Below are 63674 nucleotides of genomic sequence, written 5' to 3' on the forward strand. Positions count from 1 at the left end.
TAATTTTATTTTGGTAGATAAATATAAAGATAAATAAATAACAATAGATAAACCGCTACGAGACAGAGATAGAAGTAGAGTGTTGGTGAAGAGATATAGAGAAAGAGAAAATAGAAAGAAGAGAGAGGGAGGAGAGAAAAGTGAAAGAAACAAAAGGGAAGAGAGAAAGGTGAAAGAAGAGAGAGAAGACAGAGAAGTGACAGAAGAGAGAGGAGAGAGAAAAGTGAGAAAAGAGAGAGGAGACATATAAGAGAGAAAAGAGAGAGGAGAGAAAAGAAAGAAAAAGAGGAGAGAGAAGAGAGAGGAGGGAGAAGAGAGAGAAGAGAGAGAAGAGAGAGGAAAGAGAGGAGGGAGAAGAGAGAGAATAGAGAGGAGGGAGATGAGAGAGGATGGAGAAGAGAGAGGAGGGAAAAGAGAGAGAAGTGAGAGAAGAGAGAGGAGGGAGAAGAGAGAGAAGAGAGAGAATAGAAAGAAGGGAGATGAGAGAGGATGGAGAAGAGAGAGGAGGGAAAAGAGAGAGAAGTGAGAAAAGAGAGAGGAGGGAGAATAGAAAGAAGAGAGAGAATAGAGAGGAGGGAGAAGAGAGAGGAGAGGGAGAAGAGAGAGAAGATAGAACAGAAAGAGTTGAAAGAAGAGTGAGAAGAGAGAAGGGGGAGGAGAGAGAGAATAGAAAGAACATGAAGCAGAGAGAGATAGAGAGAGAAGAGAAAAGTAGAGAGGAGAAAGAATAGAAAGAAAAGAGAGAAGAGAGAAGAAAAATAAAAGAGATAGAGAAAGAAGAGAAAGAAAAGAGAGAAGAGAGAAGAGAGAGGACAGAGAGGAGAAAAAGAAAGAGGAGAGAGATAAAAAAGAGGGAGGAGAGAGAGGGAAAGAGAAAGAGAACGTGAGAAAAAAAGAAAGAGAATAGAGATATATAAGAGGTAGGAGAGAGAGGGAAAGAGAGAGGAGAAAGAAGAGATAGTCAGGTAGGACTAGGGTTTGACGGTCCCGGTCCGGCCCGGTTTTATGGCATGGACCTAAACCGTACCTGAAGTTCTGTCCGGTTCCGGTTCGGTACCGAGGGTGGCAGAGGAGCAGGCAAGGGGGACAGAGGCGTTGTGCATGCGATGCAATGTCAATGAGCTTTCGGGCGGGTCATGGAAAGGGAGATGGAGAGGGGAATGGGTAGTATGTGGGATAGGGTCTGGTCTGGTCTGGTTTTTTGGCATGGACCTAAATCTTACCTAAAAATCGGTCCACTTCCGGTCCGGTCTTTTTTCAGTCCCGGTTCGGTCCAGTCCGACCGGTCCCCGGTCAAAAATGTCAAACCCTAGGTAGGAGAGAGAGGGAAAGAGAAAGAGAGAGAAAAGAAAGAGGAGAGAGATATACGAGGTAGGAGAGAGAGGGAAAGAGAAAGAGAGAGAAAAGAAAGAGGAGAGAGATATACGAGGTAGGAGAGAGAGGGAAAGAGAAAGAGAGAGAAAAGAAAGAGAAGGGAGAGAGAAAAGAAAGAGACAGAGGAAGAGAAACAGAAAGAGAGAGAAAAGAAATAGGAGGGAGAGAGAAAAGAAAGAGACAGAGGAAGAGAAAGAGAAAGAGAGAGAAAAGAAAGAGGAGGGAGAGAGAAAAGAAAGAGAAAGAGAAAGCTGGAGAGAAAGAGAAAGAGGAGAGAGAGAGAGAAACTGATGGTTAGAAAGAGAAAGAGAGAGAAAAGAAAGAGGAGAGAGAGAGAAACTGATGGTTAGAAAGAGATAGAGAGAGAAGAGAAAGAGGAGAGAGAGAGAAACTGATGGTTAGAAAGAGAGAGAAGAGAAAGAGGAGAGAGAGAGAAACTGATGGTTAGAAAGAGAAAGAGAGAGAAAAGGAGGGAGAAAGAAAAGAAAGAGAAAGAGAGAGAAGAGAGAGAGAGAGAGAGAGAGAGAGAGAGAGAGAGAGAGAGAGAGAGAGAGAGAGAGAGAGAGAGAGAGAGAGAGAGAGAGAGAGAGAGAGAGAGAGAGAGAAACTGATGGTTAGAAAGGATTTTGATTAAATTACTTCCAGTTTTCGTAGAGAGGGCCCCAAATTGGCGCTGCAAAAGAGCTCCACGTAGCACAGCCATGGAGCGGAGACCTGTCCTACCTTGAGACCGTTCCTCTCTCGCTCTCGCTCTCCCTCTCTCTCTCTCTCTCTCTCTAACTTGGAAGGATTGCAAGAAGAAGGCCCCGAGTGCTGATCAAATCGCCGGCGAGAACCCACTACTCGATCACTGCGTTGTGGGTTTCTGCCACAGTCTTGATCCAACCCTTTTCCAGCCATGAGGGGCATCATCTCGCGTCTCATCCAATCCCATTCTCAGCCTGCTGCGCGATCGTAATGTTTCATCCTTCTTTTCGTTTCTCAGTTTATGTTGGGTTTGAAAAATTATCTGATTTAGGGTCGTACCCTGTAGGCTGATTGATTTAGGAATTCGGATTAAAATTCGGATTTTTATCATTTCCATTTGATTAATTCTTACGAATTTATCCGGTGAAGCTTCGATAAACGCCAGGGAATGACATTCTCTCCAGTTTTGAGGATATGCATCTGAATTCATCAAGTTATATCTTTCATTGTTTCCGTGGAATCTCGACCTGTTATTTAATTGGGTGATGGACTAGAGTGCAAGCTCAGCAGCAAAACTACGTTTAGTCTGTATTCTTATTTTTGGATTCCTTAATCTTTGTTAGGACAAAAAGGAAAAATATAGAATCTTTATTCTGCTTTCATCTACCGTTATATCCGAATCCACCCTCGAAATCTTAAATGATTAAATGGTTTTATCGTTTTCATCGTTGGTTCTGAAGACGTCAAATCCCACATTCTTTTGAAGTTCTTAATTCATTTGGAAAATCCAGGGTGTGACTGGGGTTTGAACTGGGTTTATGTTTGAACCATACAGAAAACATTAAACTGTGATGAAATCCTGGCTATGGTTTGGCATCAAGGATGGCGATGATGAGCCATCATCAGCCTCATCATCTTTATCCGTCTGTTGGCGTCCTATCATCATTGTCATCATCATTCATCCATGCACAAACGTGATCGATAATGATGTCGAGATGATTTGGGGTTGAAAATGATGACAAGGAATTCGTCATTGACTGCCAATCAGTTTCACCGGTGAAGATATCGACTAGATGGTTACCTTTCATCATTTCCATCATCATCTAGTTTCCAATTTTGTCATATTTGTCATAATCAGGATCATCAGTGTCGTCCAACCTAACAAATTAGTTATCGTCATCATCATTTATCCATGCCACCAATCCCAAACATGAATGGCAATGAACAGTTGAGATTTGGGGATTACCCTGATGAATTCATCATCGACACCCATGTTCAGTGTCATCGTTAAACATCATTTGTAATCATCATCAACTGCCAATCCAAGTTCAGTGTCATCAATGAAGAGGACTAACGAACAATGATTGTTCATCATTGTCACTGTCATCCAGTTACCAATTTTTTTATCTTCGTCATCAGGGAAACCCCTATGATGAGTCGTCATCGTCATCATCATCATCATCATTGTGACTCGTCCACAACAACCACAGATGAAGATAAAAAATAAGGGGTGATGATGACAAATTGCTCGTTGTTCACCCCACACTACCGCTTCCTTCCTTTTTTCCTGGTTGCCCTATTCAATGTAAATCGCATATTTGTGAGATGAGGATTTCCATTTTCATTTCTTGTTGTTTCTGAGACTATTATATTCTTAAAAATTGTATTCTTTATTGGGCTTTTCAATTAAGGAAAACGGTCTTCAGAAACATCACAGGTTATGTTTCCTGTTCAGCTCAAGATGCCTTCTCAGTAATGGTTGGTTGTTTTCAACGGACTCCACTAAAGTAGATGAGCCATTCAAAGTTGAAGAAGCTGAGACAATTACTTCACATCCTCCTCCATCTGAGAAGGTATTTTTTTTGAGATTTTGGACATAAATGTGAGTATTAATTTTTTCTCAAAAGTAAATGTGAATATTAATAGATTTTTCTGTACATTTTTTGTAGCTGCTCGTTTTGGGTGGCAATGGATTTGTCGGCTCTCATATTTGCAAAGAGGCGGTTGAGAAAGGAATTTCTGTTTCCAGTTTGAACAGGTTTGTGCTTGCAATATTTTCCCAGAATTCACCGTTACCATCTTAATAGTTTGAAATTTTACATATTATTCGACAAAATGTGGAATATTCAGATTAGTCCTTTCAGCATCCATTCTTTTCACCGCGACCAATCTACAACTCTTTGGTATAATCTATATTCGAGAAAATTTAATCCCAACTTTTTCTTAACCTGGATTTGTTATTCATTCTCTGTAAGACTCAAAAATAGGATTGGATTCTTTTTTAACATTGTCCTTGCTTTTCTCTCTTTTCATCTCTCTCTCTCTTTATCCTCCACAGATCGGGGAAGCCTTCTGCTCGGGAATCATGGGTCGACAGCGTTGAGTGGCACCGAGGTTGTTGATAACCTACACATTTCTAGGGTCATTCTACATTTTCGTACTTCTCAAAGTTGATTTATATATTTTTTATTTTCAATAGGAGACCTTCTTTTACCAGATGCATGGAAGGATTCCCTCGAAGGGGTTTCTGCTGTGGTATCTTATTTTTTCTACCTTTTCCAAAAATATTTATTATCTTTTATGCCCATCAGTTGGTCATACTCATCATGTAGGCCTTTCTTTGTGTATGAAAACTGTTTTGGAAATATCCTATTTCTAAAAAATATAAACTAAACATTAAGTTGTCGAATAATTTTGTTGTGTTCAGTTATCCTGTTATTCTCTCTCTCTCTCTCTGTTGTCCTTCATAAACCCTTGGGATCTTCATCCAGCGTGTCCCAATTAGATTCTTTGTTGTCAACCTCGGTAATTCCTGTTCCCTGTGATTGTCTCTCTCTCTCTAATCATTTTTTTGGAAACCAGAACAAAGAAAGCACCAGCTGTCATGACCCAACTGGTTCTTTGGGAGTCCAATCTTATCCTCTGTGTGTATAACCTTCAGAACCCTCTCTTTAAAAATTCTTCATTGTTTTAGGGTTTGGATGACGAAGCATCAACAGTCGTCGCCAGATCATCATGAGTTATCTCTCCTGTCCTCTGAATGAATAGAAGATTCAGATGGTCCAGGGGTTTTAGTGGAACAAAGTGGGTGGGTGAGATATGTTCGATGACAGGTTAAATAGAGATCCAGCCATCTTTATCTCTAACACACACACTCTCTCTCTCTATATATATATCCATCCCTATCTCTGTATGTCCATCTATCTCTCTCTATATATCAGTATCCATTCCATTCCACTATCGGTTCCGTCCTGCCCCACAGATGCAGGACAGAACGAGGGAAGACAGTAGTTGGTGTATAAGTATATTGAAGTCAAGCGAAACGTATTAGATCAAACCCACCAGGTTGTCAATAATTAAAAAATGTACAAGATCAAAGCCGTCTTACATCTTTTTATAATAAAGCAAGTGATACAATATCTGGAGGTTACATAGCTTTGTCATTATTATTCAATTATCTTTACTCATTCCAGATATCGTGCGTGGGAGGTTTTGGTTCGAATTCGCAAATGTATAAGATCAATGGGACAGCAAACATTAATGCTATAAGAGCTGCCTCGGAGAAAGGTATTCGTTTATCATTATTCTAGCTCAGAAATACGTTTTCATTGTTCTTTTTTTATTTTATATTTCGAATTATTGTCTTCTGTTAGCATACTTGATATTCTTTTTCTCTTATATTCTAGTCCTAACATCGCTTAATTTCCTTTGTTCTTTTCTTTGTGCAGGTGTAAAGAGATTTGTGTATATCTCAGCGGCTGATTTTGGACTTGCCAACTACTTACTTCGAGGATATTATGAGGGAAAGGTACGATTTTTTTCTTTCATGCCTAATAATGATTAAGTAGATTAACAATAGTGTTTCATTCTTAATTCCGAATTTTTCTGTTCTTCTTTAATGACCAGAAAGCTACTGAAGCCGAGTTATTGTCAAAGTTCCCATATGGAGGTAATTTTTTTACTTTTCCTTTACTTCGGATGTAATGTTTGTTTCTAAATAAAACTGAAAATTTTTTCTTATATACCCTTTGAATTTTCTTTAGAGAATCCAATCTTGCTTTTTTACCTTATTTTCTTTGATTTATTTTAGGAACCTGTCCATTTTGATAAAACCCCCTGTGAAACTGTCTTCCTCCCAGAATTTTATAGTTTAGGGTAATATTTGGTATTCCAATTATTTTTTTGTATTCAAAGAATACGACGTAGTTATTTATTGGTGGATCCAGGTATTTTTTTCGGATAAAAAGGAAACTGTATTATTGCAGGTGTAATTCTCAGGCCAGGCTTCATCTATGGAACTCGACGAGTTGGAAGCATCAACCTCCCCTTGAGCATCATCGGTTCCCCTCTTGAGGCTGTAATATTTTCGAAACCCTAATCCCAGGCCATAAAACCCTAAAATCCTGTTAAACACAAACCCTAATCTCAGGCCCCAAAACCCTCACTCTTGTAAAAGATAAACCGTAATTTTTATACAGAAATCCTTATACCGGGCCCCAAAATCCTCAAACCGTGTTAGACAGAAACCCTAATCCCCGGCTCCAAAACCCTAATAACGAGAAAAGATCAGACACCCTGATCCCAGGCCCCAAAGCCCTAAAATCGTCCTAAACAGAAACCCTAATACCAGGCCCCAAACCCCCAAAATCGTCCTAAACAGACACCCTAACTGGTTTTAACAGAAACCCTGATACCAGGTCCCAAACCCCCAAAATCGTCCTAAACAGACACCCTAACTTTTTTTAACAGAAACCCTAATCCCAGGCCCCAAAACCATAAAATCATGTTACAAGCAGAGACCCCTGATCCCAAGCCCTAAAACCCCTAAAAGTTTTCTTTAAAAAAACAGATGTTCTTATCTCAAGTCCCAAAACTATCTAATCCTAATTTTGTTTTCCTTTTTGTAATTTTTTTTGTAGGTTCTGAAGCATGCAAAGCCCTTGAGTGGAGTCCCTGTGGTGGGCCCACTGTTCATTCCCCCAGTCAATGTAGCAGCCGTGGCGAGGGTAGCCGTGAGGGCTGCAACAGACCAAGTCTTCCCTCCAGGAGTTGTTGATGTTCATGGCATTATCCGTCATGCAAACCGCAAGTGAAGTGGCTCAGATTCACCTTTTTTCCCATACTTTTGTCCCAAAGTTGCCAAAAATAATGAGCCATATTCAGATAAAATGAGTGTCTTGTTTTCGTCTTTAATCTTTTTCTTTGGGATTTTGAAGTTAAAATCAGAGAATGGGTTCAGGAATATAGGGTTTAAGGTGTGTTGGAGTGACTATCTTTTCTCCCTTATCTACCTCTCCGAGAAAAGTGGGGTTAGGAATTAATGATATCCTGGTAGCCTTGTCGTCCCCCCTATCTTCATTTTTTGAATTTTTGTTTGCAAAATTTCTCAGAGAGATGAACAATCCTTCTGAACTTTTAGTAACTTCAATTTCCCTTACAAGATAAGAAGTGTTATTACCACTAACGAGAAGGACATATCTCTAATGTTGTGCACTACGATTAGGAGAATACATACAAAACTTTACGTAAAAATCCTAAAGATAGAAAATCAGAAACTGATAAGATTAAAAGCCGAAGGAAAAAAGTTGATGCAGGGAATACTTTTTATCAAGGGTGAGCTGTTCCAGTGAGGCATCTACCTTTGAATAGTGATGTGAATATCAATGGGGAAGATTACGGAATTTGTTATGATGATCAATGTTTCTAGACTAAATAAGGAAATCATTCATGTTCATGGGTGTATGGAGAGTTAGAGTGCGAACAGCAATGGTATTTAGTGCATGGAAGTGATGGAACTTCATCATTACATGTAAAATTATATTATTTTAGTCATTAAACAAGTGACATCAAGTTTTACAGAAGCCTTTAGGAGCCTATAAAAGTAAGAAGCGCCACGTGTGAAAGGAGAGTAAAAATCATTATTTAGCAAAAATAGCATCAGATCTGTATCTTTTTCTAGTCTCCATTCACTATATCTCTTCTAATCTTAAACTTAAGGCGAATGAAAAAAACATGTTTTCATAGCCCAACAAATCATTGGAAAATGAATGTGTCATGATAACATCTCAGAAAAAATGTAGAATCTGGAAGTGTTGATTGAAAAAGGTTGGAATAGGGGATAATGGAAGTTAATTAAGTACTTCTGAGGAATTTTGAAGGACTTATTCCTAAAATATATTATGTCTTCCAACAAGTTTCTATGGATAAGCCTCTCATCATCTTGAAACTAGTCCACATCAAGGAAAAGAGAATCAGAAGTGACATTAAGCTCTAAATTATATCATTTCAATAAGATATGAATTAAATAGGGAATTTTATTACATGAATCTGATACTTGGCGTGTGGCTAATTCTTTAATCTCATGTTAATAATGATGCTCCAGTCATCCATCCTTGACCTCTCCCAGGCCCGATTCAGTATTTGTTGGACAAATTGAGATGACCTCTTGTAACGTAACGGAAACATTCAAGACTTTATTCAGAATTTCCTGACTGCTTCCATCAGTTCTAGCTCTTAACAAAATCTTATCACAAGTTAGCCATTTCCTTTGCACCAAAACAGGGTACCATGCACTATATGAAGTTTCTGATGAATGCAGTAAATGTTTGAGCTTAATATACATTACACGAGATTCTTTATTCTTCAGGACTAAAGATTATGTTGTTCACGAATATGGCTCCATGTGTGAGATCAGAAATGTAAGATAGTATATGGCCGCTGTAGCTGATATCAATCGAACCTTTTCCCTCAGATGAATGGTTTCTTGTGCTAGATAATCTCAATTTACTATGACACAGTCTTATTCATTTATTTACATATTTTAAAAATATTTTCTCATCATCTTAAAGGTATTTAAATTCTCACATAAATCATCACTCGCACTCAGGCCATGGCAGGGTCCACTAGCAAATACAAATCAATTGTGGTCATCTTAATTGACCTCAACATCTTTACTATTTCATTTCATTGTTTCTCTCATGTTAATCATATGATACATTGAGCTATTTTAAGATGGCTTGGATGAAAAGGTTCATAACCCATAGTTTTCTAGTTAGCACAGTTTTAGCTTTATATTGTTTGATGTAATATTTTTTTCACCAAAACCACACGCATTGAATAAGAAAATGGAATTTAATTTAATTTTTATTCAAAAAATTTTATCTGGCTTCCAATCTGTCCATTGTGAGTGTTGATGAGCTGGTTGTTTGGCAAATTTAGAGTTAAAGATTTTAGCAATAAATTTAAATTCAGACTTGGCCAAAAATATTAATATACTTCTCGTCGCACGTTCTCTATAATGCGCCACATAGAGGTAGGAAATGTTTTCTTTTATTTAAAATATTATAAAATAGAAATAATTAAGATCGGAAAGAAAATAAGGGAGACATAATTCCCAAAGATTGCATGGTAATGCTCGGTGGCTCTAAGAAAAGCAAGATGGTAGTAATCCACTAGCACACAATCAATTGTGCCTATGTAACATGATAGCTGTGTCTGTCTGAAAAAGTGGGACATCAACAGTCTGCATGTGCACTGTAATGTAGGCGGCCACCCACCAAATAAAATGGAAGATGTGGCATGTGGCATGCCTTTTGGAAATGCCATGATGGTCAATGGTGCACATAAATTGTGGGGAATACCGATGGCACTGGCACATAAAGTTGGTGAAGCAAGCATTTTTAGGGTTTTTGAGAACATGAATGTGAAAGTTTTCACACAGTTTCTAACGAGATAAAAATATTTCATAAGAGAGAGGCCATAGAAATGGAGGAATATACGGAGAAATGAGTGATGTAATAGAGGTGATGAGGGGGACGAGAGTTACATGATGGAAATACGTGTCTCTTAGCTCTCTCCCCTAACCTTTTGCCCAAATAATTTTCCCAGACGAGATATTTTTCACTAATTGATGAAGGTATGACAAATAGAAGTCACTCAAGAAACATATATTCAATAGGTTTCAAAACCAAGATCCCAGAAGGCCTTGTTCTCATGGACAAAACCAACTAGAACATGTCCACAAGGAAGGGAGATAAAAGGTACAGGATAAAGTCTCCATTAGGGTTAACATTCCTAAAATTAAATTTCATCATGTGTAGGTTTAATTATATACCATGGCATTTGAAATTTGTATTGGCGCAAAAGGTTCTTTAGGATTGGTCCTCTTTTCGCTTTAATGTGGAAGGTGGGAGTGTCTTATTTTCTTCCAGGGCTGACCCTTGGCCTCTCCCAAATGAGTTCTTTATCTAGGAATCCAAAAAGGTCAAATGAGCCTTTCTCAAACTCACTTGAGTAGCTTTGGCTCCTACTGAAAATGATATATTTTTTATATAATTACTGCACATATGATAGAAGGAAATATTCATTAGAAGCAGAGCTTCTTGACTTCATAGAAGTGGTTAATGAAGCCTTTACCAAGGCTCATCCTGTTTCTGCTGTGTAAGTGCCAGTGGCCATTGAAACATCTGCTATTGTACATGGTCTCTTATACTCATGTATTTGTTAAGTAGCAGTACATGGTCCCATTATTTTAATGAAACCCTTGATCTCAAGAAAGCTTATTTATGCGCTCAAGGTTTCAGTCAACAATGAGATATATATATATATATATACATACACATATATACATATACATATATATATATATATATATATATATAATATGTAATTTCACTCATGCTGACAAACGTTCAACTATAAAAATTCCACAATTGGATAATTAATCAGCCTGATATTTCTCATGAATTTTTTTATGGTGGCCATGGTAACTATTGTTTCATTTAAAAATGTCAATGATGTATGGATGCTCCTTTTCCTAAACACCTATGTGTTATGCATAAGTCCATTTATGGTTTGAACCAGGCATTTCAGCTACAAGAGTTGATCCAAAGCGTGTGACTTGAGAATTACAAATAACATGGTTATTTAAATAAAAAAATATGTTTTACTTGCTTATTTTTATTAAAATGATCATAAATAATTTATTTAAGTTATAAGTAAGTTATCTTTTATAGTGTGTTATTTTGATTTTTGCTGAACTTTAAGTTTTTTATGTAATTGTTCGAAGTTAAAATAACATAGAAATTAATTTTATAAGCCAGTGAGAATATTCTTAATTTATTTAAATATTTATAATATTTTACAAATCGTTTTCTTTGAATTAATATGTTTCCTCCTCCCTTTTAGACTAGACGAGAGGGCCCCACCAGCAATAATGCCAATGTAAATAAACCCTAAATTTGTTTTCCTTTTAGATGTGACCTTGTGAAACAAACTCGTCATCTTCATCATCCACCCATTAATTTTCTGGTTCTATATCAACCTTCATAACTTCTCCTTATCCCTTGATGATTTTAACCACAAGACCCACTCCTCACGGTTGCCTGCATCAGAAAAATGAGTAAACTTACAGTAAGTTGGGGGGAGATTAGATAAGAAATGATGAAAGATGTTGACACTGACAAAGGGAGTTTCATTTTTATTGATAGACAGATAGATGATTAGAGAGAGAAAAACACAGACCAGAAATGGAAGAAAGGGGAGAAGGCTAGAACAAGAAAGGAAAGTAAGTGGAGAAAAGTAAGTAGTGATGGAAGATAGAGAGAGGGTCGATGCAATACTGGGCAGAGGGATGGAGAGAGAAGGAATAAGATGGGAAGACAGAGATGATGCAAGACAGGGAAGAGGGATAGAGAAAGATGGTGCAAGATGGGGAGAGAGAGATGATGCAAGACAGAGGGAGAGAGCTTGAGAGAGATGATGATGAAAGACAGGGAGAGAATTAAAGAGCGAATAATGATGCAAGAGTAAGGAAGAGACTAATATGGAGAGGAATGATGCAAAATTGTGGAAGAGCATAGGAGAGATAAAGAGAGAGAGAGAGAGAGAGAGAGAGAGAGAGGATGCAAAACAAGGAGAGAGACAGTTAGAGAGAGAGAAAAACGATGCAAGACAATGATAGATAGCTAGAGAGAGCGAAGTGATGGAAGAAAAGGAGACAGAGTTAGAGTGATAAAAAAATGATGCAAGACAATGAGTTAGAGAGTTTGAGAGTGAAATGATGTGGGACAGTGAGAGCGAGTTAGAGAGCGAGATGAAGATGATGCAAGCCAGAAGAGAGTTATAGATAAAGATATGATGCAATACAGAAAAGAGTTTTAGATAGAGATTTGATGCAAGATGGAAAGAGATAGAGAGAGATATGATTCAAGATGGGTAGAGAGGGTAAGAGAGGGAGATATGATGAAATACAGGGAGATATCCCTTTACCCATCCGTCATTATTAATAGATATATATCTATCCCTTTCCCCATCTCTCAGCATATATGTATATATATATATATATATATCACATCATATATATTTGTATATATGATTTAAATAATATATATATATATATATATATATATATATGAGAGATGGGGACAGACAAAGAGAGATTTATATCTTTCTATAACTCTCTATATTTGCCTTGCATTGTATATCTCTATCGAACTCTTTCTTCCCATCTGTCATGATATCTCTTATGAACTCTCTCTTTGTATCTTGCATCCTATCTTTTTCTAACTCTCTCTTCTGCCTTGCATTAAATCTTCCTCACCCTCTTGCATCATATATATCTCTATAACTTTATCTTTTTCTATGCATCATGTATATCTCTATCTAAGTCACTCTTCCCCTCTTGAATCATATGTCTCTCTAAATCTCTCTTCCCATCTTGAATCATATTTCTCTCCAGATCTCTCTTCCTGTCTTGAATCATATTTCTCTCCAGCTCTCTCTTACCATCTTGGATCTTTCTTTAACTCTCTTCCATCTTGACTCATATCTCCTTCTATAAATCTTTCTCCCCCTATTGATCCATATATCTCTCTCTAAGTAGAACTCACTCATATAAAGTTATTTTAAAGAAAGTAGAACTCACTCGTATATACACTTGTATATGCATTAAGAGTCTTTGAAGAAGGGAACAAAAATCTCGAGAGAGAAAGTGAGCAACCTGTTCTTCCTTTTCCCGTTTCTCTTCCTCAGTTTGACCAACTGTTTCTGTAAGACGCCGCACTTCGTCTTCTAAAGACTGTCAGACTTCCTCCCTTGTCACGGTCTCCATGGTGTACCGCTTCTGCTCTTCATCAAATCTCTTCCTCGCTGCCTCTGCACTCTTTAAGCGCTCGCCAGCGCATTTTTATCTTTCAATACTCTCTGTTGCTATGTATAAGTCAATTTACAGGAACGTACAAGAAAAAACACAAAAAACAGAATATCAGCCATGACACATTATCATCATTCACGCAACTACATCATCATTCCATCCAACATTCATGCATTTATGCATAAAATAAATGATGATTTTGATCATTTAATTTATAAATATTTGCATTATCCATACATTAAAAATATTCTTCCTATTTAAATTATTGGGGGGTTTTTAATTTAAGAAAAGCAAATATAAAATCTTGTCCATGAAACAAAGCCCAACATTATTCTGGACTTTTGCAAGAGTAGTTATGTATGATGTATGATGTAAGATGATGTAAGATGGGAATACAGTTAAAGCGTGAGATAAATGATAAGATACAGTGAGGAAGTCAAAGAGAGACATATATGACGCAAGTCGAGGAGAGAGTTGACGAAAGAGAGAGATATATATGATGAAGATGGGGAGAAATAAATATATGGAGGGAGAGAAATGATGATGATGATGATGATCCAAGAAAGGGATTGAGAATTAGATAGAGAGAATGATGAAGCGAGATGGGGAGAGATAAAAAGAGTAAGGAGAGATGATGTAAGATGTGAGAGAGTTAGAGAGAGAGAAATGATGCTAAATGCGGGAGAGGTAGAGAGAGAGAGAGAGAGATAAATGATGCAATATGCGAGAGAGGTAGGGAGAGAGATGATGCAAGATGAGAGAGAGGTAGAGAGAGAGATGATGAAAGATGAGAGAGAGAGGTAGAGAGAGAGATGATACAAGATGAGAGAGAGGTAGAGAGAGAGATGATGCAAGATAAGAGAGAGGTAGAGAGAGATCATAACATGCATTTTTAGTACCTTAACAAGATCATATTCACATTAAACTAATTATATACTTATTTGCATTAAACTAATTATATACGCACATTATCAAGCATAAAACGATTAAATCTTTTTTAGAATAGTATTTTGAATTTTCTGAAAATTTAATGTATTTTTTGAGATTTTTCTGACAACAGACTCTGAAAGATATAATTTTTTGAGTCAGAATATGATTTTTATGGAATTTTTTACATTACATTCGTAAATATATATTTAGTAATATATAATTTTTCTAAGTCAAAATATATATTTAGTAGTATTTATCATGCCTTTATTCTATTAAGTACGAATTTAAAAACTCATTTCAAATCTCTGTAGTTTGTGATGCCACGTGTCACCATTTGATTTGTCGAACGCGGACGAATCATAACTGAAGATAATAATAGGTGACAGCCAATAATTTGACTACATCGATTTATAATGCAATTATGGATAACAAATTATGTTTGTCCTTTTTTTGCATAAGGTGACGTGGACAAATCACAAAAAGCTTCTTTTTTTGAAATAAATGTATTATGTGGACTGAGGCAGCACAATTGAATTTTATTTGGTAAAAAAATTTAAAAATTTCCCCCCACTTTCCATGAAATGGTCAACATTTTGCGACTGCGCTTTTGTGTCATGTGACACCTAGGACCACGGGCACATGTGGCGCACATGTATACACGCGATGCTCATGTGTCACAACCCAATTTGATAAAGAAGTGGATTTTTCTGATGTGGCCGTGATGATGTGCCGTCATGTTAGTGACGGGATACCTGATTTTGTAATTTTCCCCTTCAAGTACACGTGGTGACACCAAAAAGTGCTAACGCGGAAGACGAGAAAATGTGGAATCACGAGGATTTGACAGTACAACAGAAAACAGAAATAAAGGCAGTGCCAGAGCCGATGACGAGGAGAAAGAAAAAATCATGGGCTAGAATTTCTCCAAATTCAATTAGCGATATCTGACTATCCACAGGTCTGATTGAGCTGAAATTTTCAACATTGCGTTGTCTTCCCCCGACACCCCCCCCTCTTTCCATCCATACCCTTTGATCAATAAATAGAGGCCTGGATCACTGTGAAATTCATCGTGAACTTGCTTCCTACTTATGCGGGAAAAAGCATTGGAGAAAAGGGGGAACTTCCCGGCACTCGCAAAATTGTTGTAATCCTGGTGGAAGGTAAGGATCTAAGGTAAAAATCTTCGCCTCACGTTGCTCTTTCCCGGCATCGTCGTTAGCTTAATAAGGGTTTAGTATCACCTTTTCGCTATAATATCACCGACTTACAACCCGATAATCTCGTCTCCCTCTCTACCATCACACAGTTCACACACTCAATCATTATCGTATCCGTCGCATTCTCCTCCTCATTCATGTGCCACTCCGTGTAATTCTATGTTCATTTCCTTTTTTCTTTGCTTATTTTAGGTTGGAATTATAGTTATTTATTACCTTTTACATGATATCACTATCTGGCCTAGTAAATTCTGGTCTTTATCTATTCTCATATCGAATGACAATATAGTAAGAAAATTGAACCCTTAATCATCGTTCCCTGAGGAGATGAGCCATACTCATCATTAGCTAAATATTTGTAGGTAAGTACTGATATATATTTATTTCATAATCTCAATTATCCACGACGAGTTAAAAACCTAAAATTGAGATTATCAATAGACAGAAAAAATGTAGAGGGAGAGATGATATATCAAGATTGGGAGAGAAAAATATAGAGAGATATAAGCAATACAGGAGGATAAAATAATGAAGCAAGATAGACAGAGAGAAAGGCAGCGAGAGATTGGCGTTAAAGATGTGACTAGTTGAAATTGATAAACTAGAAACTAGGGTTAACTATGTTGTTTAAGGATTCTGATTTAGCAGACAACATTCATAATTTACCTTAGAAGCAAAGAGAGATTAAGGGTTGAATCTGATTGAAGCAAGTATTTAAAAATTGAAAAATTAATTTATTTCTATTGAATTATAAATTAATTCTGATTAAATTAAATAAAAAATAGAAAAAATAAATTCAAAAAATTCTAGAAAGGTGATAAAATATTATTTCAGTTTAACCGAGTTGATTTGAATTTCAAAAAACAATTTTGAGAATTTTATGGAATTTTCTAATGATAAATAATAGTTAATTCTAAATAAATTAATTTAACTGTCACTTTGGTAGGGCTCGGCGGTGGGGATGGTGGGAGGTATGTTGTGTGTACATGAAAAGAAGAAAAGTGTTAAGTTTTAAATTTAGGGTAAGGGCAATCCGGATGCTAAGTGTAGTCACATTAGGATTCTCTATAACCTTCAACCACTTCTAAAACTCCTAAAACTACTCAATACAGTGGATAACTGGCTTGTTCCCTTGAGAAAACTCATGCCACTGATCAAGTGCGTTATGTAAGTAAGACAGGGAAACTATAAACTCAAAAATAGTGAAAAATTAAGTCATTATTGATTTGAGTACGAACAATGAAATATATAAACCAATAATGATGCAATAACTCTAGCTATTGGATGAGTATGGCTTGTCTCTACAAGGAACATACATTAGGGATTTGACTATATCTAGATAGTGATTCACATAGGATGAGAAGGGCTATGTATAAAGTAAGATACATAAGACAAGACATAGGTGAGAAAATATGACTAAGATGAGTAGACATTAGCGATTAAGAAAGATGAAGACGTAGGGGGCAGATGGTGGACGTGGAAGAAAGAATGAAGAGGTAGATGGTCTAGGGTTTATGAGTTAACACATGATGAGATTGTGGCGGTGTAGATGATACATGACGTTGGTGGAAGATAGGGTTTGCCCGTCTCGATACCAGTATTGGATTACTGTATCGAGACGGAGGCTGTACCGGATACCGAAAATCAAATTTTTGGTATCCATTTTTTTCGGTATCTGGATATCAGATATCAATATCAGATATCGGTTGCTACAGCACCGATATCCGATATCGATATCCGTCTCGATGTCGTCATCCGCGTCCGTCTCTCGAGGAGAATGACGATATCGGATATTGGGCGTGGATATCGGATTTTGTTATCCAATTTAGAGAGGATATTTAAAAATATAATTAACCCATAATTATTCAGTGGATAGAATGGATCAACGTGGGCAAGAGGGTAATTGGGGAAATTTTTGATTGATTAAGTGGCTCGTTTAATATCTACATCTGAATCTTTTCAACTTCTTCCATATGGGATAACAGGATTCAGAGTTTAACATCGAACTCTGAATCCTTTTATCCCATGGAAGAAAATAGAAATTTTCAGCTCTATTTATTGGACGATGTGTTAATATATTAAATAATCAACATATATAAGGGCCTTTAAATATAGCTACTATATTTAAAATATATAAGGGCCTTTAAACATTAGTCAATGAATGTGATAATAAAATTTATTTTTTCTGTCGATACCGGATACCGATATTCCGATATGGAAATCCGATATCCGGTATCCAATAACCATTTGGTCCTTACCCCCTCGATATCCGTCATCGATATCCATCTAGACCTAAAGGACGAATATCGACCGATATCCGTTATCTGATATCAAACACCGTCCCAGTTTTTTTCTGGATATCAAATATCCGTTGTTCGATATTGGATATCAGACAGATATCAGTTGGACAATCACAAGTGGAAGATGATGATGGATTACGGTGGAGGAGGAAGATGATGATGGATATAGTAGATGATATTGACCTAGATAATCTATGTGTTGGAGAAAGACCAATCTAAGGTAAGAAAATAACATTAATCCCTATGTTTTTCTGGGATTAGGATGATTTTATGATGCAGATCAGACTCTCTTCTTCTCTGCTGACCTTCTCTAGCCACTCAGGACACCAAGAAAATCCTTCATGGACCTTCAAAATCTTACTCTTGTTCAATTGGCCTCCCTAGGAGGAAGTGAGTGGAAAGATGTTTTCTACAATGATCAAGGGCTCAAATAGATCCAACCTTACAGACAGATAGAGGAGATAAAGCCATAGGTGCCCTCAAAATTTCAGCTCAATCAACCTTCTAGATTATCGAATATCAAACCCTGAAGTTGCACGATTCATAGCTGTTGATTTGAAAGCAATTCTCTCTCTTCATCCTTGTCAGCGCCGTCATGTCACTTGAAGTATTTTTTCCTCTATCATTGAATTAAATTCAATGATTGCTACATATTGGTCAATGTCATCGTTGATTGCTTCAAGTATTTTTTCGCAATCGAAACTTAATACATCAACACATTTTTAATGAAAAAATTTTAAAAGGATATGTTTGCTCCACGTGTCTCATAACATATCAGTGACACCACAATTTTTGACCATCCAACTGAAATAAACAAATACAATTCCACGTTTCGTTGAATCCTGTCCATGTACAAATTTATCGCCCAAAACATAGGTCCTTTTTTATTGGGCCACATCATCACAGCGGTAAAAATAACAAGAAATAGAATCGCCAATGATTAATGCCATTATGGAGTCACCAGTCGTGATGTCAGAACGGTATTATATAGTGATTGGTTCATGCCAATCATTATCAAGAATTTTATATAATTCAAAATATCATTCTAAAAATTGATCATTTAAGGCTTAATAACACGCATATATAACCAAATTAACTGGAATAAACATGTAAATATCATTATACTAATCTGTTAATAGTGCCTACTATCAGGAACACACTTTTCCCTATGCGTATCATTCATGAACATCCATGGGTTGGTCTTCCTGATTCAAGTTGTGTAATTTGTACATAATCATGAATATCTAGGACGGCCCCCACAACATTATTTCAACAAACTGTACCACTTAAAAGTAGTTGTTGATCTTTGATTCCTAGTCTAAGTACTCGTTCAGGGGTCTATTGTCTTCAAATTAAAGGGTGTATAACCAAATATGTTTTTTTGGGAAACACCCCAAGGTTCACTAGGGTTTGGGTGGTTTCTATGACTAATATCTAGGCATTGAGTCTGATTAGTATGGTTCTAATAGCGGGTAACTCAATCCAGATTGATCTTCCCTATGGAAATCTACAAGGAGTCTGGGAATCTAGGGGAGTGATACAATATCTGAGACATCGTTAAATGGAAAAATTTCCAAAAAATGGAGTATGTCTATGAAGTAAAAAGATGTATGTAAATGGAAGTCAAGGTTGGGGGGGTATCCATATTGAATTGCCCTACTGGATCACCTGTAGCTAAGTGTCACACTGTCAAATCCCGAGCTAGGTCTCTTGCTCGAATTTGATGTGTGTCGGCCTCAATGTTCAGGGAAAAACACTGAGCAGCCTTGATCTCTTGCAGCGGAAGCTCTGGAATTGATTAAGATGGCATAGAAAGGGGTTAGAGGAGATGGTGGGGATGTAGCCCCGTCAGGAAATAGGGTCATTGCATTGATATCATAAAAGAGTACATCATCATTAGGGATCATTACATGGGGAAAACGAGGGGTGATACAACGAACGAGATGAGGTGCTTTGTGCTGAGGTAGTGCTCCCAGTGCACCACATACCTTAGTCTCCTGGCGGGATGTCTCTCGGCCCCGCGCCCCGCACACGCAATGCACGCGCTGCCCGCCCGGCCGCTGCGCGGCACCCCGCACAACTTCGTGTGCTGCAACTGCGACACACCGCCCGGCCTGCGCGTCCCACACCCGCGCGCAGCGCTTCACGCTCCCACACACAGCGCTTGGCATTGGCTTGTAGCGTTGGCGCCTGCGCGTGGCGCTTGGCTTGGGCGCGCAGCGCTTGGCGCGCGCGCGCGCACACTGATCAGCCCGCGCGCCCAGCACGCACGAACCATACCTGATCCGTCCCGCCTTGGGCGTGGACAGGCACGTGCACCATCTGTAGTGTATCACCACGTACAGGGGCAATGGCCTGAAAGATCAGGTATTTGGGCATCACTACCCATAATGACTCAGTCCTTTAATGTCGTGAGCTGAATACGCGGACATGCCCTCCCAACAAGCACGCAGGCCTCTAGGCAGGGAATGCCGCCTAGTTAGGGGCCTAACACTAAGTTATAGAATGATTGGGCATGTACAAAATCATGTTTCATGAAGACCTACATGAATGTTAGTAAATGAGATGGTGAAAACCCAGGTTTGGCTCTAATTCTAAACTGATGTAGGACAATCATGGGGAGTGCGTCTTATCCGACTTAGGTATATCATTAGATGGATTAGTAGGCTGTGAATAACCTATGTGATATAGTCAAATAATAATTTTCTGGTTATTTAGGGATAATGATGATGAAGGTAAATTAGGGTCTTAGTTTTAGTGCTTTTACAAAGTTAATATCACTAGACAAAATGAAATTCGTAATTATATAAACTTGCCAAAATATGTACAATGGGAGTGAGGTCACCTGCATAAGGACTGGCCTTTAAAAATATATCTAATACTTGAGTTAGGGTTTCAAAGAATAAGGTATAATATGGATGACAGGATAAATTTTATGTGTAATAAAATAAGAAAGAGATAAAGTGATAAAAATAGAACATTCTGATAGGTAGTTAAATAGGTAATTAGAGTAAGGATGGCATTTGATGCAGAACAACAGGAGATGATGGACGTAGAACGACTTTGGTGACAGAAAAGGGATGACGGGGAAGGCCAAATATTGGGCTGGTTTGGAGAGGGGATGGATAAAACTGACCACAATTCACACGATCGATTTCGAAAGATTTAAATATGATGAAATAGTAGTGGTGCAGCCCCTTTCCTCATCGAGGGCGGGAGTACTGTCTTCAACCACCGTGATGATGCCAAGCACCAAAATCAATACTATCGAATCCACGCTCACAAGAAAACTCAAGAAATACCTAATCCACTAGTAGTTGAAAATTCCAGAAAACCTAAAACAAATTCGATGGCGGTGGAAGAACTTCTCGCGGAACACTGGACGAAGAATACGAACACCAAAGAGTTTGAGGGGTACCTCTGCACCAGGAGGGCGTGACGAGGGTGCAGAGAATTCTGATCGTATCGTTGGCGGGATGATTCACGTGCGCTTCGACAGGGTGTCCCGGATCCAACTGCACTGTCAATTAGCGGGGGGTCAAAGGGGGAGTCGCCCTCTTGTAGGGTGCGGGGCAGCGCCCCGACACCTAGACGGTATGCGCGGCGACCAGTAGTTGCGAGGGCGTCCGGGAGCACGGCGGGCGCGCGCTGGCGGTCGGAGACTCGGAGGCTTGGGCGACCCTGGCGAGGGCGGCCTGGCGCTGGGGCGGCCGAGCGCTGGGCGATCTTGGCGGGCGGCCTGAGCGTTGGGCGGCCCTGGCGAAGGCTGCCAGGCATTGGACAGCGGGCGCTAGGCGTTCGGCGGCCTGGGCACTAGGCAGCCCTGGCAGGGGCGGCCTGGCACTTGGGCGGTCGAGCAGCCGGGCGCTCGGGCGGCAGGGTGCTGGGCGGTCCTGGCGGGTGGCCTAGAGCTTGGATGGCTGGCCGGAATGAACGTTGGGCGGCCCTAGAGTGCGCGGCCTAGCGCTTGGGCGATCCTGACGACGGACGGCAGGACACGAACAGGCACGGAGAAGGAGCGGTGGTCGACGACTTGAGGCGACGGCGACGGCGGCAGTAGCGACGGTCCAATGGGAAGAGGGCTAGGGCAAGTCCTCCAAGAAGAAAACTCAATTCTTGAAATAAAACTTGCCAAATGTTTCTTGCAGCATTGGCCTATATATATAGGCCTTGGAGGAAAGAGAAAATGCGAGAGATAAAAATAAAAGTAAAGGTAGGCGACGTGATATCATGTCACGTCAGAGGACAGTTCTTGATCTGGCGTTGACGACGTGTCATAATGCGTGACGGGGCATGCGTAGGTGGAGACGTGCTTGATGGGGCATGCGTAGATGGAGACGTGCTTGATGCCGGTGTGTTGACTTGGTCGGTTGACAGTGGCGGCGTGTCCGTAGAAGTCGTGTTGACGTTGTCGCCATCAGCATTATCATGATATATGACAATGAGCAAGTAAATCTAGGCAGAACGAAATATTAAGATGTAGAAATCTGCTCTAAGAGTTTAAAGATGCCCCTAGAAGCACCACGATGCTGACGAGTTGAGGGTTAGGGTGTGCTTTAGTGTGTGTTCACATCATATTTCTCTATGCTGGCGTGCTTTTTAAATGTTATGTAGCTCCTCAGGTGCTTTTCTGAGCTCACCGAGACATCCTAGAGTAGCCATAGGGTCTTTACTGGACAGCACTGCAATTGACCAAATCTAGAATGGGTCTCACGCTGCCACTGTAAATTTCCGTTGGACGATACTGAGTTTAGGTGAGAAAACCCTTTTCAAAGGTATAGGTCAATCATTAGATGTCGTAGATTGGAAGTGTCCAGCCTTGGGGGTCTCCATAGCCATTGGATTGTCTCTAGTGATCCCCTTGGCCAGAAACCGCTAGCGGACGACAACCTGGGGCGATGATTGATAGATTTGGTCCTGGTCATAGGATCCTCCTTAAAGAAGACTTAATGGTTGTGAGTCAATCGCAATTGTGTACCCCTTTGAATTTCCATTGGTCTATCCCTATCTCCATGACAGCTGACCCATCAGCCACCTAGTTAGCCATCCTATCAGCACATATCATCTTGATTCTCCATTGGAGTGGGCCCCTTTGTCCTCGCCAGCATACGTGACCAATCAAAGACCTGAACAAGAAAAAAAAAGTTAGTAATTTTGGTGTTTTAAATCTCTCCACCTGATCTTCTTAAAGAAGATCAGACAGCTAAAACTACATTGGGTAAGCTCATCATTAGGTAGGCATTGAGCGAGGTTACCTTCAAGCTTGGTCAATTTTTTATTCTCTAAAGATTGCATCATGTTGGGTCGCGATCCTTTTCTTCTCTTGTCGCCTTGGCCTGAAACAGAGCTGAAAGAAAACCATTACATAGCTATCCCATATTGGAAACATTAAGAAATTTGATTGCTATATAAAGGTTAATCTGCAATGTAAACCAAAATAAATAACTCATCTCCCTTGCACACATATGCGGAATGCCCATTCCTCCTTTTCTTTGGCCTAAGGTGGGCCATAATGGGCTCGTTTTGCCTGGGACCTTCATGTGCTACTGCTACCTTGGTGTTCTGCCTTGTCTACTTCCTGTTAATGCTCACTGGCCACAAGATAGATTTAGCATTATGCAATCAGTAGCATACAGTTGGCTTGAACGCTGTTGCGCCTACCTGGCTTAGCCAGTGGGCACTACTGCCAAATCCATTTTTTTATTCTTCGTGTATTTTATATTAAATTAAATTTAACCCTGAAAATATAAAACAACACACTTGAGAGAATAAATGAGCCCAAAAATCTGTTTCGCCCAATTAGTATTCAATATTAAAACATATTTTGAATGATAAATTATTGGGATAATATCAGCATGATAATTCATATTAAAATGAGGATAATATCAACATGATGATGCTAAACATAGCATCAAAGGATGTATGATTTCATTCACAAAAAATGGATATGTGTGATGACAACATAATTGTCTCTCAAAGATGGGAGCACTGTCCATTAGAATGGCATTCAAGACTGCACTAACATCAAATTTTACTTTACCTGTGTTCAAACCTGGATGCAATGGCAAAAGACGAGGAGATTAAATGGAGTAGGTCATGGACTAAGGGAGAGGTGAACTACAAACCTTTGATGTGATTGTGATGCAAGGCTATATAGATGTGTTGATGGAGGTGCAGCAACGTGGAAGTGGTCTGCAAGTGAGCAGTTGTGGGCGGCTCATGGAAGGCATGTAAACATTGCATATAGTTTACAGCTGGCTTTTGGGCCTCTCATGGGGGATAAATTCATAAGGGCATCTTTTCTAATTTCAAATTTGATTAAGGCGAAAGGACACATTCTACAGGTTCATATAGAACTAGAGAGTGAATGGGTGGGGAAAGAGGAGGACAAGTTTGTTTCACGGCGGGATCATATCTCAAAAATAAATAAATGTGGGGTTTATCTGCATTGGGTGTCCCTGGTGGTGGGCCCTTCTCGTTCCAGCCAATGGGGAGGCTGGATCCAGGCCTTGTGGTCCCCATCAGTTTCCCCTTTATTTCTCTCTCCTTTCCTTCTAAAGATGTGCTTATTCTACTGTTTCAAACATCTCACATGCCTTAGTTTTTCTCTCCAAGGAAGGGCACACTTCTGGCCCATCATTTGTCTCTCTAAAAACATCTCAAACATTACCCATGCCTTAGTTTTTTCTCCGAGGAAAGACACCATTCTGGGCCATCATTTATCTCTCTAAAAACATCTCAAACATCTCCCATGCCTTTGTTTTTCTCTCCGAGGAAGGACACCATTCTGGGCCACTAAATTTCTGACATCATTTGTCTCTCTAAAAATTTCTGAAAACTAGACATCCGTATCCCCTTTCCGTCATCTCCAGTTCCTCTCTCACTAAATCTCTCTCTCTCTAAAAATCTCTGAAAACTAGGCATCCGTATCTCCTTTCCGTCATCCCCTGTTCCTCTCTCACTAAATCTATCTCTCTCTCTCTCAAAAAATATCTCTGAAAACTAGGCAGCCGTATCCCCCCGTTCCTTCCTCTCTCACACAATCTCTCTCTCTCTCTAAACATTGCGGAAAACTAGGCATCCGTATCCCCCGTTCCTCTCTCACAAAATCTCTCTCTCTCTCTATAAAACCAGTCCTTGGCTTCTCCACTTCCTCCATCCCCAGTCCTTTTTTCCCACAAAATCTTTCTCTCTCGCTCTCTCTCTCTCTAAAACCAGTTCTTGGCTTCTCAACTTCCCCCATCCCCAGTTCCTTTTTTCCTCACGAGAAGGCGTCTCTCTCTCTCTAGAATCCCCTAAGAATCAACCCTCGGCGTTCCCATTCCCGTCGCCTCCTGCCCTTCCTCTCACGCAAAGACTTCTCTCTCTCTCTCTCTCTAAAAATCAAGCCTTGGCGTCCGCGTTTCCCTCATCCCCCGTTCATTCTTCTCTCACAAGAAGACCTCTCTCTCTCTCTCTCTTCATTTTTCGCGATCAAAATCAATCCTTGGCGATGGTGGGAGGAGGGAAGGCGCTGGATGAATCAGCGCTGGCTGGGGTAGAAGAAGCAGATGCGATCTTCCCACAAAGAGGGTGTTGCTTCTTCTGGGTTCCCACTTTCAGCGGCGGAGATCGCGCCACGCCACCCACCGCCGGCGGATCGGGCGGCTGGGAGAGAATCAGCGCCGGCGTAGGCGGTAGACCAGCGGCGGACCCGTGGTGGAGACGGGCTCTGATGAAGGTCCGAGAGTGGTCCGAAGTCGTGGCCGGGCCGCGCTGGAAGACGCTCATCAGACGGTTCAACCGGTCCGCGCCATGGTGCGGTGGGGCGCGCCAGGCTAAGTTCCAGTACGACCCTTTGAGCTACGCTTTGAACTTTGAGGATGATGGGGCCTCAAGAGAGGAGTTTTCATCGCGCTTTACGATGCCCAACTCTCATGGAGGGCCCTGTGCGACTACCCATTTCACCTGAAGTTGAGTTCATGTATTTCGGGTAGATTTCTATGAATGATTATCATTCTTCGTTTCTCTTCCTCCGGCTCAATCTTTCTTCATTTTTCTCTCTTCTTCTCGCGCTAACCCTCTATTGTCTATCTCTCTCTCTCTCTCTCTCTCCCCTTATGTCTTTCGGTATCTAACTCTGTTTCTTTTCCTCTGTCTTACCGTCCCTCTCGCTCAATCTTTCTTTCTGAATCTTACCCTGTCTCTCTTCCTCTCTCTTACCGTCCTACTCCCTTAATCTTTGTTTATATCTCCCTCAGTCTTTCTTTCTGTATCTAACCATGTCTCTCTTCCTCTCTCGTACCGTCCCATTCCCTTAATCTTTCTTTTTATCGCCCTCAATATTTCTTTCTGCTTCTAACTCCGTCTCTCTTCCTCTCTCTTATCGTCCTACTCCCTTAATCTTTATTTTTATCTTCCTTAACCTTTCTTTCTGTATCTAACTCTCTCTCTTCCTCTCTCTTACCGTCCCACTCCCTTAATCTTTCTTTATATTTTCCTCAATCTTACTTTCTGGATCTAACTCTGTCTCTCTTCCTCTCTCTTACGGTCCCCTTCCCCCAATATTTCTTTCTTTATCTAACTCTGTTTCTTTTCCTGTCTTACCGTCCCATTCCCCAATCTTTCTTTTTATATCCCTCAATATTTATTTCTGTATCTAACCTGTCTCCTTCCTCTCTCTTACTATTCCACTCCCTTAATCTTTCTTTTTATCTCCCTCAATCTTTCTTTCTGAATCTAACTTTGTCTCTATTCCCCTCTCTTACCACCCCACTTCCTTAATCTTTCTTTTTATCTCCCTCAATCTTTTTTTCTGAATCTAACTCTGTCTCTCTTCCTCTCTCTTATCCTCCCACTCCCTCAATCTTTCCTTTTATCTCCCTTAATATTTCTTTCTGAATCTAACTCTGTCTCTCTTCCTCTCTCTTACCCTCCCAATCTCTTAATCTTTCTTTTTTTCTTCCTCAATCTTTCTTACTGAATGTAACTCTATCTCTCTTGCTCTCTCTTACACTCCCACTACCTCAATCTTTCTTTTAATATTCGTCAATATTTCTTTCAGTATCTAACCCTGTCTCTCTTCCTCTCTCCTACCATCCTACTCCCTTAATCTTTCTTTTATAGCCCTCAATATTTATTTCTTTCTATAACTCTGTTTCTCTTCCTCTCTCTTACCCTCCCACTCCCTTAATCTTTCATTTTATCTCTCTCAACCTTTCTTTCGGTAACTAAGTCTGTCTCTCTTCCTCTTTCTTACCGTCCCATTCCTACAATCTTTCTTTCTGAATCTAACTCTGTCTCTGTTCCTCTCTCTTACCGTCCCATTCCCTCAATCTTTCTTTTTTTATCTAACTCTGTCTCTCTTCCTCTCTTGTAGAGTCCCACTTCTTCGTTCTTTCTTTTACTCTTTCTTTGCCACTTTCTATCTCCCTCTTTATCATTATATTCTATGTTCCTCTCTGTCTCTCTCACTTGCCCCTCACATCTTTGGGTATCTATTTATGTCTTTCTTCTTCTCTTACAGTCACACTCCCTCAATTTTTCATTTCATCTCCTTTTGCCACTCTGCCTCTCTCTTTGAGCATTGAATAAAACAAGTGATTGCTCAATTATGCTCAATTGATGCTTCTAATGAATTCCTAGAATATGAAAAATGATAAGTTACTTAAGATTTTATTATACTACGATGATTACTTATCTTTAAACACATGCTAAAAAATCCTACTCATAGTGCTTTAAAGAAACATATCAAAATATATTTGTACACTGCCTAGTATTCCTCTTCTGATGATGTTTCATTCCTTAACAGTTAATGTGGAGAGATAGAGGATAGATAGTTTGTAATATTTACAGCAACAGTTTGTTGAGGCAATCCTTAGGAACCCCTAGATTGCAATATATTTGTTTGTTAATAAATTTGATTCATGTCATGGCTGTATAAGTGATATTTAGGCCTAAGACACAAAAAATAGCGTGGACATATAATTTTGTTAATCCTGTTAAATGATAAGCGACTTAAGATTATATCATACTACGATGATTACTTATCTTTAAACACATGCTAAAAAATCCTACTCATAGTGCTTTAAAGAAAGATATCAAAATATCTTTGTACACTGCCTAGTATTCATCATCTGATGATGTTTCATTCCTTAACAGTTATTGTGGAGAGATAGACGATAGATAGTTTTTAATATTTACAGTAACAGTTTGTTAAATCAATCCTTATGAACCCCTAGATTGCAATATATTTGTTTTTTCATAAATTTTATTCATGTCATGGCTGTGTAATTGATATTTAGGCCTAAGATACAAAAAAATAGTGTGGACATGTAATTGTGTTTATACTGTAATGTATGAGTTCTTTTTTATGGGATTCCAAAGAAACTTCTAGATGTATCTATGCGATCTTTAGAGCATTTTATCTCCTCTTCAAACCATTTGATCTCCTCAAACTGAGCTTCAGGAAATAAGAGACAATTTCCTCACTATCAAATTTCAGAAAAAACCACCCCCACAGATTAAGAATAGTTAAAAAATTTGTAAAAATTTAATTAGTCATTTTATACATTTATCAACATTTAAAGTATATTAAAATCATAAAATCACAAGACAAATATTATTTTACCTGTGATTCTAACAAGGGGCTCTCTTGTCGTTGCAGATATCTTTGAACCTAGCAGAATATAAAGATATATGGTAGGTCTCCTTGCACTTACGTCATTATTTTCTTCTCAGTAACCATCCATATGTACATGTTTACTCATACGCATGTATCTATATAAGCCGTATATTTTCAATCATTATACAATTTATCCATCTTTAGTTCTCATTGTGTCCGCTTGTTTCATTTTTAAATAATTTAAATACATTAACTATTACATGTATCTGTCCTTAATCATCATCATGCTCATTGCACACTATTTGTTACTCAATAAAATATCTCTTCCTTGTAGAGTTCTAAAGCTTTAGTTGATTGCTTGAAATCAAATTTTATGAAACAAAAGATGTAAATAAATTCAAATTTTACTTATAAAGTCTAGATGGCATGATCAAATTTTACTTATAAAGTCTAGATGACATGATCACCTAGTGTGGGACAGATGTCGAGTTCTCAGGCTTTGATTTTATGCTTGAAAATGCATTTTGTGCAGCAGAGATGGGAATCGATTCAGCTCAAGTTATAAAATAATGAGCAATCCAATTGTCTCATAAGAACTTGTTTGAGACTTGACTTACTCTTTGGGAGAGTCACTTCAAGTTGTTCATGTGCCCATCTGATGGCGACAAATTAAATTGTTAATTTTCTGCAGTTTTAATTTTAATTTTCCCAAATCAAATAAATTTGTTAAAATAGAAAAATCACTTGGACTTGGATAATAGAACTGCTTTTGTCTCCATATGGACTGGTCTTTAGAAGAGATTTAATATTTAAGTTAGGGAAATGGAGAATTTATGAATAAGGGCAATTAAATATATTAGTTAGAGGTCGAGTAGGGGAAGAAGTAATAATACTAATGAAGATAGTGAAATTAGAAGAAGATACGCAATTAGTAACCGGGATGTCATATTTAATGGATGAGATTATAAAGATAACATGTAATAGTAAGGAATATTAAATGGTGTGAGGGATGTCTAGAGAATGACAGAGATAATATAATATATTATTTATATATTTTCTTTAGATATTAAATATAATAAATAAGTACGATATTAAAGTGAACTAATGGTATTATAATTAAGGGTGATGTTCATGTAGGTAGCCGTAGAAGTATAATATTAGTGAGATAGATAGAATAATAATAGATTATTCTTAATAGAAGATAAGAAGGTTATTGGTTTAATTAATAGAAATTTATATGTAAGATAGGAGAAGAGCATAATAATAATGGATATTAATATTTAATGAGATATCAAATAAGATTTTAATTTAATAAGATGTAAGAAGTTAATTAATACAAGTACTTATTTTAGTAACAGGTAAGAAGGAGAATGAAAAATAAAGGGATAAGAATTGTAATAGCTCGGAAGAAGAAAGGATTATATATTTTATATAATAACTAAGTGTTTACATAGGGAGGATAATTAAGATGCTAGTTAACTAAATAAATAGATATGGATTAAGAAGATTATTTAAAAATAGTAGTATGAAATTTTATGATTATATATTTATGATTATCTTAGAATAATAGAATTATGGTTTATATAATTAGATATATTTCAAAGGTATTTTAATTTTTTTTTAGGGTACAATCGAGGAAAAGTCAATTAAATTCATTGATACCCGGTAGATGTTTGACAGAATGCCTCAAAGATGTCGTGGTATGAAAATGAGAAAAAAATTCATTTGAAACTGACTGGTATCAAGATCTATGCATTTGAATGTGCTAGTAAACTTACTATCAAACTGATAGAGTTCAAAAACACACTGGAGATGCCCTGATTCTTGCGAGCTGAGGATAGGGCACCAATCGTTGCCCCCTAGTATTGGTGTGTGACTCGGCTCATTTTCCTCTAGGCTGGCACATTCTACTGCATTATTGATATCTTTCACCACCTTCCTCAGCCAGCCCAGCCTCACTGGAGTTGTCATGAGCTCTAATTTGGCCGGACAAGCTTGCGATCGGCCTCCCATTGCCGATGTGTTTCTGGAATGTAAGATGAAAAATTAAGGGTTTTAAACCCCACTTAAGACTCCCCATGGGCTGGAAATAGTCATTCGGTCGAAAGAGGACAATGTCTAGGGGCAGAGATAGGCACATCTACCTCTGTGCATTGAAGTTTACTTCAGGAGGGGTTAACAGCTGCAATTAAATTTCAGCCCTAGACCCCTTTTAGTTTGGTGCATCCATCTCCACACTAGCTGCCGCATCGTTGACCAATTCAAACGCCCGGTCAGTGCAATTTGATGCAGGATGACTAGGGGAGACAGGATGCAGGATGACGATGGGAACTAGGTACTAGGACAACTAGCGGAGGGCTAGGATAAAACAGACCAAAAATCCGAGAATAATGGTGGTGCAGCCCTTTTCCTCGTCAAGGGCGAGAGTACTGTCTTCAACCACAGCGGTGAAAATAAAGTAACACGTACAATATATCCGGACGGTGATCGCTAGAGGATTCAATGGCCTATTCAACTAGTCGCTTGAAGATTCAAAATCCAAATTAAATCCGACGATGGTGGATAAACACTCGAAGAATACTGGATGAAGAACACGAACACCAAAGAGTGTAGAGAGTACCTCGGCACTAGAGTAGTGAGTCGTGGCGATGCGAGAGATTCTTGACGCGTCGTTGGCATTGGCGATTGACGTGTGCTTCGACAGGGTGTCACAGATCCAACTGGCTGCGAGGGTGGCAAGTGGTATGCACGGCGGCAAATGGCTGCGAGGGCGGTCGGGGGCACAGCGGGCTTGCGCGGGCGGCTGGGGATGCTGCGGGCACAAGCGGCCGTCGCAGGCGGCCGAGCACACGGCAGGCGCGGGCGGCTGGGGCGCAGGATGGCCGCCAAGGGCGTGGGCGGCCAAGGGCGCGATCGGCCGGGATGCAAGGCGGCCGCCAAGGGCACAGGCGGCGAGTGCGGCGAGCGGCGGGCGCAGGGCAGCGGCCAATGGCGCGGGTGTTCGAGGGCACGGAGCGCGAGCGACCGAGCGCATGGTGGCAGCCAAGGGCGCGAGTGATGGCTGGCGCGGGGGGCGGTGGCCTGCGTGGGTGGCGGCAACGACAAGCGATGGCGGCGACGGATCGGATCAGAGGAGAATTAGGGCAAATTATTCAAGAGGAAGAAAAACTTCAATTCTTGAAAAATGATTCACCAAGTGTTTCTTGCAACATTGGCCTACATATAGGCCTTGGAAGAAAGAGAAAATATGAAATAAAATAACTGTCAAAGATGAGGTGACGTGTCAACTTATCACGTCACTGGTGGTTCTGCAGTTGTTATTGGCGACGTGTCATGATGCAGGATATTTCATGTGTTAGTGGAGGCGCGTCCGTCGCCGGTGCGTTGATATGGTCGCCATCATGGCAGTTCTCCAGTTGACGTTGATGACGCGCCAGGATGCAGGACGTCTCGGATGACGGTGGCGGTGCGTCCGGCGATGATTCGTTGACGTCGTAGTCACCAGCCTCGTGCTCTATTTCTCCACTCAGATATTTTCCGTTAGCGACCACAACCAATAAATATTCTTAAAAAATAGAAACCATATATAATAAAATGAAAAGAGTTTCTAAATTGATCTTTCTTCAATATATCGGATCGTCGAGATCATTTTTGTTCATTTTAAATGGCCTGATATGACACGGGCTTTGGTCTGCGTCGGCTCAAAATTCCTTTTAATTTTCCATGTAGTGATCCCAACGGGCCATGATCCCTATTGTTGCTTCACAGCCTAGAACAATCCCATCATAAGTCCCATATTGAAATATTCTATAAACTAAAGCCCTATATAAGGTTTGAGAAGATCTAAGAACTGAATAAAATAAACCATTCCCCCCATGAAGGTGTGTGGGCCTTTGACTCTAGCATGCACATGGCATTTGGTATCATGCTCTGCTCTGAGTGGCGCTTCAACTTGTGTGCCGGTGCTTTAGCACTCTGGGCTCACCTACGTGCAGCAGGCTTGAGCACCATCGCCCTTGAGGTACTATGTTTATAGCACTTGTTAGAAAATATGTTTTTTGTTGTTTCCTTCTTTGATATCCCTCTTTTGATTTATTTTTTTTCTAAATTTTGATTCATCCGTGAATAACATATAATAACATCATAGATAGAGGAATCGAACCCCTTAAGTATAATAATATTTAAATGTATTTTCAATGGGAATTAGTGGGTCGATAAAATATGTATCCACACAATCAATGTGACGATGGATCCCCTCTTCCTCGTCTCCATCGCTTATTAAATATCTAGTTGATATTTTTGCAATCAAGACCTTCTAGGTGAGTGACTGTCACTGAAGAGGAAGAAGAAAAATAAAATGAGTAACCCCCTAGATAGGCAAATTCAAGGGTTTTTTCATAGTAGTCCTATAACTTAACTATATCCACCAACATCCATCAATCTTATTTGTATGAACCTATATGCCCATAAATTAATTTATTTAATAATTTAAATGGACTAAGAACAATAGTTAATAAATCTTTAATAATTATATATAGTAGCGTATATATTAGTTAATCATGAATTAATTTAACTTAATTAATAGTGTAAACTTTCCATCCCATGGAGTTGCAAGCTTCACCTCGTGCTCTAGAAGATATATAACTGGGATTAAACTCTCTCATGGAAAATTAGCCATAATTGGTTCCCATATATGTAAAACATATCATCCAAATGAGATTCTAGGATAACTTTGATTATGGTTTGCTGACAAAATCTGATTCCTCATTCACAATAGTAATGATCCATAAGCGGTATCACTTGAGAAAAGCTTGTCCAGTTTGTCCACTACCTTGAAGAAGGATCTAATCCATCTTCCTTGAGTGAATCTCCTCATATTCTGAGGGTCGATGATTCCATATCAACCACTCAATCACCTTCATATACTCATCACTATATGTGAGCTACGACTTATTTGAATCATGTGTTTAGGACTTGTAAGTCATACTGAAAATAACAATTTCATATGAAAACCAATTGGTGTACCATTTCAAATATTGAAGCACATAAATTTTAAAATAGTTCACATAAATACTAATAAATCACTAGTGAAAGAAAAATCTTCACAAAATAAGTAAATGTTAAATATGCCTGAAATTTTGGATTTCATATATGTTCATTACAAGGTTACTAATCACTTGTCAAACTTTTGTACATTTTTAAAATAATAATCAAAAGGTAGCATAATGAAATTTACATAAGGAAATTTAGAGCGCAAACTCTTTCATTCGGGCTATTGACCATGTCTTTATGTTTAGCCCTTTTTCATGAATATGAAGATAATGAGTTAATATAAGTTATCTTTCTCCAATTTGGATGAGTTTTTTATATGTTAAATTCCTGATTTATCTAATTCCTATCTCATGGGTTTACCTTACACATGCCTGACCATTGGACATACTTTTCCCTGTGTTAATTTACATCTTATTGAATTTATTAATTTTTCCAGTAAAGTAATATATTAACTTTATTAAAATTCAATGTATGCCATAGTATCAATGTCATAAATTTCAACTATTCAAGCTTTTCTATCCATGACGAAACTTGGGGTTCAAAGGAATCATGATCTGTCATTGATGTCCCACAAAATAATGAATGTCATTCATTTCGCATTTTTCCCTCAGGACGTGGTCAGTTTGTCTTTTGAGAAGATTCGTATTTTGTTTCCCTATATTGGACGGATTTTTGCAAGGATAATATTTTTATCCTAGTACTTATATGTGAACTTTTTGGATTTTACCGTAGACTTTATGGATTTTAACATCATATGAACTTGCAAAAAAATTATTCACTGGACTTTCATGTCTTCAGATTTTATAGTGTGGTTTACCAATGATAATTTTAGTTGTTCATTTATTTGTGAGGAAATGCATTGGCTTTCCTCTGATAAACCAAAGAAATTACCGAAATGACCTCAAATTGGGGGATGGACGGTAACATAATAGAATTCTGTTAGGCCGGCTTGAGATTCCAGATCTTGATTGATCATATTTCTAAATCAAAATCCTTTAAAGGTCGCATGGTTTATGCTGAATAACGCAGTATTTGTTGGGAATGAGACCCACGTTGTTGAGATCATATATTAAATGACAGTTTGAGAGGCAAAGTGTAGCTTAGTTTAGATACAAACGGTTTAAGTGGATTTTGTTGCTAGATTGGGTGCGTGAAGTTATATAAAATGACATTTTGAGAGGCCAAGTGTAGCTTAGTTTAGATAAAAAAGGTTTAGGTGGATTTTGTTGCATGATTGGGTGTGTGAGATTATATAAAATGACATTGTGAGAGGCCAAGTATAGCTTAGTTTAGATAAAAACGGTTTAAGTGGAATTTGTTGCAAAATTGGGTGCGTGAGGTTCAAGCTATAACGCCATCATAACGCGCATTTTTTTTTAACGGAGGCTAAGGTCATGTCAATATACGAGGGAGGAAGCAATTTTCCATTAAAAAAAGACGATTCGATACTGTATCTGTATAAAGATCCAAATTTCCTTCTACACTTACATTAAGTAATTACACAACTAATCTGCAGAATCCCTAAAATCTAGTCTTTTTTAGGCAAGTGATGCTGGCGGTGAACAATCGAACTAGCCTTCTATACATTTATGCGTAGTTGTATGTATAAGTATCACTTTGTACTTTGTGTGTGTGACAGATAGTGACCCAGAAGTGCAATGCCACAATACCCCAAAGAAACTAATTAAAATATTTTCATTTAGCACTACTTATATCTAAAAACTTATCAATGCCAACATTTTCTCCAAGAGGAAAAACCAACCATTTACTTAACCCATGGGACTTGTCACTCCTTCAGGAAGCCCTTTTCTATCTTATTTCAGGAGAGCATTCAATGTAATTTTGTTGAATTTCCTCCACAATCGTTTCTTAAATTAGTGCTGAGGAGAAGAAGCATTAATGGGGAAGGTGAAAGCGACCATACTACCTACCTTATAGATGTCAAACAAGGGTAAGTACACAATCAATGTCGCATTCACTTCACTTTCTTACCCACTCCAAAAAAAAAAGCCAATACATCCACACAAGGCCATAAAGCACTCACAGAAGCTCACCAATCTTTCGCGATGAACATAATTGTCCCCCTAAAGTTCCTTCTTTTGGCTGGGGAGACCAACCGAATTTCGCATTGAAGTTGGAAATAATAGAAATGCCTTCTCAACCCTTCAAATATAAAAGATCAAAGTCCGAGCAATTCAAGATAGAAGTTGATGATGGCATCTATTTTTCCCGTCGTTCTTTGCTTCTTCTTCCTGTTCATGGAGCCCAGTATCAAGATTCATTGTCTTATAGTACCGTCAAAGCCTACTCCCTTGATTGGAGATTTGATAGAGTACAAAGGAAAATCCATCCCGCTTCCTTCCGTGACGGGTCCGGAAAGCTTGGATTTTGATGGGAACGGCCTAGGACCTTACACTGGTGTCTCCGACGGAAGAATTTTCAGATGGAATGGGCACTCTCGTGGGTGGGCCGAGTTCGCCTTTCCCCTTCCCAACAGGTCTCTTTAGCTAGCTATCTATCTATCTATCTATCTATCTATCTATCTATCTATCAATCTATCTATCTATCTATCCATCGATCTATCTATCTATCTATCTATCTATCTATCTATCGATCTATCTATCTATCTATCTATCTATCTATCTATCTATCAATCTATCTATCTATCTATCAATCTATCCATCTATCAGTCTACCTATCTATCTATCTATCCATCTATCCATCCATCTATCTATCTATATATCTATCTATCTATCTATCTATCTATCTATCGATCGATCTATCTATCTATCTATCTATCTATCTATCGATCTATCTATCTATCTATCGATCTATCTATCTATCTATCTATCTATCTATCTATCTATCTATCTATCTATCGATCTATCTATCTATCTATCTATCTATCAATCTATCTATCTATCAATCTATCTATCTATCTATCTATCTATCGATCTATCTATCTATCTATCTATCTATCTATCTATCTATCTATCTATCAATCTATCTATCTATCTATCTATCAGTCTACCTATCTATCTATCTATCCATCTATCCATCCATCCATCTATCTATCTATCTATCTATCTATCTATCAATCTATCAATCTATCTATCTATCAATCTATCTATCTATATATCTATCAATCTATCTATCTATCAGTCTACCTATCTATCTATCTATCCATCTATCCATCCATCTATCTATCTATCTATCTATCTATCTATCTATCTATCTATCTATCTATCTATCTATCTATCTATCAATCTATCTATCTATCAGTCTACCTATCTATCTATCTATCTATCCATCTATCCATCCATCTATCTATCTATCTATCTATCTATCTATCTATCGATCTATCTATCTATCTATCTATCTATCTATCTATCTATCAGTCTACCTATCTATCTATCTATCTATCTATCTATCTATCTATCTATCTATCCATCTATCCATCCATCTATCTATGTATCTATCTATCTATCTATCAATCTATCTATCTATCAATCTATCTATCTATCTATCTATCTATCTATCTATCTATCGATCTATCGATCTATCTATCTATCTATCTATCGATCTATCTATCTATCTATCTATCTATCTATATATCTATCTATCTATCTTTCTATCTATCTATCTACATCTCTACCTATCTACATAGCTACCTATCTACCTATCTATCTATCTATCTATCTATCCATCAATCTATCTATATATCTATATATCTATCTGTCTATCTATCCATCTATCTATCTATCCGTCTATCTATCTATCTATCTATCTATCTATCTAGCTATCTATCTATCTATCTATATATCTATATATTTATCTATCTATCTATCTGTCCACCTATCGATCTATCTATCTATCTATCTGTCTCTGTCTTTCTGTCTGTCCTTCTGTATTTCTATCTATCTTACTGCCTGTCTGTACCTAGCTAACTATTTATCTGTGGAATTACATTTATTTCCATCTATTAATTTATGTATCGATCTTACTACCTGTACGTAACTAATCAACTATTTATCTGTCGAATTACATTTATATCCATCTATTCATATATGTATCTATCTTACTACCTGTATGTACCTAGACAACTATTTAGCTGTCGAACTACATTTCTATCCATCTATTCATATATGTATCTATCTTACTACCTGTATGTACCTAGACAACTATTTAGCTGTCGAACTACATTTCTATCCATCTATTCATATATGTAGCTATCTATCTTACTACCTGTGTCTACCTAGCTAACTATTTCTGTCAAAGTACATTTGTATCCATCGATTCATACATGTATCTTACTACCTGTATATACCTAGGTAACTATTTATCCGTTGAAGTACATTTCCATCCATCTATTCATATATGTATACATCTAACTCCACACCTCACCACCTATCTGGGAACGTATCTGGGAAAGCATCAATCTGTCTATCGAACTATATTTATTTTTGTCGATCTAGCAAGCTAGATATTTATCTTTCTACCAATCTATCCATGCAAGAATGCATCTATCGAGCAGTCGAACCATATCTAATCAATCTAACCATCTATCTAGCTATCCATCTCTCTACCTATTTCTCAAGCTAATAATCTATCAAGCTATTTACATCTCTGCCTATTTTTCTCTGTATCTAGTTTCCTAAAAACCTTTTCCTGGGTAGTTTCCTAGTTAATATTCAACTGTCCCAGAATTTTTCATATCGTCTTTCGCTCTCCTCGATTCTGTTATGATAGGACCCTTCAAAAGCAGCGGACAACAAAAGAAAATATGCTACCATTACAAGTATGTTTTACATTACGAGAAGGCATTTCTTTTAAGAGAACTACTTATTTACATCTCTACCTATTTTATCTATGAATGTATCTACCTAATTATCTCTCTATCTAGTTTCCTAAAAAGCTTTTCCTGGGTAGTTTACTTGTTAACATTCAGCTGTCCCAGAATTATCTAGTTATTTATATCTCTAACTATTTTATCTATGAATGTATCTTTCTATCTAGTTTCCTAAAAAACTTTTCCTGGGTAGTTTACTTGTTGATATTCAACAGTCCCAGAATTATCTAGTTATTTACATCGCTAACTATTTTATCTATGAATGTATGTATCTATTTATCTCTCTATCTTGTTTCCTAGAAAACGTTTCTTGGGTGGTTTACTTATCAATATTCAACTGTCCCAGAATTATCTAGTTATTTACATCTCTACCTATTTTATCTATGAATGTATCTATCTATTTATCTCTCTATCTAGATTCCTAAAAAACGTTTCCAGGGTAGTTTACTTGTTGATATTCAACAGTCCCAGTACAATCTAGTTATTTACAAATCTAACTATTTTATCTATGAATGTATCCATCTATTTATCTCTCTATCTACTTCCTAAAAAGCTTTTGCTGGGTAGTTTACTTGTTAATATTCAACAGTCCTAGAATATTGTTTTGTCCGTCTCTCGCTCTCCTCATCTTTCTTTGGATGGAACCCTTCCAAACAGTAGAGAACAAAAGAAAACATGCTACCATTACAACTGTTTTCAACATTAAGAGAAGGCCTCTCTTACAAGAAAACTATCTGCAGGAACCGAACGCTGTGCGATGGCAATGTAGCGATCGACGTTGAGGAACTCTGCGGACGACCTCTCGGACTGCAATTCCACAGGAGAACAGGAAAACTGTACATCGCAGACGCTTACTTGGGCCTTCTCGTCGTAGGGCGAAGCGGTGGGCTGGCTAAACAGGTCGCCACAGCCGCTGAGGGACAGCCCTTCTTGTTCACCAACGGCGTTGACGTTGATCAGAAGACAGGGATTGTTTACTTCACCGACACGAGCTCGCTATTTCATAGAAGGTCTGGACATTTTTTGTTTTCCTTCCCGTGGAAAGTTATTTGATACCCAAAAAAAAATGATAGTTCTTGTTAGTTTCCCATGAGTATGAATAAGAAAACTGGCAGAGAAGGAAAGTTAAGGTAAGAAATTTATGCATATTTCTATGGAGTAGATGCGTAGGATTATTTTATCAGAGGTTTCCTAATATGCCTGAGGGTCTTTTCAACAATCCTGCAAGCTAATGGACGTGGGTAATGGTGGCTTTAATCTTTTAAACTTGTTCGATAACCAAGAAACAGTTATTGATCTACTTTGTAACCCATAACTACTTAAAAAATATAAGGAAAAATGGCACAAAGGCAACGCACATAAAAGAAATCTAGACGTGTTAATAGACATGGGTATAGACAAGGCTTCAATCCTTGACGGTCCAAGTTAATATTTTCACCAGTTTTGACATCTGCGATCAAAGTAGGACAGAGCTCAGAAACTTATCAGAAGTAATTGTTGGTTTTTGCAGGGACTGGATGCGCGTAATGGTGATGGCGGATGCCACCGGGAGGTTCCTCAAGTACAACCCATCAACAGGAAAAACAACGGTGCTTCTTCGAGGGCTCATGTTCCCAAACGGCGTCGCCTTGAGTAAAGACGGAAAATTTGCTCTTATTGTTGAGACAACAACAAAAAGGGTCATCTTGTATTGGTTAAAGGGTCCTAATAAAGGCCAAGTGAGGACCTTTGCGCAGCTCCTTTGGACGCCAGACAACATAAGAACAACCTCACAAGGGGATTTCTGGGTGGCCGTCTCATCTCCAGGGAGTGATGTGATAGGAGTTAAAATGGATTTTCAGGGAAGACACACGGCTTTACTTTGGCGTACAAGCATGAATGATACTGTCAGTGAGGTGAAAGACCACCGTGGTAGGCTATGGCTTGGCTCCGTAGAGAGCTCTTCTGTTAGCCTCTCTACGATATGAAGTAGTATGGAATAATTTAACCTAGTACGTATTAAGTTTTGTACTTTCCTTCGTGGTGTTAGAACTCTCTCTCCGTGTATGTTTATGTTCTTTAAGTAAATGAGGTGAGGTTTTTCTTACATTCCAAATACATGAAGGTGACCAGGTTTCTGTGTGTGAGATAAAGGCACATAAATGGAAGAAAGAAAGGTTGTGCAAGAGAAAATGAGACAACTCCTGATCCTTCTTCCTTCACGTCATGGGACCCAGGACTGGAGGAAGACGTGATGGAAGATGGGTCAGGATTGAATATGTGGCAAGTTGACTGGATGGCACTGTTGTCAAGTTTTAAAATATGACAGAAAGGAAATATCATTTTTTTGCTGAGAAAAAAGGAGAAATAAAATGGTTGCGGTCATAACTATAGTGCATGGATGTAGACTGGACAGTAATTTCATCTTTGGACGAAAAAATCGTCCCGTCTAGGAGTTTGGATAATTGACGGGATGAAGAATTATCGGCCAGTCCCCTGATAGAAATATTGTTTTGTCCGTGGATGAAACAACTGTCTCCTCCGAGGCCTTGGATGGCAGACGGGACAGTTTCTAAGTCCTATGGGAGTCATGTATCCGCTTGACAAATTTGACACATGATGTGCCACGTGTCAAACTCCGAGTGGCCTAATGCACTGCTTTGTCCGAGACATGGGACGGGACGAGAATGTTTTGTACAGGACAGTTATTGGACAGGACAGGATGTGGACGAAAATATTTGGGATGGGACGAACTTTGGATGGGACGGTCTGGACGAACTTATAATATTAGGGCATAGGATGGGACAATCTTTGTCCCGTCCCATCCTTTCTCCCATCCTGGATGATCGTGCAAAACGTGTACAAATTTTAATTTTCATAATGTTCATATAGATTCTTCTAATTGATAGCTAACAAACCCCGTTGAGTGGGATAGAAAAACATGATATAATGCAACAGTAAAAAATTTCAAATATCTCATTATCTTTGAAAAATATGATGGATGACATTGATAAAATCATGCAGCAAGAAACAGTTAAAATATCTCATTATCTTTGAAAACAACTTAGATGACATTGATTTAATATTGCAATTGTATAAAAAAATTAAATATCTTCGACAATAACGGAGATGACATAGATAATGAATACATCATTTTTCATAACATAATAAAACTTGAAGAATCAAATTCTATTGATACAACCATTTGGATTTCCATTAATATTACTAAAATGGAAGGAAAAATCAAATACCATCCATTCTTTAGTACACAACTTACATTAATGTTGTAACTAAATAAACACCTTCTCTCTAAAAATCACGTAGGTATCATTAATTTGCTGTAGATGATTTTTTTTCACAGATATAAATTCAAAGAATGTTCTGACTCTATTAAATAAGGCTATGTAACGATGAGCTGTCTCCATAGGGAACATAGATTTAGATCTCTTTTTTTCTTAACTAGTGATTAGATGTTGCAAAAATAAAGGATGGAGATTGAGTTAGAGAGAGATAAGAAAGTGGCAGTTCATAATTACCAAGAGAAACTATGGAATTGAATGAGGTATGGAAAGATATGGAGCTGTGGGTATAGAGAAGTATGGGAGAGAGAAATGAGGAAGACACTGTAGGTATGCTAGAAAAAGGAAAATGTGAATATACATATATCTATATATATATATATATGGAAAGTATATAAGGTGAATGTATATTTGTATTAAAGTATATAAGATGGATCTGTTTATTGCACCATAGTTGATGGATGGGGTCATGGATTGGATCAGGATGTTTAGGATCTGATTGAAGGAATTTTGAATTGTGATAACGGATAGATCTAACTAAGTGGGTGTCAAGAAGATGATCTCAATTTAGATGCACAAAAATCACCTTAGATTCTTAGGTTCAGCTAGAACCAAGGCCATTTTCTGCTGCATGATGAGCTTCTCCACCTCTCCGTTGTATCCATATTTCAATTGATAAACACATTTAAAGGAACTTGATGCAACTGAAACTCAGTCTGTTTCATTAGGCCTGAAAATAATTGAGCAAATTCTGCATATTTTTTCAAACTGCAATGCACTCCTTATAGATTCAATGACATTCATGGTTAGAAGATAGGGAGATAAAAAATACCACCCAATTTTCAACTGGCTCTGTCTTTTCAATGGCAAGGCCACAACATCATTTTAGATTTTTCTGTTCTCTTTTCCTACAAAATCATGGACCATCTATGGGCGCAAAAGTCGATGCTCAAAATTCTTCTTTGGCACCTACCCTTGAAAAATATAAAAATAACAAGGCTTTGATAAAAAAATTGTTGAGGTTTTTGTGTTTTCATGTACATTAAATTAAAATAGTAATCATGACTTTGTAAATTAATAAGTTCTTTGAAGTTAAAGGTATTTGAATGCGTTAAAAAAAATGTTTTAAAATATTAAGAGCTATTAATATAATTGTTAAAGAAATTGTTAAAATCTTCTGTATAATTAAAAATGCTTTTTAAATATTCTGAAAATGTTTTGAAATGTTTTTAAAATGTTTTAAATAATATAAAGGGCGTTTTAGGTTTTAAAGTGTCTTTAAAACATTGATTTATATTTTAAAATGTCAAAAATAATAATAAAGAAATTAAAATAATTTTTATTGAATGAGAAATGGTTTTTTAATCACTTTTTTTTTTATTTATTTTGGGTTATAAAGGGCCCAATAAGGCCTAAATGGGCGGAGCCCATTAGCCTTAGTGGCGGACCCGACGGGCGGACTTAACCAGTTAAGTCCGCGGTCGGGTCCGCCGTAGAAAGTTTAAATATAGAAAAAAAAACGGGGCGGGTGGGATTCGAACCCGCGACCTCTGCCCTGGCAACGTGGCGCTTGACCAGTGCGCCACGTGTGCACTTTAATGTAGAAATAAAATTTCTATATTTAACACACTTTGGACCCAATAAATCGAATTAGGAAATTCGATTTATTCCAAAGGTTGGGTCCGACGGCTGACTTTCCAAAATTCATCTGTCATTTCTAAAAATCATATTTTTTCTGACTTTTGGAATTCCCATATTAAACCTAACTACTTTAATTAGCACTAATTACTATAATTAATTTTTTAATTAAGGAAACTTTCTATAAAACTTTGAAAGATCATAAAAAATTAATTACAGCTCCTTTTGAGCTCGAATTTTTTTTTGAAATTCTTAGAAAATTACAATCTACCCCTCTAGCCCTATAAATACCTTGTCAGAGCAAGGGTTGAGGCATCCACTTTGAAAACCATCTCTCTTGAGCTCCTCTTTGAAGAAGAAAGTGCTCCCTCTTGTGAAGTTCTTCCCCTGCAATCAGTGTGCTTGTGCTTCTCGACTCTCAAGGGAAGTTTTTCATTTTCATAATTCATTCATTTACTGAATAGGGTGATAGTTTCCTCCACAATCATTGAGTTAGTGGTGATTTTTATGAGATTTTGTGAAGGATAGTGAAGGGATTGATATTATTTTTGAAAGTGATTAAGAGGAATTGATTTGTTGATCTTGAAAGTACTTATGATACAGGTTTTCAGAATTGATCTTGATATCACATTTGAATCTTAGTGTGTTTGATCATTCATACATCATTGAGAGCGGTGATTGACCTTTGATCAATCACGGGAAGTGGTATATCGTTTCTTCCACTAATCTGAACAGGTGTTGAAGATCGAGAAGGCAGGGAGGTGACGTTGGTGGCACCAAGGACGTGACGGTGATGAGGGAAGTGGATGTACGAGGAAGAGCTCGTGACGGTCTACCCGAAGGCGATTCGGGGGTGAAGCTCGTGCACCCAAGGACGTGACGTACCATCGGAAGACTCCTCTGTAGAGGCAACTCGGTGAGTTGGGTTAGGGTGCCTTACAAGGGAGGATCCTTAGTAAGATTATCCTGAGTCCTAATTTGGACTCGAAGGGGGGGGCCTTGGATTGACTCGATCACTAGCGGATCGAGGAACCAAGTAAATCTTGTGTTCGAGAGAAAGAAGGTGAGCGACAATCCAAGGAATCTTAAAAGTAATTTAGGCAAATTAAAATTAAATAAGCTAATTCACCCCCCCCCCCCTTAACTTCCAACAAAACTAATAAATGTGTGACATGATGTTGGGAGTTGTTACACCACGCCTGTGCTATCTCCATTCTTGATCAAAATTCATGTCCAGGTGTCCACATGTTCTCTAAGATATGTGCTTCAATTATGGTAATTTTAACTATCAAAACCCTACCATGACCCATGTATCCTTGGTTTTCTAAACATTTATGTTGATTTGGTGCGTTCCTACACATTTTAAGAAAGATATACCATGCTCATTTTTGGTACATTATGGGACCACAATTCATTGTATCATGATGTGACCTTTTTATTTTGATTGAATATGCCAATTATTGGAAACAGTAATTATTTGACATAATCTGAATATATTGGATAGTGAAGTAACATGAAACACAATAATCGATGAGGGAAAACATTTCAAACCACATGAATCCTTTAAATAATTCCAAAAATATATTCTGACTAAAAAATTAATATCTTTGCAAATTTTATATAATCAAATTCCATACATGTGCCCACAATTATAAAATCAAACACATTGTAATTATTATAATAACATTAACTATTTTAAAACTGATAACGTGCACATATCATCATTTCAATACAAATAAACATGTAAAATGAATTATAATACTTTAGTAACTAGCCTGTTATCGCACAGACCTTACTCCCTGGCCGATTTCAAGCATTTCCATGCAAAATGGCCTTATCAAATTGCACATGATGCATATTATGTGGACGTCAAGCTAAATCACACCACCATGTTTATTTAAGTTCATTGAAAAAATAATATGTTCATTATTAGTATAGTACGATGATTACAATGAAGTCCATGAATACATGTAATGACCTAGTGAATTATGATGAGATCATAATAGAGTGATCACTAGTCTTGAAACATGTATTCTAAATATTCATATTCGATGGATATTTGAGATGGACATTGAACTATCCGGATAGAATAGCATTAACTGATCTAACTTATATGATAAGTATAGATGATCCTATGGCTATTCGTGTGGCGACACAAAGGATAGATAGTGGGTGCTCTTTAGTGGAAAGAGTTCACTAAATTGATCCATACAAATCCCTGAATGGTATTATACCAAACTGTCAATCAAGATGATTCATATCATGGTTGTATAAGTGATCCACTGACCTGAGACACCAAGGGCATCTCGTGAATTGACGATTATATTTTGACGACTCGATATCTTCTATAGGACAAGATGTAACTTTGTACCCCACGGTCTATAAACTTATCATATTCATTGGTTTAAACCAATCATTACTTAATGAATCTATATTTTGATAAAGTTAATTAATAAGGTTGTTATTGAGCTACTAAAGTTATTAACTAGAATGGTACATGGGCCTAGAGGGTTACATGCATAAGATCACAAGGCATTGTTTAAAATATTTTACTTTGTGGGGTTTTTGAGAAAAACTTAAGTCAAATATACAAAGTGGCACCCATTTCAAGCACCAAGGCCAGCCAAAATTGAGAGCCCCACATTTCTCCACTCTACTCTCTTCTTCACTCAACCAAGGAGAGTGTCTTTATGGTGAGAAGATCTTTTAGATTTGCAAGGAGAGTTGAAAAATAAGAGGTGGAGATCCAAGCGCAACGTGATCGCGTAAATAATTCTAGAGGTCAGACATGTAAACGGCTTTAGAATGATCTCAGACTGGGGAAGTCAAGGGTGGAACAAGTTCTCCCTAAGGTACATGTGATTCATTGTATTAAAGATCAGTTGTGAATCAATTCACACAATTCTGCTTCATAAAATCATGTTTTCCATGGATTAACCAAGGCAAAGAACCCAACACTACACTCCATTGCCAAATTGGGAGCTTTGGCCCCAGATGGCTCTTTCAAAGTGTATGCTGGCTTGCCACACTCTTTGGTTTTGATTAAGAATCTGCACCCAAATTGCGGCTCTGAAAACATGTGGGAGCCCATCCTAATCCCTGTGTGATGCATCTTTGGCATCCCATTACAAGCATAATTACTCACATGGGTCATCTGACAGAGGTCATTACAATTTTGTTTTCCAAACATGGCAGCATTATCCTCAACATATTCCTACTGAATCTTGGTGCAGAAAGTTTGGAACTAGTATGTATGTTGCTTCAATTTGTTCTTCGTCTTTAATCAGCGCAATCATTCATACCCACATCCCAGGTGATGAGTCCTAGAAGCCCATTTTCTATCGCATGTTAAAAGATGGTGGGAGAAGGTACAGAGTCTTCTAGAAGCTAACAATATTCCTTTAAGACTACCTAACAACGCACAAAATTTCCTGACCAAATCTACTTATACCGAAGTCTGCAGAATATTTATGTTATCAATTTTTGAAGTGGAGATGTTATTTTGTATTATCATAATCATCTTGAGACACACAAAGCTTTATAAAAGATTCTAAAATATCAAAAATATATGTGATTCATCCTCTCAAGTTTTTTATTTTATGTTTTGTCTTTTCAATGTTGTTTTTTCTAATGTTTTAAGTTGTCTTTCAAGGGTATTATCCTTATTCACCAACCTCTTACCTTTAGTGGTCTAAATAAGTCCAAAGTGTAAGGTTAAAGGACACGATTTGAAGCATTCTCATTTTTTAGAAACATGTTCTCTCATATGAGTGTTTTCCTCATTTTAGAGTGCTCCAATGATGGTTAACTAAATCAAAATATCCATCTGGATTCAAGGGTTATAGGCTAGGTTTGTGGATTCAAGACTATGTTGCTTCAAGTAGAAAGACATGTGGATATAACTTGGGTTTCTGCAATATTTCTTTACTAAGACTGCATTATGTGATTTTAGATCAGGTTATCATTGCAGCATCAAGCTGAAATTATGTGAAAAGATAAGGGTGCATAGATTAATGAATATGCCTCTCCTGAGGTATGGTATTCATTTGGAGAAGTGCTTTCTGATTTCAAGGAAAGTTTGCAAGAGCGGGTAGAGATGATGAATGATACTTTGGAATAAGTATTATGACATTTTTTATAACATAAAATTGATGGTTAGTGATAGAATATGTTCTAATGTGAAATATTTTGGAGAACATACATAGGGTAATAAGATATCTTATGATTTGTATTTTCTAATGTTGACAACTTTGATAAGTAGGCGTGAAGATGAGTACGCCATGAGAATAGATCTTCCTCATCTAAACAGTACAAGAAATATACGAATCTCTTTACTTTCTAGCATCAGTGGGAAGGCCCTTAGAGTGATCATAGATCACCGAACAAAAGCATGCGAAAAGGGATGTGCATCTGCATGGTGTGAGTTGGTATAAGAAAATCAGACTCACTTAGGTAAAGAACCTGTTCAAAATGGATAAAAGATGAAAAAACTTCTGATAATTTGATTTATTACATCTGGTCATGAGTGAGGAACCATAATCTGGGTGAAAAAGTGCCAGTTTAAGGTTATCATTTATGTAGAAATATTCATAATTTTTTTCCTGAGGGAAAGTCCAACTCAATTCATAGTGACGATATTTTCATAGTTTAATTGGTGAAATGCTGGTGTGATTAGGTAACACATCTTAATGAAAACTATTTTCTTATAAACATCACTGTGAATGGATCTCCACCTGATAGTTTTATATAACATCAATATTTGATGGCACAGGATTATCAAGCTCTCATAAACCTAGAATAGGTACTTGAAGCTGTTTCATTAGCCTTTTACATCAAGCATCCTAATGTTGAAATGCAAAAATTAATTGTTTTCAGAATTTTGAATTTTCTTTAGAGACTCATATTTATATCCCATCTTCCCTGCTTGCTTGATTCAAGTCAGATTCAATATTTTCTACTAGGGTTCAATTAGACAAAGATGGACATGTCACTTGTTTTCTTCTCCTATTTCAAACATAATTGGATACCCTAAACATCTCTTCTTACCATCTTCTACCGTATCTGTATTCTGCATGGCTTACTCATCATGGCAAAACATATTCAGGACTGTCTCCAGGTCATAAGCCTGGAAAATAAGTCCATCTGGGTGTCAGTGATGAGAGTGTTGAGGTCAAATATCTCATAATAAATAGAGTAAACTTCATCAAACAATCTGATACATTCTTTTAAGATCCTACTCCTGAAGGCATAAACCCAAGGCCTGTCAGTTACTCGCACGTGCACCCATGCTGACACATGTGGAGTTACTGCAAATAAAAGGAAAGTGGAAAGAGGAATATCATCAAGATCTTTTACATTCAGTCTATCAAGTTTAGGATTCTTCTGTCAAGCAAGCATCCTCAGGATTTTATTCACATTGTTAAAGATTCCCTTCAAAATCATCAGATTTCTGGTTTATTATACATATAATAGTAATATTCTGTCCTAGAAATTATGAAACAATTACACTGGTATCTCTGATGATGATGATGATGGCTGTTGCTGAGTGATGCAGTGTATATTCCCACCAGCCAAAACTATCTCCCGCGCAGTCTTGACCATTACAACCTGAAAGTTCCAAGAATAACCACAATGCTTGACCTTATTTAGAAACGGTTGTACATCATAGAAATAAAAAAATGCAAATAATATATAAAATGTATTGACCTCATGCTCTGGGAAAGTGGCAGAGAGAACCCGGAATGCATCATCATCCCACTTTTTGTCACCAAATGCAGGTGCAATTACACCACCATTAGCTATGTAGAAATTTATGTAAGATGCTGCCAGGCGGGTCCCAGCCAATCGGGGCATCGCACTCCCTGACTAAAAAAGTAAAAATCCAAGTCAACTTCCTTCCCTATCACAGTTTAATGAGAGTGAATCACTGATTTCCGTACTACCCAGAACTTTTACGTGGTTTTTTGAGATTTAGTTAAAAGCAAGAATAAAATTCAATAAATGATAGGGAATGTGTTTGTTTGAATTGATCAAGATGAATTTACTCACTGGGTTGCTTATTCCCTGTGCTTCTTCTTGGGTCATGTTAAGTGGGCCTGGAATGTGGAGTTTTATTATCTCAAGCTTCCTGCCTTTTGCATCAGAAGTAGTGGACAGGACTGAAAGATCCCCCATTGACCGTTGGTATTGGGGGTCTGATGTGTCATCAGTCCAAGCCAATAGGACGACCCCAGGCCGGGCAAAGCAGCACATGTTGTCCACGTGGCCGTTGGTATCATCATCTCCTGTAATATTTTTAATGGGATATAACATTAACCAGAAAAAAATTATAAATTCAGGAGAGTGATAATATAGAGAAAAAAAAGAAATAAAATAACAAATAAACATTGAAAGCCAGACCGAGGGGTAGTTATTGAGTATGGAAGAAAAAAAAAAGTGAGAAATGGAGAGTAAGAAAAATAAAACAGTGACTAACTGAGAGAAACTGGATGGAGATATACAAGTATGTGTGTCTCTGCGTGTGAGAGGGAGATGAGATATCACAAAAAAACTAGGCCACAAGACAGTCACATTGTGCCTGACGGTTAAAGAGTTCAGCAACAGTTGAGTAAAATCTTCTTAAATCTTTCCTTTAATTTTGACCAGAAGACTCGAGAAATTAGATGTATAACTTCTTAACAGGCTGTCTAAAATTAAAAACTAGAGGTCGAATAAATCATCCAATACTAAAAGATAACAATCTTCAGTGGGATATCTTTTCCTTATAAAAACATAACACATTTCACGATAATTTTTTTTTTCTTGGAGGATATAAAATCATCTTATGAAAATAAATGCCCAAAAAATAGAAAAGAAAGGTTCCGAATCAGAACTTGTAGAAATGTAAAGTCTCCTACCGTAAAGGCCACAGGGCAACCAGATAACCTTTTGAACCCCAAGATACAACATTAGTTCTTCCTCTATCTCCTCCTTGCTCATATCTGGGTTCCGATTTGGATTTAATAAACATTCTTCTGTCGTGATGCATGTCCCTATCGGCAAAAAAAGTTAAATAAATAACTGAAGTTTTATGGAGTCATGCTCTGAATAAAACCATCGTAAGATGAAAACAATGTTCTGAGTAGTTGGAATTGCTTACAAAATCGTGTGATAGAATTAAATTCCATCATGTTTCATGTGAAAATTGAATAAAATATGGAAAAAGTGTTTCAGAAAGTAGTTTGCTGTTTGATCTATAATAATTACATAGAATGGTAATTAAAATTTCTGACCATCATGTCGAATAACATTGAGTTACTCTCACCTTCTCCATCGACATGGATGCTTCCACCCTCAAGGACCATGCCATGAGGGAATCTGATGATCCTTTCCAAGGCAAGGATCTGATAGCAATTGGCAGGTAAATTTTGACCATACTAAACTAATTATGAGCCAACAAGACTAAATTGCAGAGATGAAGTTATAAATCAACCTTTCTGGCCACGAGTGAATCAAGGCTCCAATCGCTGTAGCATCCTTCCTCACCTTCAGTTTTATAAACAAATTTCCGCATCAAAAGAATTGACAAAATTAATTACTATCCCTGACGCGCAAACCACGCAAAAAATTAAAAGATTAGCCACACGCAAGACAAGACATTTTCTCTGTACTGAGATTAAATACAGAAAGGTTCTCACCACCCCAGCAGTTGAAAGTCCAATCTATGCCGGCGATTTTTGGTTCATCATCACACTTTCCACTTGAATCTTTGACCACAAACTGATTGGGAAAATACATAAGTTGGAAGTGTCGAAAGGCTTTATTCCAAGGAACGCAAAATTTCACAAAAAGGTAGTGACGCTCACGGTAGGTCCAATATCACGAAACCACGCATCATTCATGCTCATTTCAACCACTCTTATGTTGGCACCAGATGGTAACATTTGACAGGCCTTTGTGTACTAGAAAAAGTTAAAACGTTGCGTCAGAAATCATATATAATGAGTACGAGCAATGAAATTTCAAGAAAAAACAACCTAGTGGATAAGGTTCTCTATAAACAGGTCAGGGTTGGGTAGTCAGATTGGCCTGTCAACTCGACCCAAGTCAACCAGGCCCAAGGGTCAGGTTGGGCTAACCAACACTATACCAGGTTGGACCAAGGGTCAGGTTGCCCTCCGGGGGCCAGATTGAGTGGTTGGCTCAAGTGGTTTCAAATGCAACTAATTGTACATGTTAACCAAAACAATTACTAATTATGATATGCACTGATTAGTTTTTATGGGAGCCAATTGGCATGGGTAACCTAACTGACCTGCTGAACCAACCAATCCAGCCCACCCAAATGAAGAAATGGGCTTACTGGGCCAACTTGAACAAGAAACCCCACCAGGACCCCAACCCAAACTTTTGGTCAGGTCAGGTTAGTTCAACCAAGGGTCAGATCGGGTTACGGCCCACCCAGGAAGCTCATTAATCATTCAAGCTTTCTGGGTTGTCAGGTCATGTTTCTCAAACTAATCAGTCCCTGTAAAAAGGGATCTGTGTGTTTAATATAAATAACTATGAATTGGCGCGGTTAAAATCTATAATTACTTGTATCTGAGACCACTCTACCCAACCCAGAGGGATGGTAGAACTGATGTCAAGTTGGCCAAACTGGCCCTTGGTTCACTTAACCTGACCCAATGGCTTCATGAATAACCGTACTAGCAGATAAACATCTGAATATAATTTCTCCAACTATAATCTTTTATATTGAACAGAAATTTTATCATCTATTTCTTCAAGTGCAAGTATAGAAAGCCCAGAACCACATACCTGCAAAGAACTAACACAGAGTGTTACAGGTTCGAATCGAGATATAGCCGTCACTACTTCAACAAAGGCACGTTGACCAGGGACTGCATTGTTACGCCAGTTGTCAGGTCGTTCCTGAGGAACAAAACATGCTCAACTTAGTTCTAGAATGCTCATGCAGGTACTACGATTTGTAGCATAGAAGGATAATTAGAATGTTTACCGCATAATATTCTCATTATTCTCTAGTTAAGACTTTCCAAGAAAATTAAGTTGGTTGCAGAATTGATATGCCTTTAAGAAAGGGAAATTGTTAAGTCTGGAGGTCAGAATATTCTTTGGATAAATTCTCACTCAAGAAAATGAACCAATGTTTCATCGTATGAGATCAATATTTCGTCCTTGTTATCTACACAAGAAAAGTTATCACTACATAGAAGTGTATTTGTCTCAAAAAAAAGTTAACATTAAACGAGATAAGAAAGTAAACCACTCAATCCTTCAACGAGGCAAAAGTGGGTTAAACGTTTCTCCAAGACCCAAAAACACACTCTTAACAAGTTCCTGCAATAGACCAGTCTACTTAAACCCAGGATTTAAATTGAAGCAATATCCTTTAGCGAGAACATCATGAATTCAACTACAGATAGTAGGAGTTAACCAACGCGAAATTGGAATCGTGGGTTGTCCCGAATCATTGTTTTGAAGCAAGATAATCAGAAGATCATTCATAAAATACATTCAAATGTATCCTTCGTCTGATTAGCAAAAAACAGAAAGAAAAACACAATTCAAAAACAGGAATCGATCATTAACTCTATCGACAAGTTCACGGACACAGATAATCAGAAGATCATTCATAAAATACATTCAAATGTATCCTTCGTCTGATTAGCAGAAAACAGAAAGAAAAATACGATTCAAAAACAGGAATCGATCATGAACTCTATCGACATGAACCCATCAATTAGACTAAGTTCACGGACACAGAAGACTAAATAATTCTCAAAAAGGAGATGAACGGAGAAGTGTATGAGAAATACCGGCCAGCCGACCCAGGTCTGCTTGTGCTGCTCCCATTCTGCGGGCATGCGATACCCCAAGAGCGATGGCTTGCCCATTGCGACTTGCATTGCTTCTTTGAAGATTACTGACCAACCCAGAACGACCAAATACTCACTCAGCAAAGATGGGCAGTGGGCAGGTGGGATGAAGCAGAGGAATCTTCTCTATCTCCAGAAATAAACTTTTCATTAGCTGATTACTTGTTGGTATAAGTAAGTTTAAGGGCCCAAAGGATAAACCCTGTTTAATTAGACTCCAGTCTATAGTGCAGGGACGCAGTCGGGACGATTTTTTTGTCCCAGGACGAAATAAGCATCCCTTCCAAACATACGGACGAATTTCAGGACGAAAATTCATCCCGGAGACCACCGGATGGGATGGTTTTCGTCCCATGAGACAAAAAAACCATCCGTCCGGAGGTCCCGGGGACGAAGGACGGACGAATCTGGACGGAAGATTGCAGGATTCACATTTGATGGTTGAGATGTAGCCACATGGCCTCGCAATGACAATTTGGATCAAAGTCCCTGTTTTTTTACGTGTGTGCAAATGGACGCCGCTCAGAAATAATTGTACATATGGTCCTTCGCATTCTCTCTCCTCTGTACTTCCCAAAAAACTTACAAAAATATATATTAATATTATTAAAAATATAAAATGGGTTTTTTTCGTCCGGGACGAGGGATGGGACGAAAATCCATCCGGGGAGGACTGGACGGGATGAAAATTCATCCCGGGAGGACTCGACGGGATGCTTTTCTAACCGTCGGATGAAAATTCATCCCGTCCTTCGTCCCTGCACTGAATCCGGATGTCATGACGATTAGGAACTATACTCCCGTCTGTCATGTCACCACGCCCACAAGTGGTGACCCACGTCTCTGATCTCTAAACATTACACATAAATGGTGCTCATGCTGTCGGCCGGCATGCGTCGCAGATCAAGGTTGGACCATGTGCGCCGAGCGCTGATCCATGCATTTGCTATCTGTGGTTACTACCTGCACAGGACAAGGTCATGTCACCACAACACATCCATAAGTAGTGACGCCCGTCCCTAATCTTTCAAGCTTACGCCCAAATCGGGCTCATGCTCGTTGGCGGGCATGCGCGGCCACTGATGCATATGTCGTGGTCTACGGTACTACCCGTGCAGGGTGGGGTCGTATCCTGCCAAGGGCAACGGTGCAAGGACAATGCAGCCGATGTAGCCATGGCTTTGCTTGATGTGTCCCTATACGTGGTGCTATGGCCCATAGGAACCAAGGCTTGGGAGCTGAGCCTGGCGGTGCGAATGGGGACCAAAATGGAAGAGGTGTTAATGTGGGTGTTGGATGCATGTCGAGTGTCAAGGTTAGGCTTTGAGAACAATGTGCTGCGGATGGATGTCAAGGTATATTGTATGATCAACCGACAGACGCGGCATACAACACCTAGCCCGATGACACACTTGACGTGGTTGTGCCTATAAGGCCCTAAGGCATTGGATTCCCACTACCCTACAGCGCAAGTTGTGCCCTGTCTCTCCACTCCTGTATGAGCCTTGCCCATGCAATGGCTAGAACCACCAATGTATCTTTACTAGTGTGATAATAAAATTCATTGGTGTTCTGTTAAGGACCTAGCTCTACCTCCTTCCAACCTCCAAGCTATTTCAAGCTTTCCTAGTGACTCCTATTGTCTAAGAGAAGGCTGCTCAACATTCTTGCCCAACCGTTAAGCCTGGCGCGCGTTCAATCTGAGCATTGTTCTTAGCTCCATATTTGACCGTGTGATAGTCAAACATAGTAATATTCTTCATTCATGCGAGAGGATAGATGATTTGAAATGGCAAGTATCAACAGTTAATGGGCATTAAGAGCTTTTCTCCCCAACTTAAGGAACAAATATGCCTGATCTTTTTTCCATGATGGTATTGTCACAATATTTGTACCCTTTTTGAGAACATTTTCCACTAGGTGCCCAAATAAAATGGGAGTCAGGTTTACAATGTTGGGCAATGTTAGGTGAATTGATAGGTTAGATCCCCAACAAAGCACTTCAGCTGATGAGTTATATATGTTGGGTAATGATGACAGTGTGTGAGTGTGCTGGATCAGTTAGCATGGTATATTAATGTGATGTTACGTATATTGGTGAGATACACCGTCAAGATGAATAACTATCAACATGGTTGAACATCAGCAGGTCCTATGGTGCACCCGCTAAATGTGGATATGATTGATGGGTATAAGAAATAGTTAAAGTTATCTCTTAATGATTTATGTAAAAAGGAGATAACTTCAATAACACTAACTATGGGTTTTCATACCCATATATAAAGGACTTATAGGAAGATAGAGGTTCTAACTGTAGGTCAGTCCTGTCTACCTCTTTGCCGTCAAAGTGGGGCATATGAGTTGAACATGCCTTGTTTTTTGCCTAGGTGTCATAGTAGATCCCATAAAACCTATCGAAGAATATGTTGATGGAAATATATGTGGTATTCAAGCTAATCACACATTCCGTATCTCGTTACTATGTTCATTACTAGAACATATTCATTATAGTGTAGGAGCTAAAAAGTTTAATCTCCAAACTTCTAATATCTATCTTAAATTATCTAGTAATGTGTTATTTGATGCGCAGTTATCACGACTTTTATGGCCTAAATGGCTGACTTTCATATGCTAAGCCTAATTCTTTTTGGAATCCAATGGAAGAAGAAAAGGATGAACCAGGCAATCAATGAAAATTTTCCTCGCGATGTCTCGTCTGTCATGACACCACCCCTCCTTGCGTGGTATTCTAGATTTATGAGCCAGGAAGGATGCTCTTCAAAAGATTAAAGACATGCTTTTCTGGGTTTGACCCAAAGGGCCGCTTGGAGGTTGCATTAAAGTGTTTTGTCGTACTGATTATCCTTTCCATGCCGCAATTACACGACGTGATGCGCATGTGCAATGGCAGGTCAGGCACCGTGCTGCATAATCAGCATCTCACCAATCATCTTAGCAGTAGACTGCTCCAGAAGACACTGAAAAGAACCAGTCAGTACCGGCGGCAACCCATCAGCCTCCACCTATAATGAAGTCCATGAATACATGATCTGACTTAGTGAATTATAATGAGATCATAATAGAAGATCACTAGTCTTTAAACGTGTATTCTAAATATTCATATTCAAAGGATACTCAAGAAGGACATCAAAGTATTTGGATAGAATAGCACTATCTATCTTTACTCATATGATGAGTATAATCGTTCCCATAGCCATTAGTGTGGAGACACACTAAGGATAAATAGAGGGTGCTCTTTAGTGGAAAGCATTTGCTGAATTGATCTGTACGAATCCCTGAATGGTATTATATCAAACTATTAGTCAGGTTGATTCACGTCATGGTTGTGTAAGTGGTCTTTAGACTTTAGACACCAATGAAGTCTTGTGGACGGACGGTTGTATTTTGACTATGGCCAATGAGTATCTAATTGAGTTTCTAAATGGTCTAAGTTCGGGTGCATCAAAAAGTTCAAGAAGATGATTGAGTGGTCAAGATGAGATCATCCACCCTCGGTATAAGAGGTGATAGCTTAAGGAAGACGATGTGATTAAGTCCTTAGCCAAGACAGTAAAATATCGGTAGAAGAGTCCTCCGATGATTTTCTGACGCATCATTACTAACTAGAATGGCCGATTAGGGTTTGGTCGTTGACCATACCCTAAGTTGTCCTAGGAGCATCAAGTGGATGAGGGACTATACATACACGGTAAATGTACAACATCAATGATGATGAACAAGTTCCATGAGTGAGTCAATACACACTCCTTTGTATCTTCTAGAGCACGAGATGTAGCTTGGCACCCCACGTGTTCGACACTCAACCTATCGATTAGGTTAAATCGATCTAATGTTTATTAATCTACAGGATGATATAGTTAACTAATTTGGAAGGCCACTAAAGGTTATTGGGCCACTCAAGTTGTTAACTAGACTGATACATGGGCCTAGAGGGTCACATGCAAATGGTCTTCTTGACATTGGAAGATATATTTAAGTTTTGGGGGTTTTTATGAAAAATACCCACTTACGAATCTCACCAAGAAAGATTTTTTTAAGGGCCTTCCCCTTCTTCTCCATCCTCCATACACTTCCTCTCCACTCACGATGTGATCGGGACAGCGTAACGACGGACGACAGAGATTGAACGGGGCTCGTCATCGAGAAGGAGGAGATCCAACATGTAGAGGAACCCGTGGATACGTCTAGAGGTTGCACACTTGAGCAGCTCGATTCATCCCTCTCCGAGATCCAATGAATCACGGATGCGATCCGTGCACATGTACTTCGCTCAATGATTTTAATGATGTTGTTCAATTCTGTTGAAGTCTTCCGCTGTAGAATGTTTTGATTTCTTCATCCATGTTAAGGCCTCTACAACCCAACATATGTAAACTTATTGATCTGGGAAGGCCATTGTGGGTGGATGTAGTGCACTATAGTAAATGTTTGTAGTGACAATCAATTTCAAGGTGCAATTTACACTCACAAAATGCAGGATTGCCAATGATGGAGATATCTGCCTAGGTTTTTCATCACATATGCTTATGGAGAGGAGAAATCATGATGATAACATATGTAAAGAGCACTAGGCTTTTAGCATGAATTCAAAATGTACGCATTAAAAATATGATGGATATTATGTGGCCGTCTAGCCAATCACATCATTATAGGAATATTTTTTAAGTTTGTTGAATGAAATATTTTTTATATTATTAATGTGTGATGTTTATGAAGAAGTCCATGAATATGTGCAATGACCTAGTGAATTATGATGAAATCATAATACATCGATCACTAGTCTTGACACATGAATTCTACATATTCTTATTTGACAGATAGTCAAGATAGACATCAAATTATCCTGATAGAATAGTGTTAGTGTGGAGACACGAAGGGCAGATGGTGGGTGCTTTATGGAGAAAACCTTCATTGAAATTGATCGGTATGAATCCTTAAATCGTACTATAACTAAACGTCAATCAGCTTAATTCATGTCAAGTTTTCTTTTAAATGATCCATTCACCTTAGACATAAAACACATCTCATGGATGGACAACTATGTTTTGACAAGTGCTTACAAGTCTCTATGGGATTCAAACAAATCATAGCTTGGGTATAGTAAGAAGCCTCATAAATGATTGAGTGGTCAAGATGGGATCATCCACATGTAATATACGAGGAGATTGACTGAATGAAGATGATGTAGTTGAATCCGTGCCAGGGTAGTGATGATATTGGAGAAAGTATTTTCTGATAATGGGAATTTATCACCCTGCAGGCTAGAACTTTCAAAGTTTGGCAGATACATGCCAAACTTTGAATTTGACATCCTACAGTCCAGATATTTTTAAACAGCCAGATCTAGGACGCCTACCCTTACGTGGACACCGCCTGCCTGCGAGGTGGAATCCGGAGAGTCCACGTAAGACGGGATTCCACCTGGAAGCCAGGCAGTGTCCACGTCAGATACCCAATTTCTTACGGGGATCGAAGGGAGAAGGGAGAAGGGAAAGGGGAAGGGGAAAGGCCTCCGGTGGGGAAGATTTCTGAGGCTCGCCGGAGGCCTTCCCGGAGACGTCCCACACCAGGCCTCCAGAAAGGCCTCCGGCGACCTGGGAGGGCCTCCGGCACCAGGCCTCCGGGGGGCCGTAGGAGGCCTTCACGATTCCTCCGGCAGATCTTTCTCCGGAGAAGGCTGGCGGATGAAACCCGTCGTTGGCTGAGCCTCGCTGTGAATAGGGAAGCAGTCGGTGTCTTTTACTTAGATTCTGTAGGTGTAGTCGGGAGTTGGCAATGGGCAAGGACCCTCTCTCGCCTTGCCCTCGATCTTTGAAAGTGGACGCAGCGGAGATTAGAGTGGATAGTTGCTCGTTGCAGTCTGTTACCTCATTTTCTTTTTTTTCACTGGTTGACGAGGAACCTACCAAAGGATGTAAAGAGCTCGTTGTCTTGATAAAAGATGAGTTTTTTTTGTGCATTAGCATGAACTGCCCGACACTCTCTCTTCTCTGGAGAAAGATCTGCCAGAGGAATCGTGAAGGCCTCCTACGGCCCCCCGGAGGCTTGGTGCCCGACGCCCTCCCAGGTCGCCGGAGGCCTTTCCGGAGGCCTGGTGTGGGACGTCTCCGGGAAGGCCTTCGGCGAGCCTCACAAATCTTCCCCGCCGGAGGCCTTTCCCCTTCCCCTTTCCGTTCTCCCTTCTCCCTTCGATCCCCGTAAGAAATCGGGTATCTAACGTGGACACCGCCTGGCTTCTAGGTGGAATCCCGTCTTACGTGGACTCTCCGGATTCCACCTGGCAGGTAGGCGGTGTCCACGTCAGATACGCGTCCTAGATTTGGCAGTTTAAAAAAATCTGGACTGTAGGATGGCAAATTCAAAGTTTGTCATGCATCTGCCAATTTTTGAAAGTTCTAGCTTGCAGGGTGTTAAATTCCCTCTGATAATCTACATTACGCATTAGTATTAATCAAATGGTGGACTAGGGTTTGACGATCAACCATACCCTTTGTTATTAGGAGTCTGGTATGGATGGAGGGTTTTATATATAGTACCATATGATACTAATGGTTCCATGAAAGAGTTCGAACACTACTCGATATCTTCTAGAGGACAAGATGTAGCTTGGTACCTCACTGGCCAGAAACTATCCTATCGATTGGGTTATGTTGAGGTTTTTGTGTTTTAATTTACACTAAATTACATTAATATCATGAATTTATAATTAAGAAACTAATTTATAATTAGAGCTTAAAAATATTTTAAGATTATGTTTTTAAACTGTTTTAAAACTATAAAATAAACTAAAATAATCTTAAAGTACTTGGGAGAATGAAAAATGTTTTTTAAACTTTCTGAAAATACTTTTAAAAGTATTAAAATATTATTTTAATACTTTAAAATATTTTAAAAGGTTATTTTATATTTAAGGTATGTTGAAATTATTTTCAAAAGCCTTAGAAATATTGTTAACTACTTTAGAAAATATTACAAATATTTTTCTGAATTTTTTAAACAATTAAAAGCCTTTTAAATGGTGCAAAATTGACTTTTAAATAAATTTTAATTCATTTAAAAAGGGCCCAATAAGGCCTAAATGGGCGGAGCCCATTAGCCTTAGTGGCGGATCCGACGGGCGGATTTAACCAGTTAAATCCGCGGTCGGGTTCGCTACTAAAGTTTGAATAATAAAAATATATATATATACATATAGATGGGGAGGGCGAGATTTGAACCCACCAACCTCCGCCCCAGTAATGGAGCGCCTTACCAGTGCGCCATGAAGGTTTTATTTATCGAAAGACCTTTTTTGTTATATAATAACTAATGAAGTTAAACTTAATTAAAGAAGGAATTTAAAGGGTCAAAGGGCGGGTCCGACGGTTGACCTTCCGAAAAGGTCTTTATTAAATGCCAAAATTCGAATTTGTTCCGACTTTTGACATTCCATTATTAATTTCATTAATGGGTAATTTATGTCATTAATTACATCATTAATGAAACCTTCCAAAAATCTTTGAAAATTCATAAAAAATTAAATACAGCTCCTTTTGAGCTCGAATTTTTTTTGAAATTCTCAAAAAATTACAACCTACCCCTCTGGTCCTATAAATACCCCTTCAGAGTAAGGGTTGAGGTATCCCTTTTGAAAACCATCTCTCTTGTACTACTCTTGAAGAAGAAAGTGCTCCTTCTTGTGAAGTTTCCCCCCTGCAATCAGCGTGGTTGTGCTTCTCCATTGATAAGGGAAGTTTTTCACTTTCATCATTCATCCATTTAGTGAATAGAGTGATAGTTTCCTTCACATTCTTGTTATAAGTGGTGAATTTGTGTGATTCCTTGAAAGAGTGTGAAGGATTGATCTTGAATCCTTGAAAGAAGTTTTTAGTGGGATTGAATTTGTGATCTGAGTAGACATTTTGGAAAGCAAAAGGCTGACATATTGATCTTGATATCATATATTGAATTTTAGTGTTGATTATCCGTCATACATCATTGAGAGCGGTGATTGACCTTTGATCAATTATGGGGAGCGGCATAGCTTCTGTTTCACTAATCTGAGCAGGTGACGAAGACCGAGAAGGCAGGGAGGTGACGTTGGTGGCACCAAGTACGTGATGGTGACGAGGGAAGTGGACGTACGAGGAAGAGTTCGTGACGGTCTACCCGAAGGCGGTTCGGGGTTGAAGCTCGTGCACCAAAGAACGCGACGTGCCATCGAAAGACTCCTCTGTAGAAGCAACTCTGTAAGTTGGGTTAGGGTACCTTATGAGGGAGGATCCTTAGTAAGGTTATCCTGAGTCCTAATTTGAACTCGAAGGGGGGCCTTGGATTGACTCGATCACTAAGCAGATCGAGGAACCAAGTAAATCTAAGTGTTTGAGAGAAAGAAGGTGAGAGTCAAATCAAGGAATCTTAAAAGCTATTTAGGCAAACAAAAATAGATAAGCTAATTCCCCCCCCCCCCCTCTTAGCTTCCAACAGGTTAAATCTAGTCTTAGTTAACTGACTATATGTTAAAATATTTAATTAATAAGGTTGGATAATAATGATAATTAAATAGAATGATATATGGGCCTAAAGGGCAACACACCTAAGATCATAGGGGCATGGGTGAAAATATTTTACTTAAGGGGGTTTTTATGGAAAAACCTTAAGAAAAATATAATTAGGGATGATGCACCCAATTTAGGATACCCAGGCCAGCTAGATCTGCCCCCCTTTCTTCCTTTTTAGTTTTTTCCACTCGTCAAAGAAGATAGTCTTCATGGTGAGAATGTATAGAAGAATTTTAAGAAGAGTTGGAGAATGAGAGGTGGAGATCCAGGAGCAACTTGATTGTGTGGATACTTCTAGAGGCTTTACATGTGAACGACTTCAAAACAATTTCCAAAGGAGCAAGTTAAAGGGTGGAACTAGTTCCCCATAAGGTACATGCGATGTATTATCTTTAAAGATCAATTTTGTCATCGTTAAAGGCTTATGTTTCATAATTTTTTTTTCTAACATTCAATCAAGGTATCGAACCCAAAATAATATACTCGAGATGGACATCAAAATAACTGAGCATAATAACACTATCTAGGCCACTCATATAATGAGTATGCTCCGTATGAATCCCTATATGGGATTAACCCAAACTATCAATCATGCTGATTCATGTCATAATTGTAAGTGTTTCTAAGACCTAAGACTCCAAATACATCACATCTATGGAAAATTATGTTTTGACTGCGACATATGAGTTTCTAATTATGGACTTCTAAACTGTTTGAGCTTAGATGCACCAAAATTTTTATGACGATAAAAGCAGGGATTTTACACCATAAGTATGAAATGGGACAGCTCAATGAAGATGATGTAATGAACTCTTTGTCTAAGGTAGTTGAATATCAAAGAAGAGTTTTCTGATGATTTCCCGGCAAATCAGTCTACCTTGGATGATCTAGAAGGTTTTATCATCCTAAAGGCCTTACATACTTGATGATGTACATGTCACATATAAACCAAACAATCCATGTGATTCTTTGAGATATAGTTTGAAGGGCGTTTATGATGTTATGAGGCTTATGAAGAGATCCATATCATTTCTCATACCATTATTGGAATATGGCAAAGTCTAAGAATTTGTCAAAGAGGGTCATAGTTCCTAGGTCCCCATTATTAGAAGGTAAATTACACAATGAAAGAGAGTCATAGTCTCACTCCATATATCTCTTTCTTCTTATCTCTTTTCATCTCTATCTCTGTCTTTGCCTCTATGTCTCTTTCTCTCTCTCCATCTCTCTCTCTGTCTATAAAATTTGCAAACCTGATTCTTAATTTCCATTGAATTGGATTCTTCAAAAGTCACATTTGTCCTATATTACGAAATCATGTTTCAAGAATATTTTCTCATTCTTAACTCAATGGTGAAAATTTCAACATTTTATGCATTATCTCAGGTGTATATTGCCTTGAAAAAAATATTTTAGATGTTTTGAAATTTAAGTTTTATAGAAAAGTAATTTAAATACTTAATTATGTGAATAAAATTATGGAAGCCTCCAACGTACTGCAAATATGATTGATGTTAAGATGGAAGATATTATAGAAAATCAATGAAATGTTTCAATTCAATGAAGAAGTAAAATCCCATTCCAAGTTTAAATTGAATATAAGATTGATTATTTATTCAACCAACTCATACATCACCTAAAACACATTGATGAAGACATAACATATCGATAAAAGTGAAAAATTATAAGGACTATACAGTTATGATCATTAAGCTAACTAAACCTAGAAGTATTTACATAGTTTATGCGTAGTTAAATTATTTTTCTCTTACTTAAAAATGTTTTGACATGATAAAATGATATATATTGAATAATAGTTAGAACCCAAAGTCCTGTTTCATTTTGAAAATACTAATTAGAGAGAGAGAGGGAGAGAGAGAGAGAGGGAGAGAGAGAGAGAGAGAGAGAGAGAGAGAGAGAGAGGGAGAGAAAGATAAAGGGATAGAGGGAGAGAGGGAGAGAGGGAGAGAGGGAGAGAGAGAGAGATAGGGAGAGACGAAGAGAGTGAGGGAGAGAGGGAGAGAGGGATAGAGGGAGAGAGGGAGAGAGAGAGATAGGGAGAGATGGAGAGAGAGAGATAGGGAGAGAGAGAGAGAGGGAGAGAAAGATAGACAGAGAGAGGGAGAGAGAGAGAGAGGGAGAGAGAGAG

The 63674-nt window shown here is 38.4% G+C and overlaps 4 protein-coding genes across 6 annotated transcripts; 3 read left to right on the top strand and 1 right to left on the bottom strand.

Annotated features, from left to right (window-relative positions):
* Positions 1–2027: 2027 nt before the first annotated feature.
* LOC144709703 (uncharacterized protein At1g32220, chloroplastic-like) lies at positions 2028–7254 on the top strand. 2 transcript variants are annotated; one of them, XM_078583323.1, is made up of 10 exons: positions 2028–2328; positions 3779–3914; positions 4011–4099; positions 4400–4455; positions 4541–4596; positions 5535–5628; positions 5790–5869; positions 5968–6010; positions 6327–6418; positions 6981–7254. In XM_078583323.1, exons 1-10 carry the CDS (start codon positions 2273–2275, stop codon positions 7152–7154), a joined length of 876 nt encoding a protein of 291 aa, XP_078439449.1. In that variant the 5' UTR covers positions 2028–2272; the 3' UTR covers positions 7155–7254. The 2 variants fall into 2 exon arrangements, with proteins under 2 accessions (XP_078439449.1, XP_078439450.1); XM_078583324.1 differs by having other exon boundaries at positions 2029–2328; positions 3797–3914.
* Positions 7255–24666: 17412 nt separating this feature from the next.
* On the top strand, positions 24667–25674 carry LOC144709828 (uncharacterized). The gene has a single exon (XM_078583475.1). The coding sequence runs from the start codon at positions 25156–25158 to the stop codon at positions 25612–25614; it is 459 nt and encodes a 152-aa protein (XP_078439601.1). The 5' UTR covers positions 24667–25155; the 3' UTR covers positions 25615–25674.
* Positions 25675–35535: 9861 nt separating this feature from the next.
* LOC144709865 (protein STRICTOSIDINE SYNTHASE-LIKE 10-like) lies at positions 35536–40262 on the top strand. 2 transcript variants are annotated; one of them, XM_078583518.1, is made up of 4 exons: positions 35616–35815; positions 38068–38116; positions 38908–39177; positions 39678–40262. In XM_078583518.1, the coding sequence occupies exons 1-4, from the start codon at positions 35767–35769 to the stop codon at positions 40132–40134; spliced, it is 825 nt and encodes a 274-aa protein (XP_078439644.1). In that variant the 5' UTR covers positions 35616–35766; the 3' UTR covers positions 40135–40262. The 2 variants fall into 2 exon arrangements, with proteins under 2 accessions (XP_078439643.1, XP_078439644.1); XM_078583517.1 differs by lacking the exon at positions 38068–38116 and having other exon boundaries at positions 35536–35815.
* A 7989-nt stretch (positions 40263–48251) lies between these two features.
* EMB1873 (porphyromonas-type peptidyl-arginine deiminase family protein) lies at positions 48252–53091 on the bottom strand. The gene is made up of 11 exons (XM_078583467.1): positions 52905–53091; positions 51883–51996; positions 50928–51023; positions 50760–50841; positions 50555–50607; positions 50387–50465; positions 49980–50114; positions 49132–49367; positions 48790–48948; positions 48590–48690; positions 48252–48389 (listed from the first exon to the last, which is right to left on the bottom strand). Exons 1-11 carry the CDS (start codon positions 52992–52994, stop codon positions 48347–48349), a joined length of 1188 nt encoding a protein of 395 aa, XP_078439593.1. The 5' UTR covers positions 52995–53091; the 3' UTR covers positions 48252–48346.
* Positions 53092–63674: the final 10583 nt, after the last annotated feature.

The sequence above is a fragment of the Wolffia australiana genome, chromosome 11, assembly GCF_029677425.1.
Source record: "Wolffia australiana isolate 7733 chromosome 11, ASM2967742v1".
Classification (NCBI taxonomy): domain Eukaryota; kingdom Viridiplantae; phylum Streptophyta; class Magnoliopsida; order Alismatales; family Araceae; genus Wolffia; species Wolffia australiana.

Coding starts and splice junctions, on each gene's coding strand:
- LOC144709703 (XM_078583323.1), top strand. CDS start 2,273: ATGAGGGGCATCATCTCGCGTCTCATCCAATCCCATTCTCAGCCTGCT. Junction 2,329..3,778: donor TCTCAGCCTGCTGCGCGATC/GTAATGTTTCAT, acceptor GAAACATCACAG/GTTATGTTTCCTGTTCAGCT. Junction 4,597..5,534: donor TCGAAGGGGTTTCTGCTGTG/GTATCTTATTTT, acceptor TACTCATTCCAG/ATATCGTGCGTGGGAGGTTT.
- LOC144709828 (XM_078583475.1), top strand. CDS start 25,156: ATGGTGGGAGGAGGGAAGGCGCTGGATGAATCAGCGCTGGCTGGGGTA.
- LOC144709865 (XM_078583517.1), top strand. CDS start 35,577: ATGGAGCCCAGTATCAAGATTCATTGTCTTATAGTACCGTCAAAGCCT. Junction 35,816..38,907: donor GCCTTTCCCCTTCCCAACAG/GTCTCTTTAGCT, acceptor AACTATCTGCAG/GAACCGAACGCTGTGCGATG. Junction 39,178..39,677: donor AGCTCGCTATTTCATAGAAG/GTCTGGACATTT, acceptor TGGTTTTTGCAG/GGACTGGATGCGCGTAATGG.
- EMB1873 (XM_078583467.1), bottom strand. CDS start 52,994: ATGCAAGTCGCAATGGGCAAGCCATCGCTCTTGGGGTATCGCATGCCC. Junction 51,997..52,904: donor AGACCTGGGTCGGCTGGCCG/GTATTTCTCATA, acceptor TTTGTTCCTCAG/GAACGACCTGACAACTGGCG. Junction 50,608..50,759: donor GACTTTCAACTGCTGGGGTG/GTGAGAACCTTT, acceptor ATAAAACTGAAG/GTGAGGAAGGATGCTACAGC.